At 43.0% G+C, this 72,089-nt stretch overlaps 1 protein-coding gene across 1 annotated transcript; it reads left to right on the forward strand.

The window, feature by feature from the left end:
* The first annotated feature begins 6,544 nt into the window (after positions 1-6,544).
* On the forward strand, positions 6,545-14,793 carry LOC123439247 (wall-associated receptor kinase 2-like). Its single transcript, XM_045115983.1, has 3 exons — positions 6,545-7,476; positions 8,967-9,131; positions 13,575-14,793. Exons 1-3 carry the CDS (start codon positions 6,576-6,578, stop codon positions 14,606-14,608), a joined length of 2,100 nt encoding a protein of 699 aa, XP_044971918.1. The 5' UTR covers positions 6,545-6,575; the 3' UTR covers positions 14,609-14,793.
* The last annotated feature ends 57,296 nt before the right edge of the window (positions 14,794-72,089 follow it).

Below are 72,089 nucleotides of genomic sequence, written 5' to 3' on the forward strand. Positions count from 1 at the left end.
TTTTTGTCCGTCAGGAACGGAGAATACGTAACGGCCACGACACGATGTGAGATGTCGGATTTTGGGGCTGTTACCGACTCGGACGTGGGTTCGGCCCACGTCTCTCCGCCTAGCCGCCTATATAAGCAGGGCTAACGCAACCCTAGCCGTGACGAGAATCAGATCGCATCTGCCTCACACCTTCGTTCCTTTGCTGCTGCTACCGCCGGCGACTCCACCCCGTTCACCGCGTACACGGTCAGCGGGAGAGCAGGCCTCCGAAACCCTGCCTCTCCGGTTCCTCTACGGGGAAGAGGGGCGAATAGGTTTTTGGGGAGTGATCACGCGATTGCTCGCCTCCGTCCGTCTGCTTCCTCTACGTCCGCGTCGTCTCCGTCATCACCATGTCCACCGACGTCGAACGTGCTTCCCAGAAGGTCGAGGCCGATACGAAGGCGGCAGAGGATGCTGCCGCCGCCATCGCTGCTGCTACGGCCAAGTGGTCGATCGGAGGGTATGATCTGTTTATCTCTCTCTTGTTTATGTCTGCACTAGTAGTACTGGCTATATGTGTAGATGTTTCTGCTATATGCGTAGTACTTGCTAGTATGCTCCGTGATCAGTATGTCATGAACCTAGTCAATGCCATGTTAGTAATTATTTCGTGGATTAATCTACTCGGAAAATTGCCTATTTACTCAACAATCTAAAAACCTAATGTGTGTAGGAATTTTTTGAGTAATGGTTTTTCTGCTGCACTGAAACCGGATAAGTTTACCGGTACTTATTCAAGCGTTGGCAAACGAGAACCACCTTATGGCTCACGGCTATGAATTTGTTCTGGGTAGCCGGTGTCACTCCTACGGAAACTATCACTCCTGAACAAGAGAAGATGTTTGCGGAGGCCAACGTCCTATTCCTTGGAGCAGTCATTAGCATGATCGGAGATAAGCTCCTTGATGCATATTTACATATGTATGTTGCCAAGGACTTACGGGAGGCTCTTGAATCTAAATTAGGGGCCACTGACGCTGGGAGCGAGATGTATGTTATGGAGCAGTTCCATGATTACAAAATGGTTGAGAACCGTTCTGTATTGGAACAGGCTCATGAGATAATATGCATTGCTAAAGAACTTGAGGTTCTGAAGTGCAATTTGCCGGGCAAGTTTGTTGCGGGGTGTATAATTGCTAAGCTCCCTAGTTCCTGGAGGAACTTTGCTACTACTCTGAAACATCAGAGGCGTGAATTCTTAGTAGAGGATGTCATCGTCCATCTGAGTGTTGAGCAGAACTCGAGAGCAAAGGACTCGCACGGAAAACCAGTTGAAGGTCCCTCTGTTGCCAATATGGTACATCACAGGAACTTCAATTCCCACAAGCCCAAGGGGAAGAATTCTGTCCAACAGAATACCGACTTTAAGAAGAAGGGTAAGAAGCCCTTCAAGAAGAACAAGAAGGGAGATGGCTGCTTCAAGTGTGGTTCTGAGGAACATTGGGCCAGCAAGTGCCCAAATAAGTACAAGAAGCCAGGGCAGGACTCCAAGTCTACCAATATGATTGTGAGCAACAATGAAAGTGGTGCACCTGGGTACGGTAATTTGTTTATTGTATTTTCGGTTAGTCAACCTACTGATTGGTGGGTAGACACATGTGCAAATATTCATGTGTGTGCTGACATATCTTTCTTCTCTTCTTACCAGGTCACAGGTCGAAGGTCCGTATTGATGGGGAATGGCGCGAGTGCTTCTGTTCTTGGTGTTGGCACGGTCGATCTAAATTTTACTTCGAAAAGGACCGTGTAGCTGAAGAACGTGCAACATGTCCCCGCTATCAAGAAGAATCTCGTTAGTGGCTCCCTTGTGTGTAGAGAAGGGTTTAAGTTGGTCTTTGAGTCTAATAAAGTAGTTGTTAGGAAATATGGACTTTTTGTTGGAAAAGGTTATGAGTGCGGAGGTCTGTTCCGCCTTTCCCTCGCATATTTATGTAATAAAGTCGTGAACAATATTCATTCGAGTGTTAATGAATCTGAAGTTTGGCATTCACGTCTTCGTCACATAAGTTTCGGTGTTATGTCGCGGCTAGCAAAACTGAATTTAATCCCAACTTTCACTTTAGCCAAAGGTTCTAAGTGCCATTCATGTGTGCAAGAAAAGCAACCTCGCAAGCCTCACAAGGCTGCAGAGGAGAGACACTTGGCGCCGTTAGAACTCATACATTCTGATCTTTGTGAGATGAATGGTGTGTTGACTAAAGGTGGAAGGAAATACTTCATGACATTGATAGATGATTCCACTAGATATTGCTATGTGTATTTGTTAAATACTAAAGATGACGCTCTACACTACTTTAAAATCTATAAGACTGAAGTTGAGAATCAACTTGAAAAGAAAATTAAACGAGTCCGGTCTGATCGTGGTGGAGAGTACTTCTCAAACGAGTTTGATTCCTTTTGTGCGGAACATGGCATTATTCATGAGAGGACGCCTCCCTATTTACCCCAGTAAAACGGGGTTGCCGAACGGAAAAACCGTACTCTAACTGATTTGGTCAACGCCATGTTAGATACATCGGGTTTATCCAAGACATGGTGGGGGGAGGCTATATTGACCGCGTGTCATGTCCTGAATAAGGTTCCCACAAAAGATAATGAGGTCACTCCTTATGAGGAATGGTCTAAGAGAAGGACGACACTCTCATACTTACGTACTTGGGGCCGCTTGCCGAAATTCAATGTGCCGATCCCCAAGAAGCGTAAGCTTGGACCAAAGACCGTGGACTGCGTTAATTTGGGATACACTAAGAATAGCGTAGGCTATAGATTTCTAGTAGTGAAATCTGAGGTACCTGACGTGAAGGTCGGTACAATAATGGAGTCGAGGGATGCTACATTCTTTGAGGATATTTTTCCCATGAGAGATATGCAGAACACTTCTAGACAGGAATCTGATACAACTCCTGAGCCTGCCATTCCTATGGAATATTATGAACAAACACATGATGAAAATCCTGAGGAGGATGACGAGGAAACCCTTGGTAGGGGCAAGAGACAAAGGACTGCAAAGACTTTTGGTGATGATTTCCTCGTATACCTCGTGAATGATAATCCCACTTCTATTTCAGAAGTGTATGCTTCTCCAGATGCCGATTACTGGAAAGGTGCGGTCCGTAGCGAGATGGATTCCATCATGGCTAATGGTACATGGGAAATTACTGATCGTCCCTATGGTTGCAAACCACTGGGATGCAAGTGGGTGTTCAAAAGGAAGCTTAGGCCTGATGGTACAATCGAGAAGTACAAGGCTAGGCTTGTGGCTAAGGGCTATGCCCAGAAAGAAGAAGAAGATTTCTTCGACACTTATTCACCTGTGGCCAGACTGACCACCATTCGAGTACTACTCTCGCTCGCAGCCTCGCATGGTCTTCTTGTTCATCAAATGGATGTTAAGACGGCTTTCCTGAATGGAGAGCTAGACGAGGAAATCTATATGCAACAGCCAGATGGCTTTGTGATAGATGGTCAGGAAGGAAAAGTGTGTAAGTTGCTGAAATCTTTATATGGCCGGAAGCAAGCACCTAAGCAATGGCATGATAAGTTTAATACAACTCTGACATCTGTTGGCTTCGTGGTTAATGAAGCTGACAAGTGTGTATACCATCGCCATGGTGGGGGCGAAGGAGTTATATTGTGCTTGTATGTTGATGACATACTGATATTTGGAACCAACCTCAAGGTGATTGAGGAGGTTAAGTCCTTTCTGTCTCAGAACTTTGAGATGAAGGACCTTGGAGTGGCTGATGTTATCTTGAACATCAAGCTCTTGAGAGATGATGAGGGTGGGATTACACTTCTGCAATCCCACTATGTTGAGAAGATCTTGAGTCGATTTGGATATTCAGACTGCAAAATTTCTCAAACACCATATGATCCTAGTGTGCTGATTCGAAAGTTCAGCGGCACAGCTATAGATCAATTGAGATACTCTCAAATTATTGGTTCGCTTATGTACCTAGCTAGCGCAACGAGGCCTGACATCGCATTTGCTGTGAGCAAACTGAGCTGATTTGTTTCCAATCCGGGTGATGTTCATTGGCGTGCTGTTGAAAGAATTATGCGCTATCTGAAAGGTACTATCAATCACAGACTTCACTATATGGGATACCCGTCGGTACTTGAAGGGTATAGTGATGCGAATTGGATCTCTGATGCTGATGAGATGAATGCCACTACTGGGTATGTGTTTACTCTTGGAGGTGGTGTTGTTTCCTGGAAGTCTTGCAAGCAAACGATCTTAACGAGATCGACAATGGAAGAAAAATTAACAACATTAGACACATCTGGTGTCGAAGCAGAATTTCTTCGAGATCTTTTGATGGACTTGTCCGTGGTTGAGAAGCCGGTTCCGGCTATCCTTATGAACTGCGATAATCAGACAGTTATTGTCAAAGTGAAGAGTTCAAAGGACAACATGAAGTCTAACAAACATATAAGAATGAGATTGAAGGCTGTGAGACGTTTAAGAAACTCCGGAGTGATAGCGTTGGATTACATCCAAACGGCTAAGAATCTGGCAGATCCCTTTACTAAAGGGCTATCACGTGTTGTGATAGATAGTGCATCGAGGGAGATGGGTATGAGACCCACATGAGTTGCCATGGTAGTAACCCAACCTATATGATCGGAGATCCCGTGAAGTAGGACTTGGGAAAACAAGCGAGTGGTGAACCGAGGAGAGTAAATTTACAAACCTACTCCGTTGGAGATGCAATACTCTCGGATACTGTATGGTAGGATGACTACTGTCTTAATGTGTTCTAAAGCTTATGTGTAAGCAAGATGCTGTCCTACAGAGCGATCTTTGGAAGAACACGCCTATATGAGTCCGACTGCTGGTCATAGCCTAGGAGATTGGGGTGATCTCTAGTAAACTCATGAATAGGCCAGGAGTGTGACTTATATGCTCCACCCGAGGGGTCAGCCTTCGGTAGCCTAGTACTAGTAAGAATTGTGGTGAAGCTTCTTTACGGCAAACTGACAATTCAAGGCATAGTCCATTGTTCAGTTGTAAAGGGGTGTAGCTGCTTGTTCTAGGTGAAGCTCAACCTTAACAGGTCTTCACTGAAATGCTGGTATATTAAAACAGTGAATTGAACGAGGGAACGATGTGCCCTTGAGATCTGGTGGGGGATTGTTAAAATTAGTGGTGGGCCTTAGGCACATAAGAGAATTTAAGAAAAATCTACAAGGGCCCATATAGGTGGTGGCATGACAAGGTGGTGGGAAGTTTAGTCCCACCTTGCTAGTGGAGAAGCATGTAGAAGAGAGACTCTTATAAAGGAGTTGGACTCCTTTATAAGAGTCTCTCTTCTACATGCTATTAGAGAGTGAGAAGAGAAGGAGCCCTCGCGCACTCCTCCTCCGCCCCCCCGCCTCGTCACGCCGCGCCGCGCCGCGGGTTGCGGATTTCCGCCCAACCGCCTATATAAGCAGGGCTAACGCAACCCTAGCCGTCACGAGAATCAGATCGCATCTGCCTCACGCCTTCGTTCCTTTGCTGCTGCTACCGCCGGCGACTCCATCCCGTTCACCGCGTAGACGGTCAGCGGGAGAGCAGGCCTCCGAAACCCCGCCTCTTCGGTTCCTGTACGAGGAAGAGGGGCGATTAGGTTTTTGGGGAGCGATCACGCGACTGCTCGCCTCCGTCCGTCTACGTCCGCGTCGTCTCCGTCATCACCATGCCACCGACGCCGAACGTGCTGCCTAGAAGGTCGAGGCCGACAAGAAGGCGGCAGAGGATGCTGCCGCCGCCACCGCTGCTGCTACGGCCAAGTGGCCGATCGAAGGGTATGATCTGTTTATCTCTCTCCTGTTTATGTCTGCACTAGTAATACTGGCTATATGCGTAGATGTTTCTGCTATATGCGTAGTACTTGCTAGTATGCCCCGTGACCAGTATGTCATGAACCTAGTCAATGTCATGTTAGTAATTATTTCATGGATTAATCTACTCGGAAAATTGCCTATTTACTCAACACTAGGTTGACTTCCAGGGAACGCTATTTCAGTCTATGATCCTGATTTCTATGAACTAAACAGACAAGCCAGGATTCACCATTGATAATGACCTAGGTTGACTTCCAAGAAACGCTATTTCTAGTCTATGATCCTGATTTCTATGAACTAAACAGACAAGTCAGGGTTCACCATTGATAATGACCTAGGTTGACTTCCAGGGAACGCTATTTCTAGTCTATGATCCTGATTTCTATGAACTAAATAGACAAGCTAGGGTTCACCATTGATAATGACCTGGGTTTATAAAATCACTAGCCCTTGTGGGCGCACGGGTTGACGACTAGTTGGCCTAATTTGGGGGAGTCCGGGAGACACATAAAACCCGTAAAATCGAATGGAGAGATTAGTACTAACACTATGTGAGAAAGCAATTAACATTTGGGGGCCCCTCCACTTTCAGTATCACGGCATTACCCTCCTTACACGGCATTATACCTTACTTAAACGCCGGGATCCCAACCATGCGATGCAAGCAACCTAGCAGCTGCAACTAGTTTACAGGGAAACAAAGCATAACTATAATGCGGAGAGCATTCTTGGCGGTGCTTCTTGCGGCACTCGCGACCGCCCCGAAGGCACCAAAGGGCCCCAACTCCAAGCCAGGCTGCCAACCGAGCTGTGGCGGCGTCGACATCCCCTACCCGTTTGGCATCGGCGAAGGCTGCTTCCGCGAGGGCTTCGAGATCACCTGCAAAAACAGCGCCCCGATTCTAGGCATAAATATACGGGTGCTGAACCTCTCCGTGACACCGCGTCCGGAGGCCAAGGTGATTCTGCCGGTGGCTTACCAGTGCTACAACATCAAAGGTGAAGTCTTGCATAAAGACCAAGGTAACGTGAACTTCAACACGGCCGTGGACGCCTACCGCATCTCCAACACTCGGAACGAGCTCTTCGTCCTTGGCTGCAACACCTTCACCATGACCAACAGCGGGCGGAAAGGCCGCCACCAGTTCAGGTACTACACAGGATGTGTCGCCTATGCCAGCGACTCCATGGACCTCGAGGGTGTGGAGGACGGGACCTGCGCCGGAGTCGGCTGCTGCCACGTCGACATTCCGCCGGACCTGACGGACAACACGATGCGGTTCGCCAACGACGAAAATGGCAATTGGTTGCACTCCAATCAGGCGTTCTGCCCCTGCGACTACGCTTTCATCGTGGAGAAAGGCCATTACACGTTCCGGACAGCCGACCTCCGTATGGATGGCGGTGAGACCAGCATGCCGCAGGTGCTGGACTGGGCCATCCGTGGAAGGCGCGGCGACAGTTCTCCATCTTGTACCGAGGCAGCCACCATGCCGGATTACGTCTGCGTCAGCAACCACAGCAAGTGCGTCAACTCCACCAATGGCCCCGGATATTTCTGCAACTGCACCCAAGGCTACGAAGGCAACCCGTATCTTCCCAATGGATGCACAAGTAAGCTTCTCTTTCCGCTTGACCCCGCGTTTGGAAATCAATTGCTTAATTACTACGGATTTTTTGTGTCAAAATTAAAGTGACTGCTTAATTTGCAAATGTTGATAAATTTCCTAACTCTAATTTTTGTCAAATTATACAAAGTTTGACTTAAAGACAAAGCTTGTGTGTGTGTGTGCGCGCGCGCGCGTGCATGCGTGTGTGTGTGTGAAGTAAAAAGAAACAGACGAAGTAACTATACCTGGTCGTAGGAAACATTTGTCCAGTATATATACATTATTCATCATCCAAAGTCTGTAATAAATTATTCTTCATCGTAGGGTAATCTTACAATTGTGTAATAAATAAACTAAGTTTGTCATACAAATAGTTACATTCATGTTGGTTCATAAGAAAACAAAAATATAGGTTATAAGATCAGAAAAAAATGCTTTTTATGTATATTTTACATTATGTTTCTTTTTTAATAATTTTACATAGCATAATTTTTTTATGGTAATCATACATTTTCTTACATTCTTTTTGTACATATAAAATAAGATAAAATTTACGAATTGTAAAACTAGGCTAGCGGATAAAATAAATGAGGGATAAAGAATAACTATTCGTCACATACACACACACGGTAACGCTATACTCAAGGTGAGCGCAGAATGCTTAATCTGCGTTCCGGCCATGCGGCTTGAGCAGCTTTGGCCAACACGCTATTTTGTTTCCACCCTGTAGCAAAGGTCCTTGCAAAATATAGAACTCATAGCCGCCGACGCGTATGCCGAGGATAGCCGCCATGACCACTACGGAAGCATCCGATGAATAAGTGTTGTATCTCTTAATTTTTACTTCCCCCGTTCCATAATATAAGTCTTTTTAACGATTTCACTAAAGGACTACATACGAATGTATATAGACATACTTTAGAGTGTAGATTCATTCATTTTGCTCCGTATGTAGTCCCTTAATGAAATCGCTTAAAAGACTTATATTTAGGAACGGAGGGAGTAGTTATTACTCCCTCAGTCTCAAAATAAGTGTCTCAAGCTTAGTACAATTTTATACCAGAGCTAGTACAAAGTTGAGACAGTTATTTTGGAACGGAGGGAGTATCTAAGTAGTTAAGTGATGATCTCCGGGCGCATGCCCTTTTAAATCAGATTGTGTTATGTTTCTATGTTATATCTATGTAAGATTGGATTATGTTGGTAGGTTATCTATGCTGGATTGCTATGTTGTTCATATGTTGATCTACGTAGGGACGTCGTTGGCATTGTTTTGTATAGATTTGGGGTAGTACATATGACGGATGTGGATGTGAACTGTGAGAAATGAGGTCTGCCTGGTCACCTCTAGCGGATGCGCCCAGTCACTTATAGAGGCCCAAGTTAGATGGGCGTGGCTGTAGTTGCTCTAACACATGAATGTTAGCTAATCATCAGTCAAATTTGAATATGATATTCATTATCTTATAGTTGATTCGCTAATCAATGTTACAGATATAGATGAATGTGCACGTCCGGAGCAATTTCCATGCCATGGTGTTTGCCACGATACCGAGGGTTCATATGAGTGCAAATGTCGTCCCGGCTACCACAGTTTTCGTGATCCAAAAGAAGTATTTTGCAGTCCAACATTCCCACGTCAAGCGAGAATTGCTATAGGTATGAATATACTTGTTTTACATTAAAATTATTTCCTAAGTATACTATTTTGCCGCCAATTAATTCTTAACTATTGCAAACTTCATACGGGCATTTGTCCAAGTGTTTATTTTATGAAATAATCAAAATATATACACAGTAATTTTACACCTACTATTTTGTATGGCGTGCATACACATTATCATCTGCAAGGGAGCATATATATTAATAGACTAAAAGATTGGGGAAAACAACTTACTCTTTTATTTAGCCAAAATTGGGGATAATAAAGATAATTACAGTGGGAGTACATGAACTTGCACGGCACGTTCACTTTGGTCCACCTAGCTTAATTTAGAAAAGTCAGCCATCTTTGTCACAAAAGCCTCGATGCCTCCTCTGGTCCCACTTGACGATGTCTGGCTCCGTGGACGATGCCCTCAAGAGAAAAAACGACGGCAAGCCGCTGCTATCGTCCGATCACACAAGATCAAAGATTTTCTCCGAAGATCGAAACCATATAGTAGGAGTGTGGCAACAATGCGGCGATGCTACCGCCATCGCCTGTCACAGGCAAAAAGCCGAGATAATGTCTTCACCCAAGCTCCCAACACATGCAACCTGCACTGGCCTCAACAAGTCCACCAAGAACCACGAGCACTAACGAGCCAACTTGCCAACAAATGAGCTCCTTTCGTATTTCTTTTGCCAAAATTTAACCTTAAATTTGATAAGCATTATAAAAGTTATATGCCATAAAAATTATATTGGTAGATTCGCAGTTGAAAGAAGTTTTCAATGTTATATTTTTTAATATAAATTAAAATTTGATAATTAAATATATATTTTAATTTGGACCTAAAATATTAAAGGGACTAATAAACCCGGGCGGAGGTAGATATGTAAAGAATACCAGTTTTTCCAAAAGAATGCCCTGTGCTTTACAAGAGAAAAGGCAGTCATTGTGCGAAAGTGCCCTTCTCAGCTCGTAATAATATGAGATCTAGTAAACAGTATTTTTTTAAAAAAATCTGTTTGTTTTAACAAATATTGACAATTTTTTTAATGCTTGCAAAGTTTCATCGTAAAATGACATTTATGAAAACAAAGTTAAATTTTTTTTGGAGCATCGATTTTGTTTTTTTGCCATGATTTCCACGAATATGATCCCATGATGAAAAGTTGCAAGCATTTAAAACATCTATCAAATTTTGCCACAAAATATTTTTAGAATTTTTAGAATTTCCTTTGATTTTGTTTTGAATTTTACTGTTCACCTGAGCTATGAGCTCATGCTGAGTTACCCCGCGTCCTTGGTTTTCTGCTTCATTTCCTCCATTAGACTTTGTCTGGTTGAAGTGTATTGGGGAGGTTTGAAGAGGGGGGGGGGGGATTTCAGAGGATTGGGTGAATCCCTTCCTTCCGCCCAATCCCCTCAAATCCCCTTGAAACCTCCAAACCCCTCTATCCACAATTTCCTCCATATGAAAATGTTGTTTGGTAGGTAGGAATTGAAATATTCATATAAAATAGTGTAAACGTCTAAAAATGCAATCTTTCCGAGTAAAACAACATCATATTTAGAAGAGCTTACTACATAATTGTAAAGGTCACGTAATAAAAATGTGAGCTACACATGAATTATAGCAGTAAATTAGTAGCACTAGATTGCAATTATAGAAGACCGACACAAAACATTACACAGGAATTAAGGCACTACCAACTTTCATCGATTACACAGGAATTATAGCAACATGGAAATTTAAGATAAAATATCTGGAAATCAGAAAAGGTTGAAAATTGTGTAGCTAAAAAAACCCATGAGTTACAAATAGTAAATGTCATATTTATATGAAAAGAAATTGGCAAAAAACAACAACAAGTACTCTCCTTATTCTTGGAATTTGAAGCTATTTGAAATTTGTATGACACTAATGTACTATTTGAAATTTCAAGTACTCTTCGACATCCTATTTTTGGTAAGTAAATGGCCAGAAGCACATACTGAATTTTTGGTTAGAAGAATAACCACTGAATTACATGTATTTTCACTCAAGCTTCCTTCCAGCAAACATCAAGATTCACAATTGCAAATTGAGAGAGTGCCCTAGCAGAACATAAGGGCAAATTATGTTTGTCTGAAGTGTATGCAGAACATAAGAAGCATGCGCATGCAAGGGTAGTGCAAACATAAATCACTAAGTAAAAAATGTTTCTGATCAACGTGAGATATGCAGATTATGCAAGGAATGGAAGTGCAGATACCAAGTGAACAAAAATAACATCTAACCTCTGATATACTGATAGTAATAACTGAAGAAAGACTGAACCATAACACATATAAACTATGTGAGCTACAGTTTTCAGATCTAAGAACAAAAATCTGTAATAGTGATCCGATCACTCACCACAGAAATCACATATAAGAACAGATTATTCTAAAAAAAATCAGGGAGGCATCCATCCAAGTATATTATACAAATTGCATTGTAATCAGGGTAGTAATTCTAATACAATTCTCAGGATGGAAATCAAATGTATATGCTATCTGTAGTAAACCAAGAATTGCAATGCAGAGAATCGAATCAACAACTAGTTCTCTAATGGCTGAGGCGAGGATTATCATGGTGCACACACCACATACATACAGTTATAAAAAATCAGTAGACATGTAGGGGGGAAATTAAGTGGAGATGCTACATCCTGTTCATAGAAGGCAATCATAGGCAACAGTCAGGGAACTAACACAAATACTCCCTCCGTTCTTTAATATAAGTTGTATTAGTTTTTTAAAAAGTCAAAATATGTCTATGTTTGACCAGCTTTATAGCAAAATATATAAATATTTACAATACTATAAATTAAAAATATAAAAATATATTTCATGGTTAATCTAGTGATAATGATTTGGTATTCTAAACGTTGATATTTTTATCAATAAACTTGGTCAAAGTTAGAAAAGTTTGGTATTCTAAACGTCTTTTCGTCATCCAGGGTGAAGAATTACTTATCTAGGCATTAAGTGAGGCAAACTCTCCCGAGACAGGATTGTAATTTTACCTAAAATGCACGACGGAATATTATCTCACCGGCATGTTGTAATATTACCTCGCATGCATTGAGTTTGCACCCCACATGTCGTAATCTTACCTCACCTCACATGTATGTCGTAATTTTACCTCCCATGCATGATGCATTTGTTTCTCACGGTGGATGGTAAGAAGATATTAAATACACATCATAATATTATCTTGCATTCCTCACCCTGGGTGACGAATAGTCAATCCCTATATATAATACATGGGATAGTTACCCCACATGTCTCATATACTATCATGTGCTACTATATATACTACTTTATCATCGTAAATGTGCATATACTACCTATAAGATACTTTAAGGCGAGTTACATGAAAAATATGCAAGTTGACCCATAGTTTTTATTATATTTGTGAAATAAGTACATATTTATATATAAAAAGGAGCATACTAAAAATACGATACATACTACCTAAAAATTGAGATACATACTACTTAAATGTTTTTATATAGTACATACTATGCGTACATACTCTCAGTTTTGATTGATACTACATACAACATACAACACACACACACACACACACACACACACACACACACACACATATATATATATATATATATATATATATAGGGTCGTGCTATTCGTCATCCTGGGTCAGGAATAGTTATTCTTCACCCCCCTCTATTTTACATCAATACACCGTAATTTTACGTTTCATAAATTTTAATCTTATCTCATACGTAAAAAGAGACCGTAAAAAATACATAATCACTGTAAAAAATATTTTATTTCACGTAAAATTACAAACATAAAACATAGTGCAAATTATACATAAAATGTGATTTTTCTGGTCTTATGACCTATATTTTTGTTTTCTTATGTCAATTTTTTCGTAATGAATCAATATAAATGTATCTATTTGCATTTTAAATTTAATTTATTTATGAAATGGTCATAAAATTACCTCGGGTGAGGAATAATTTAATCTGCACATCACCCAGGGTGCAGAATAGTTTATTCTTCACCCGAATGATGGATATATTAATATTGATTTGGTGTTGTTTATCTTCATATTTTTGTATATATGTTTGACCAAACTTCGGAAGCCTTGACTATTTCACTTAGATTATGCCGTCTATTATTTGACATAGAATATGCCATCTATTTAGATATGGACGGAGTACGGCTGTAATATGCAAAAATAAACAAATGAGATGGGATCTTTTCGTAAAACAATTTGCATCACTTGACGTGTCCGTTCTGAGTTTCGACGAAAACTAACTCGAAACACAAGTTGGTGATAGAAAGATCCATTTTTTTTTGTCAATTTCACGGACTAAACTCAATTTAATTCATGTACTTCTAGTGTCGTTAACTCTAAGAAGTTGCTACAAGTAACACTATATGCTCTATTGCAGGTGTCGGCTTGGGCGTGTTCTTCTTGGTTGTTGTGCTACTCTTGGGACTCATAATGCACCAAAGGAAAAAACTTGCGGAAAATTTTGAAATGAACGGTGGTAACATACTTAAAAGGGTAACAGGCCTAACCATTTTCACAGAGAAGGACCTAAAAAAAATCACAAATAATAATTCAAAGTGCTTGGGTAATGGATTCTTTGGTAAAGTGTACAAAGGAACTCTACCTGATATAAGTGAAACAGTGGTGGCAGTTAAATCTTTCATCAAGGTAGATGAAGAGAGAATAGAGGAATTTACCGAGGAAGTGATGATCCAATTAAAAATGAACCACCCTAATGTTCTCAAGCTCATGGGTTGCTGCCTCCAGTTAGATGTTCCAATGTTGGTGTATGAGTTTGCTGCTAATGGGAGCCTCAGAGACACACTCCACAGAAATAAAAGGCAAAATCTCTCAACAGAGTTACGATTGGACATTGCAATTGGGTCTGCCAAAGGATTAAGCTATATGCATTCTCAAGACATACGACATGGTGATGTGAAACCAGACAACATACTTCTCAGTGATAAATTAATACCAAAAATATCAGATTTTGGGCTATCTAAATTGCTGAAGTTAGGGGAAAAAATTGCTCAAAAGGTGGTTGGCTGCGAGGGTTACATGGACCCAGTGTTCAGGAACACAGGTCTATTAACACGAAAGAGTGACGTCTACAGCTTTGGAGTTGTTCTTCTAGAACTCATATCTAGGAAACAAATGGTATATGGTCAAAGCGGTAGCCTCGTCATCGAGTTCCGCCATATATATGAGACAGAACATAGTGGAAGGTCAATGTTTGATGAAGAGATTGTAGCAGAAGAAAACATCATAATCCTGGAAGAAATTGGCAAGCTAGCAATGCAGTGTCTAAAAGAACGTCAAGATGGCCGACCTGAGATGGCAGAAGTAGCAGAGCAACTTGTCAAGCTTAGAAAGAATACAGTTGATTGGAAAGAGTACATAGAAAGAGTGCTCCCGACAAGGCGACAACAGTAAGATGATCGGAGCTCCTGATGCCACATTGTTCATGACACGCAGTCTGATCTCAAAGATTTCTAAGCTAATACAGAGTCAACCGTTGCACCAGACTGGTATAAGAAGGTGGGTTGCATTGTATTACTGTAGTCTTTCGTTGATGTTTTGTGTGTAAGTGTCCGCTATACGTGCACTGTTCCATTCTCTGTGATACAGTTGATTTTTTGGAAAAGGAGGTTCAAAACCCCGGCCTCTGCATCAATCGATGTATACGGCCATCTTTATTAATTATTCAACATAGGTCTAACAAGAACATATATCAAACTATCCGAAGCCACCACTCACATCTACAAAACTCGATAATGTGGAGTGCTCTCACTCCCCCATATCTAAAACCGGTGCCGTCATCGATCCATCCACATAACGTATCGAAACCCACAACCGGTGCAGCAGACCTAAAGCGTACACCACATGCACACGTTTTAGATGCCACCATCATCATCAGGCCGCTGACCCATCTTCAGAAGAGAGATCTGCATCATCCTTGTTAGTGTAAAGCCTTCCTAGGTAGGTGATACAGTGGATGGAGAAAGTATATGTCTATTGCAAGGATACTAATTTTCTGTTTGTACCTCTGAAGCAAGCATGTGTGGTGCTAAATAAACTATACCTGTCTGAAGAGTTACTGCGTGTTTGGCAGCATATATCATTGTTAATAAGCAGAAACAACTAAGGAACTTGCAAAACGATCTATGTTTGATATGCAGTCAATGTTTTATATTGTGACTTGTAACCGATTATTACTAACTCTCTGAAAGGATGCAAGTTGTCCTCGCGGAAGATTATAGAATTTTCCTCGTAACGTCTTCACGTTGATGTTCATCCTCCCTCTCCGGCTCCGGCTATGGAGGAAAATTGAGGAGGAGGGTGCTGTTGTTGCGGATGTGGAGGTCCGCCAGGATCCTGCCATCGTTGTCGAGCTATCTGTTGGCGAATCTTGGCCGTGACATTGTCGACTGTGTCTGAGCTCATGACCGCAAGGTTCATGAATCACCACCCTGCCCGTTAGTGTCTCGACGCCGTAGTGGATATGTCACGAACGCCGAAGTCAGCCAGCGTGTGGTCGTCGTCCAGCTTCTCCCCTTTGAAGGTGAGGCGCTGCTGATCCTGGATCTTGGCCTTGACAATGTAGATGGTGTCTGATGGGTCGACCTTGAGGGAGATGGTCTTGCCGGCGAGAGTCTCCACGAAAATCTGCATCCTTGAAAATTGGCCGGACTAGCTTCACCTACTCAGGAAGGCTTTTGGAAAACCTAGGCTCGACCTGAATCACCTACACACGAGAGAAGCAATTAAAACATGAGGGTACTCCGAGCAGGACTCTCTAAAATAACCTGTTCCGGTTACAATTAAAACATGAGGGTTTTGTTGTGAATATGTGTCTTGTATCTCTCCCTAATAATAAAGCAAATACAATTTCTGGTCATCCGTCATGGAAATTACCCTTAAAGTTTGCATAAATTACCCACTATGCCACCGGTAAGTAATAGAAAACATTTCACAAAGCACAAAATCTTGGACTGGGCCAACCCATCTAAAAATCTCCTATATTACGCTCTGCACGCTGGGAGAATATCCAGCACACCGTATGGGCCGGTCCATGCACAGACGCCTCCTTTTAGTTCCGTTTATTTATTTATTTTCAGTTCCGTTTTAATTTTTGTATTATAAATAATTTACAACTTCAAATAATCTTTAAATTTTTAATAAACTGAAAATTATAAATCAACATATTTTAAAAAATAAAATGTTTGTGACTTCAAAAACTGCTCAGAGTTTTGTAAAAAATGCTCGCATATACAATAAAATGTTTACAATTTTAGAAAAATGTTTGTAAAATAAGAAAAGTCCATGGTCTCAAATACAATTCCATGTATTAAAAATTATTAAAGGCATTTAACAAAATGCTTTCTAATTCAAAATATGTTAATGCATTTAAAAAATGTCCTAAAATTTTAAAAATAGCTAATGCCTGTTTTGATAGTTTCTTTTTTTATTTAAAATTTTCCGTTTCATTTTTGTTTATTTATAATTTAAATAATTTAGAATTAAAAAAACTTTTGCATATTAAGAAATAGGAACTTTGAATTAAAATGCTGGCAAATTTTTATTTTGAATTAAAAATAGGATTCAAAAAAGCACCAGATTTATATATTTTTTTTTGCAAACTCCAAAACAATGTCCATGAATTTAATAAATATATTACTGATTTATAAAAATGTTTGTTTATTCAGAAAAACTTCATGCGTTTCAAAAAATGTTTGTGAATTAAAAATAAAATCTTCCAACATCAAAAATTGTGTTCGTCTTTTCTTGAATTGGTCGCCAATTCAAAAGAAAATATTTAAACCCGTTCAAAATATAAAAAATATTCAGAATTTTTAGTAAATGTTCTCAATTTTAAAATTGTTCCCATATTTGTAAAATTGTTCGCGAAAGATCTAATGTATGTAGTTAAACATTAATGCTTCTAAATCTTTGTGACAATATACGTGTGTGAATTTTGAAGAATTTACTGTTGGATGGATCGGATTATTATTGTATGTTTTCTAAAAAAAATCTTGAAATTCAGAATAAATCTTTGAGTTACTAAGATTTTTGACAACCATGATATATATTTTTTGAAAATGTAAAGATTGCTTCAACTTGTGAATAAAATTTTTTAAAAACATTTTCTTGCATTTGTGCACAAAATTTCTAAATCAAGCGATGATATGTGAACATAATATGATCACCATCATTGGAGATTATGTTTTTTTTCTTCCGTGGCAACGCACGTGCCATTTTGCTAGTATTGCATAGAGGCCAAAAGGCAGCATATAAACATGTGCAAAAGGATGCCAAAGTGCAAGAATACAAAAGATCAAAGGTCATCTTCAATATAACTAAGTATAACTATAACACCCCCCTCAAACTCATGATGGATTCACAAGACTGAGTTTGGAGAGATGAAATCCATGCCGCGCTCTAATCTGGACCTTCATGAAAAAATCCGCTAGCTGTATCTCGGATGGCACATACTGACGAGCAATAACATGATCCTGCACAGCAGCTCGCACAAAAGAAGAATCAACACCATTATGCTTGGTAAGCTCATGCTTCATGGGGTCCCGTGCAATACGATAGCACCTGTGCTGTCTGACAGGAGGGTGGTAGGTGTAGTAACAGAAACACCAAAATCCTCGAGTAACCATTGTAACCAAGTCATCTCCGCAGTCAGAAGAGCCATAGCTCGCAACTCATCCTCTGCACTCGAACGGGAAACTGGAGTCTGTTTCTTTGTCTTCCAGGAAATGAGAGAACCATCAAGAGAAACACAGTAGGCAGAAAGTGAGCGGCGATCTGTAGGATCACTAGCCCACGTAGCATACGAATAGGTCTGGAGCTTTAACGAGCTGGAACGAGGAAAAAAGAGACGATGAGAGATTGTGCCACGAAGATATATATAGTAGAACACGAAGAAGGTGATTGTAGGGAACTGAAGTAGGAACAAAAACAAACTGACTCAGAATATGGACATGATAGGAAATATCCGTACAAGTGACAACAAGATATACAAGACTCCCCACAAGATGACGATAACGCGTCAGATCAGACAAGGGCTCACCATCAGAAGCACGAAGGTGGACATTGAGCCCTATAGGAGTCTCAGCAGTGCGCTCTTCGCTAAGAGCCACACGAGTAAGAAAATCCTGAATATACTTTTCTTGAGAAATAAAGAAGCCATCAGAGTTGGAGGAAACCTCAATCCCAAAAAAGTAACAAAGAGGACCAAGATCAGACATAAGGAATTGCTCATTAAGACAGGCCTTGACAAAGGCAATGTACTCAGAATCATGTCATCAACATATAGAAGAAGAAGAATGCGACCACGAGCAGAAAGGTGGACAAACAATGCTGGATCATGATCACTCGGTGAAAAACCAACAAAAGTGACCACAGAGGCAAAATGCTCAAACAAAGGGCGAGGGGCTTGCTTAAGGCCATACAGAGAGCGACGAAGACGGCAAACCATGCCATCGGGAACTGAATACCCAGGTGGTGGCTGCATATAAACCTCCTCACGCAACTTACCATTAATAAAAGCGTTTTTAACATCAAGCTGAGACACAGACTAGTGGCGCACAGAGGCTAGGGCGAGAAGTGTACACACAGTGGTCATATGGGCTATAGGAGCAAAAGTCTCATCATAATCACGACCATGCTCCTATTGAAAACCACGAGCCACAAGACGAGCTTTATAATGCTCAAGTGAACCATCAGAGTGAGTCTTAATCTTATAGATGCACTTACAAGTGATGGGTCGAACACGGGGAGGAAGAGTAACCATATCCCATGTGCCATTGCGCTCAAGTGCAGCAAGCTCTTGTGCCATCGCGCTCAACATATAGGCTCAAGAACAACCGAAAGGCCATATCGGCTAGGAGAATAGAGGTTAGGCGGAGGGCAAGGTTGAGTCTGAAGACCATAAGTCGGCTGGGAAGAGGAAGATGGCGCATCAGAAAAAGATTGCACATTAGTAGATTCATCCGTAACACGCCGACGACGGGTATAATGAAAAGGAAAAGTGGAATGAGAAGGAACCACTGGAGGTGATGGAGATAAAGAAGACATCGGTGATGAAGATGGAGTGTCATGCAATGAGGGAGGAGAAGAAAAGATAGGAGCAGACGGTGTCAGATCCACAAAAGTGGGACTGGAAGGAGTAGGAGTATGAGGCACACAGGATGGTGTATCAGGAAACGTGAGAAAAGAGATATCCTCTACAGAAAAGGATGGTCGAAGAGGATGGTCGTGGGTAGAATGGATGAGATTCATCAAAAGTCACATCCCTAGAAATACACATCCGACGACCGACAAGATCCCAACACCGATAACCCTTATGCTCATCACTATAGCCTACAAAAACACACTCGACAGACCGGGCGGTTAGTTTGGTGCGTTCTCGGGGGGGGGGGCAAGGACAACATAATAAACACAACCAAACAAGCGAAGAGCAGAATAATCAGGAGAATGATAAAAACGACGCTCTAGAGGAATACTTCCATGTAGAGCATATGAGGGTCGAATGTTTATGAGATATGTGGTAGTATAGACAGCCTCACCCCAAACATGAGGAGGGGGAGAGGAGACACTCATCATCGCATGAGATGTCTCAACAAGGTGGCGATGCTTGCGCTCAGCTATGACATTCTGAGCATGAACACGGGGACAAGAGAACTGAGCAAGAGTACCCTGCTCAGCAAGAAAACCACACAACATTTTGGATATATACTCACCAATAGAATCAGCACGAAACACACGAATATGTGTAGAGAATTGTAGGTGGACCATGGCGGCAAAGCGTTTATAAATAGAAGGAACCTGTAACGCCGAAGATGCGATCCTATCCTTATTTTGGCGCGACGACCTTAACAGGGATAGAAACGCGTCTCCTCGTTTCGCAAGAATGATATCGTTACAAGTACATGTACTGAAAAGATGAGTATATGGAATTGGCTTACATTCGCCGCGAGCTACATCAGAGTCACATCAATACAACAATATACAGTCATCATGAAGAAGAGCAGGGTCCCACTACGGACGAAAACAAATGATAAAGAATGACATCCATACTTGCTATCCCAGGCTTGTTGGGGAACGTCGCATGGGAAACAAAAAATTTCCTACGCGCACGAAGACCTATCATGGTGATGTCCATCTATGAGAGGAGATTTGGATCTATGTACCCTTATAGATCGCACAGCAGGAAGGGTTAAGAAACGCGGTTAATGTAGTGGAACGTCCTCACGTCCCTCGATCTGCCCCACGAACCGTCCCGCGATCCGTCCCACGAACCGTCTCGCGATCCGTTGCACGAACCGTCTTGCGATCCATCTCACGATCCATCTCACGATCCGTTCCGATCTAGTGCCGAACGGACGACACCTCCGCGTTCAGCACACGTACAACTCGACGATGATCTCGGCCTTCTTGATCTAGCAAGAGAGACGGAGAGGTAGATGAGTTCTCCGGCAGCGTGACAGCGCTCCGGAGGTTGGTGATGATCTACTCCCTCAGGGCTTCGCCTAAGCTCCGCAGAAATACGATCTAGAGGAAAATCTGCGTGGTATAGGGTCGAGCACCACATGGCAAAGTTGTGTATCAAAACCCCCCCAATACCTCTAGTATATATAGGAGGGAGGGAGGGGAGGAGGCAGTCTCAAACCCTCAAGGTTTGGCCGAAATTGGAGGTGGAGGAGTCCTACTCCAATCCTACTTGGAGTAGGATTCCACCTTCCCACTTGGAAACTCTTTCCACCTTGTGTTTTTTCCTTCTCAAACCTTATGGGCCTTAGTGGGAACTTATTCCAGCCCACTAAGGGCTGGTTTATCTCTTCCCATAGCCCATGAGACCCCTTGGGGCGTGACACTCCTCCCGATGGTCCCCGGCACCCCTCCCGGCACTCCCGGTACATTACCGATAAGCCCAAAACTTTTCCGGTGACCAAAACAGGACTTCCTATATATCAATCTTTACCTCCGGACCATTCCGGAGCTCCTCGTGACGTCCTGTATCTCATCCGGGACTTCGAACAACTTTCGGTTACCAACACCTATAACTCAACTATACCGAAAACATTGTCGAACCTTAAGTGTGCAGACCATGCGGGTTCGAGAACTATGTAGACATGACCCGAGAGACTCCTCGGTCAATATCCAATAGCGGGACCTGGATGCCCATATTGGATCCTACATATTCTCCGAAGAACTTATCGGTTGGACCACAGTGTCAAGGATTCATATAATCCCGTATGTCATTCCCTTTGTCCTTCGGTATGTTACTTGCCCGAGATTCGATCGTCAGTATCCGCATACCTATTTCAATCTCGTTTACCATCAAGTCTCTTCACTCGTTCCATAATACAAGATCCCGTGACTTACACTAAGTCACATTTCTTGCAAGGCTTGTGTGTGATGTTGTATTACCGAGTGGGCCCCAAGATACCTCTTCGTCACACGGAGTGACAAATCCCAGTCTTGATCCATAATAACTCAACGGACACCTTAAGATACCTGTAGAGCATCTTTATAGTCACCCAGTTACGTTGTGACGTTTGATACACACAAGGTATTCCTCCGGTGCCAGTGAGTTATATGATCTCATGGTCATAGGAACAAATACTTGACACGCAGAAAACTATAGCAATAAAACAACACGATCAATATGCTACGTTCATAGTTTGGGTCTTGTCCATCACATGATTCTCCTAATGATGTGATCCTGTTATCAAGTAACAACACTTGCCTATGGTCAGGAAACCTTGACCATCTTTGATCAACAAGCTAGTCAACTAGAGGCTTACTAGGGACAATGTTTTGTCTATGTATCCACACAAGTATTGTGTTTCCAATCAATACAATTATAGTATGGATAATAAACGATTATCATGAACAAAGAAATATAATAATAGCTAATTTATTATTGCCTCTAGGGCATATTTCAAACAAGTCTGTCGGCCTGGAACCCATCCTAGATCGATGAAGATGAAGAAGAAGAAACCCCAAATAGCACAATCAGCGTGCTCACATCAAAGTAACTCTTTACCTATACCTATAATTGGTGTGTAGTAATCTGTGAGCCACATGGACTCAACAGTCTCGTTTCCAAAGGTATCAAGACTAGCAAAGCTTAGTGGGTGAGGTAAGGTTAAGTGGTGAGGCTGCAACAAGCGACTAAGCATTTGTTTGAGGTGGCTAACTTACGAGTACAAGAATAAAAGACGGGGATGATCTACCCATAGCGGACATGAATTACTGATGATCAAATGAATGATCCTGAACACCTACTTACGTCAGACATAACCCTACCGTGTCCTAGATCAGAGAAGGAGCTCACGAAAGAGACATTCACGATTACACACTCAGTTCGAAAGTTTTAATTAAGTTCACTTCAAGTTATCTAAAATCGAATGTTAAGCAAAGTTTCTACGTTGCCACATAATTGCGGGAACGACTTTCCGAAAGATTTAACCCTGCAGGGGTTTTCCAACTAGTCTTAAACTAAAATGAATTATCAAGGGGTCCCCATAACAACCCCGATCGTGTTAGGAGCGCTCAAGTATGGAATATAACACCAGTAGCCGAAACTAAGTCAACAAAGGTGGAACTAAACATCAGGATAGAAAGCCGAGCCTTCCACCTTTTAACCAAGTATATAGGTCCGTTTAAATAATTAGCAATAATATGTAGATATAACAAGGATGCACCTACAACTAGCAACGCTAACACATGGTTAAGCAAGCGGTAACATAGCCAATCAGTGGTTTGCTAGGTTGTAGAACAGTGGAAGGTTTCATGGCAATGTTGAGAGGTTGACATTTAGCAGGTGGTAGGCAGCGAGACATAACGAAAGAAACGAGACAACTAGCATGGCACTGATAGTAATGGTATCTAGGGAAATGGTCATCTTGCGTGTGATCCCGTGCTACGGCAACAAAAGTCCTTCCCTGGCGCTTAGGAATTCTTCTTGTTACTTCTCTGGTTTGCGTCGGTTTTTCCCTTGAAGAGGAAAGGGTGATGCAGCACTGGAGCAGTAAGTATTTCCCTCAGTTTGAGAACCAAGGTATCGATCCAGAAGGAGGGCCTCGTCAAGTCCAAAGTAGCTGCGCAAACACAAACAAGCTTGCACCCAACGCTTCAAAGGGGCTGTCAATCCCTTCAAGATTGTTTGCAAAAGTGAGATCTGAAGGCGGAAAGTGCAACGAAGTAAAAAGTGTAAGGCTGAAAATATGGTGTGGAGTAGACCCTGGGGGCCATAGTGTTCACTAGAGGCTTCTCTCATAATAGCAAATACCAAGGTGGGTGAACAAATTACTGTCAAGGAATTGATAGAACCGCACAAAGTCATGACGATATCTAAGGCAATGATCATACATATAGGCATCACGTCCGAGACAAGTAGACCGATACTTTTTGCATGTACTACTATTACTCCACACATCGACTGCTATCTAGCATGCATCTAGTGTACTGAGTTCATGACGAGCAGAGTAAGGCCTTAAGCAAGATGACATGATGTAGAGGGATAATCTCAAATCAATGATGAAAACCCCATCTTTTTACCCTTGATGGCAACAACACGATGCGTGCCTCGCTACCCCTTCTGTCACTGGTGAGGTCACCGCACGGTATGAACCCAAAACCAAGCACTTCTCCCATTGCAAGAATCATAGATCTAGTTGGCCAGACAAAACTCACAACTCGAAGAGAATTACAAGGATATGAAATCATGCATAAGAGAGATCAGAAGAAACTCAAATAAGATTCATAGATAATCTGATCATAAATCCACAATTCATCGGATCTCGACAAACACACTGCAAAAGAAGATTACATCGGATAGATCTCCATGAAGATCATGGAGAACTTTGTATTGAAGATCCAAGAGAGAGAAGAAGCCAGCTAGATACTAACTATGGACCCGTAGGTCTTAGGTGAACTACTCACTCATCATTGGAGAGGTCATGGTGTTGATGAAGAAGCCCTCCGTGTCCGAATCCCCCCTCCGACAGGGCACCAGAACGTGCCCCGGATGGGATCTTGCGGAGACAGAAGCTTGCGGCGGTGGAAAAGTACTTTCGATGATCTCCTGATTTTTTTGGGATTTTTCGGGAATTTATGGGCGCAACCCCTAGGTCAGCGGGCGCTCAGGGGGCCCACAAGCCTGGATGGTGTGGCCTCCCCCTGGCCGTGGGGTCAGGGCATGTGGGGCCCCTGGGGCTCCCCTGCCTTGGCTCCCAAGCTCCCCGATCTTCTTCCATTCCAGAAAAAATCTTTTCGGGGATTTTCTTCCGTTTGGACTCCGTTTCAAAATCTCCTCTGAAAGGGGTAAAAGCATGGAAAAAACAGGAACTGGCACTTGTCACTGAGTTAATAAGTTAGTCCCAAAAAATATATAAAAGGCATGCAAAACATCCAAAGTTTGACAAGATAATAGCATGAAACCATCAAAAATTATAGATAAGTTGGAGATGTATCAAGGATCCCCAAGCTTAACTCCTGCTCGTCCTCGAGTAGGGAAGTGATAAAGAATGAATTTTTGATGTGTAATGCTACCTAGCATAGTTGTACTTTGCAACTTCTTTCACGTGACATGAATGTTCAGATCCGTAAGATTCAAAACAATAGTTTGCTATTGACATGAAAACAGTAATACTTCAAGCAAACTAGCAAAGTAATCATAAACTTTCAAAATAACAAGGCCAAAGAAAGTTATCCCTACAAAATCATATGGTCTGGCTATGCTCCATCATCCTCACACAACTAATGTAAATCATGCAAAACCCCGATATTGGCCAAGTAATTGTTTTCGCATTCTTACTTTCTCAAACTTTTTATAACTATCACGCAATACATGAGCGCGAGCCATGGATATAGCACTATAGGTGGAATAGAGTGTGGTGGTGGTTGTGAGACAAAAAGGAGGAGATGGTCACACTAACTCGGCGTATCAATAGGCTATGGAGATGCCCATTAATAGATATCAATGTGAATGAGTAGGGATTGCCATGCAAAGGATGCACTAGAGCTATAAGTATGTGAAAGCTCAAAAGGAAAACTAGTGGGTGTGCATCCAACTTGCTTGCTCACGAAGACCTAGGGTAATTTTGAGGAAGCCCATCATTGGAATATACAAGCCAAGTTATATAATGAAGATTCCCACTAGCATATGGTAGTGACAAAGCAAGAAGCTCTCAATCATGAAGAACACGGTTCTATCATGAACCACAAGTGTGGAAAAAGATAGGAGCATTGTCCCTTCTCTCTTTTTCTCTTTTTTTCATTTGGGCTCTTAGGCCTCTTTTCTTTTCTTTTCTTTTCTCTCTTTTTTGTTTTTGTTTTTGGGCTCTTTGGCCTCTTTTTTTATTCCTCACATGGGACAATGCTCTAATAATGATGATCATCACACTTCTATTTACTCACAGCTCAAAGATCACAATGATGATGACTCCATAGGAAATGCCTCCGGCAGTGTACCGAGATGTGCAACGATCTAGCATGGCGTATGACGTTAAAACATCTCTCTAGCTATCTTTCGATCATGCAATGGAAATATGAGAGTGACGGCACAAGTCATGAGACGGAACGGTGGGAGTTGCATGGCAACATATCTCGGAATGGCTATGAAAATGCCATAGTAGGTAGATATGTTGGCTGTTTTGAGGAAGGAATTTGGTGGGTTTGTGCACCGGAGAGAATTGCGCGGCACTAGAGAGGCTAGCAATGGTGGAAGGTGAAAGTGCATCTATACCATGGGCTCACATTAGTCATGAAGAACTCACATACTTGTTGCGAAAGTTTTTATTAGTAATCGAAACAAAGTGCTAAACGCATACTCCGAGGGGAAGGTTGGTAGGTGTAAACCATCGCGCGATCCCGACCTCAACACAAAGGATGACAATCAATAGATCAATTATGCTCCGACTTCCTAACATAGCGGTTCACCATACGTGCATGCTACGGGAATCACTAACTTCAACACAAGTATTTCTAGATTCACAACACCCTACTAACATAACTCTTAATATTACCAAATCCATGTCTCAAAACTATTTGAGAGGAATCAAAACTTCTCTTTCTACTCAATGCACATGAAGATGGAGGTTTTTGCATCCTCTTTGGGTATCTTTCACTTTTGGGACTACTTTCATCGCATAAGCCAACTACCAAATCTCACACCGCTGTGCTCTAAAAGATAAAAGTGAAGCACATAGAGCAAAAGTATCTAGCTCAAAAGATATAAGTGAAGCACTATGAGCATTCTAGCAAAATCACAATGAGTGCATCTCTCTCTCTCTCAAAAAGGTGTGCAGAAAGGATGATTGTGACACAACAAAAGGAAAATACTCCTACAATACAAGACGCTCCAAGCAAAACACATATCATGTGGTGAATAAAAATATAGCTCCAAGTAATGTTACCAATGGATTGAAGACGAAAGAGGGGATGCCTTCCCGGGGCATCCCCAAGCTTAGGCTTTTTAGTGTCCTTGAATTTGGCTTGGGATGCCTTGGGCATCCCCAAGCTTGATCTATTTCCACTCCTTACCTCTTTGTCCATGAGAACATCACCCAAAAATTGAAAACTTCACAACACAAAACTTAAACAGAAACTCGTGATAACGTTAGTACAAGAAAACAAACTACCACTTCTTTTGGTACTGTAGAAAACTTGAATTCCATCTATATTGGTGTTGGGCTACTGTATTCTCACGTTTCAATGGCTAGTACCCCCCGATACTAACCATAGTTTCATCAAAACAAGCAACCAACTCAATAAAAACAGACCAGTCCGTAGCAATCTGTATACTTCGTATACTTCTCGTACCTCAAAAAATATGAAAAATTACGAAGGCCTGGGAAAAATCATATCAATCAGCAACAAAAAGAATCAACTCAAAAGCTATTTCTGAATAAAAATGAAAAATTATATCGTGAGCGAAAAGTTTCTGTCTTTTTCCAGCAGGATCAAACAACCATTACCAAGACTAGTTATAAAGGCTTTGCTTGGCTCAAACACAAAAAGAAACACAATCACAACAGAATTATGAGAGTGTGGACGCAAAAAAACGGAAATAAAAAGATAAATTCATTGGGTTGCCTCCCAACAAGCGCTATTGTTTAACACCCTTAGCTAGGCATTGATAAATCAATGATGCTCACACAAAAGACAAGAATTGAAGCACAAAGAGAGCATCATTAAGCATGTGAAAATCACATCTAAGTCTAACGTACTTCCTATGCATATGCATTTTATAGGAAAACAGATTGTCAAGACAACCAATAGTTGCCATATGCAAGGAAGAAGAAAGAGACAATAGCAATCTCCACATAACAAGAGGTAATTTGGTAATATGAAAGTTTCTACCACAATATTTTCCTATCTCATAGCAATTACATGTGGGATCATAATCAAATTCAACAAAATAGCTATCACAAAGGATATTCTTTTCATGATCCACATGCATGCAAAGTTGACGCTCTTCAAAAATAGTGGGATTATCATCAACTAAAGTGATGACTTCTCCAAACCCATGTTCAATATTATTGCAAATATCATTGCAACAAGTAGTGGACATAGCAAAACTAGCATCCCCAAGCTTAGGGTTTTGCATATTTTTAGCATGATTGTCACTAATAGAATTTATAATGAAACCATTGCAATCATGCTTTTCATTCAAGGATCCCTCGTGAATCATTTCATAAATTTCTTCATCAAGATTTTCAGATTCACGCATCTCAAGCAAAACTCTATAGAGAAAGTCAAGTGCACTCAACTCACCACATAAGTGGATCTCTTAAAGAGATTAGCAAGTGGGTGAGGATCCATATCACTAGATTTTCAGCAAGCGAAGATGCAAGCATATTGAAGGCACATAGCACACAAGCAAACAGAAAGTAAGAGAGAGAAAAGGGCGAACGAAAAAGGCAAACGAAAAAGGCAAATTGTGAAGTGGGGGAGAGGAAAACGAGAGACCACTCGCAAACAAAGTAAATGCAAGAGATGAGTTTGCGACACCTACTTGGGTGAGTTCTTGACTTGATCTTCCTCCCCGGCAACGGTGCGAGATATTCTTCTTCTACGGCAACAAAAGTCCTTCCTTGGCGCTTAGGAATTCTTCTTTTTACTTCTGGTTTGCGTCGGTTTTTCCCTTGAAGAGGAAAGGGTGATGCAGCACAGGAGCAGTAAGTATTTCCCTCAGTTTGAGAACGAAGGTATCGATCCAGAAGGAGGGCCTCGTCAAGTCCAAAGTAGCTGCGCAAACACAAACAAGGTTGCATCCAACGATTCAAAGGGGTTGTCAATCCCTTCAAGATTGTTTGCAAAAGTGAGATCTGAATGCGGAAAGTGCAACGAAGTAAAAAGTGTAAGGCTGAAAATATGGTGTGGAGTAGACCCTGGGTCCATAGTGTTCACTAGAGGCTTCTCTCATAATAGCAAATATCACGGTGGGTGAACAAATTACTGTCGAGCAATTGATAGAACCGCGCAAAGTCATGACGATATCTAAGGCAATGATCATACATATAGGCATAACGTCCAAGACAAGTAGACCGATACTTTCTGCATGTACTACTATTACTCCACACATCGACCGCTATCCAGCATGCATCTAGTGTATTTTGTTCATGACGAGCAGAGTAACGCCTTAAGCAAGATGACATGATGTAGAGGGATAATCTCAAACCAATGATGAAAACCCCACCTTTTTACCTTTGATGGCAACAACACGATGCGTGCCTCGCTACCCCTTGTGTCACTGGGTGAGGTCGCCGCACGGTATGAACCCAAAACCAAGCACTTCTCCTATTGCAAGAATCATAGATCTAGTTGGCCAGACAAAACTCACAACTCGAAGAGAATTACAAGGATATGAAATCATGCATAAGAGAGATCAGAAGAAACTCAAATAAGATTCATAGATAATCTGATCATAAATCCACAATTCATCGGATCTCGACAAACACACTGCAAAAGAAGATTACATCGGATAGATCTCCATGAAGATCATGGAGAACTTTGTATTGAAGATCCAAGAGAGAGAAGAAGCCAGCTAGATACTAACTATGGACCCGTAGGTCTTAGGTGAACTACTCACTCATCATTGGAGAGGTCATGGTGTTGATGAAGAAGCCCTCCGTGTCCGAATCCCCCCTCCGACAGGGCACCAGAACGTGCCCCGGATGGGATCTTGCGGAGACAGAAGCTTGCGGCGGTGGAAAAGTACTTTCGATGATCTCCTGATTTTTTTGGGATTTTTCGGGAATTTATGGGCGCAACCCCTAGGTCAGCGGGCGCTCAGGGGGCCCACAAGCCTGGATGGTGTGGCCTCCCCCTGGCCGTGGGGTCGGGGCATGTGGGGCCCCTGGGGCTCCCCTGCCTTGGCTCCCAAGCTCCCCGATCATCTTCCGTTCCAGAAAAAAATCTTTTCGGGGATTTTCTTCCATTTGGACTCCGTTTCAAAATCTCCTCTGAAAGGGGTAAAACATGGAAAAAACAGGAACTGGCACTTGGCACTGAGTTAATAAGTTAGTCCCAAAAAATATATAAAAGGCATGCAAAACATCCAAAGTTTGACAAGATAATAGCATGAAACCATCAAAAATTATAGATACGTTGGAGACGTATCATCCCGCTTGGAAGAAGAACGAATCCGTGAAGCACACGAACCGACATAGTCGAACGGATCCTCACATTTTGACACGCTTGCGAAACTCTATCGAGACGAAGCAAACAAGAAAGAAGAATCAACACAAGATATTCACCACTGCACATGCACAACATGATGCACAACCTGATATGATGTATGTCCAATTCAATTATGCAAGGCACGGCATGGAAATTCACAACAGTCAAACACTACACATTAAGTGAAGCTCAATATGCAAGACGGGACTCCACATTTAATTATTTAGTTCTCTCCCGTTTATTTACACGGAAATATTAAATGTTGTTAAAAATGGCAAGGCGTGAAGCACAAATAAACTACCTATATGGGCATTTTAAATGAGGTCGGAAACGACATATAGCATTTCCGAAATGACCCCATACGTTATTTTCGAAAACTATCCAGATCTGTCCTAAACACATTTTATGCTGGTTCAATGGCAAAACGGAGAGAACCGGCAACTAATAACGGATGCATGTTTTGAAAACTGGCGGCAACAGAGTGCCGATGGAATACGGATGATGCTAATGATGCGATGATGAATGTGACAAACCATCTAATCACACGGCAGCAACGGAATAAAAGGGGGATCTTCTGGAGCGTTGATCTCGGGCTGTTGCAACCCTCCTACACTAACAAGAGATCTCGCCCCGAGATCTAAGATAGAAAGGGGAAAAAGGATGAGAAATAGCAAGAGGTAAAACTTAGTCGCTTCTTTGACAAATGAGTGAAACCAACGTTCCTTGAAAGTTGCAAAGAGATGAATGATATGAGAAACAAGCAAGAATTCGCACAAAATTTCGGCAGCACTTCGGTAGGAAATTGAGGACAAAATTTGATAAGTTGGAAAGTCCTGGAGATGATTCCCAACAAACTATCTAAATTGATAAGCAAGTAAATAACATGAAAGAAGACACAACACTCCAGTTAACTGAATAAGAAAGGAAAGAACACGATCTTGACACACGAGATGATTGATTCAAAGAGAGCAACATCACAACAACTCCAGAACAAGAGAATAGGAACTAGATCATTGGGAAGAAAGAATGGAGAAGAATATGACAACTTCCACCACAATTGAATTTGACAACCAGCCTTGAAAGAAGAATTGAACGGTGTTGTTGGAAAACCAAGAACGAAAAGAACAAGCTTGTTGTGGACTTATGGAAACCATTTCAAAGTAATGAGGTGACAACCAGCCACTAACAGAAACAAGGATAGATTGGATGCAACAATAAAGGCAACACTTCTTACACCAAGAGGATATATTGAGAACTTGGATCAACGATAATTAGCATAATAACAACAATCCTTAGGAAAGCTTTATGTGAAATCTAATCCAAGATAGCTAAATGAAGAAACCATGGGTTAAACAAATATCTCATGATCAAAGGATTGGTGGATTTAAATATATCATTCTTGAAACAAACTCACTTGGAGACTCCTCCACTAACAAGAACGCTATAAGACCACCTCAAAGGATAAAGGAGGAAGAATTGCACTTGGAATGGAAAACACATGATATTAGAGCCTCTCCAACAAGAATTTTGAAGAACACTTCGAGAGGGGATTGAAACCTTGATGAATCACCATGAAGAACCACTTGGAGAACACCGGGATGAAAGGATGATGTAAAGAGTTGAATATTGAAAAGAATAAGATTGAGGCCTTGCAAAGATTTAGATGAAGCTTCACGAAAAGATAATAGAGAAAAAACTTGGAACTCCGGAAAAGCAAATATGAAGCACTTGGGATAAGAATTTTATATCATGAGCCCCTCCGAAAGAAGAATTGGAATCATCTTGAAGAAATAAGAACAAGAAATATGTTATGTTCAACCTTCATCAATTAAATTGACTAGTCGTAAACCCGTGCATTCACACGGGCTAGAGTTTTTGTTAAAATCAATCTGATAGATTCTCTAATGACATCTATTAAATTGTCAGTGAAAGGAAACCAAGACACTATGGAAGAACTATATGCAAGCACATAATTGAGGTACCCGAACATTCCTACGTATATTTATTTTTAGCCAAACATTAGTAAATATTTGGAAATGCTCTGACAGCTAGTATATGATCATAACCCACAGAAATAATGCAAGAATATTTTCTATAAGGATCAAAATATAAACCAACGTCGACATATATCTTGAAACGTCTAATAGATGGAATCTACTTGGACCCATAGTTTCAAATCATTTTGCTAATTACAACTCGAACTTATCAACAACCTGGAGTAGGATCATTTTCTGTATTTCGTCATTGGGACATTTCTCGTAGCCCTCATGTAGGACTGTGTGCAATTATATTTATAAACACAAATCCATAGAACTTTGTACCATCTCGATTAAAAAATAAGAAACATGCACCGAGGTAAAACATGCATGACTTATTAGGTAGGAGAATTGTCCAGAGAAGCATACCCATGATAAATGAAAATTAAATGAACAAATATCCTTTATTTGCACTTTGTTAATTACTCTGATGTTCTTCAAATCTACTCCAATAGTTGTATATATTATATGTGAAAGATATCTATGAAATACATCTTAACATAAAGAAGAACATGGTTGGCAAAACCAAGCCTTTGAATAGCTTCAGACTTACAAATATCTCATAATGGGGGGCAAGATAAAGATGCAATTTAGCAACCTGAATATGGATGGCAATTAACCTGCATACATTTATACTACGTGCGGTTTTGGAGGATTTACCTTTTTTCAAGTTAGTCATGAGCAAAACTCTCGAGTAAAGAACGAATAAAACATAAGAGTAGGACTACAAATATAAACAAAGAATACATAATACTTTCGGTTCTAAGAGTATATTACATACCATTCTTCGGAACCAAAACATGTATGTGTATCTATGTCAAATACTTGAATTCCAATTTGTTGGTGACCTGAGTAAAAAAAAAGATAGTACAAACATGATCTTATAAATAAAATGAAAATGGAGCATATATATGTAAGACAATTATTTGCATGGGAAAACAATGAAATCTTAAGTTCCTACAATAGCAAAGAAGAATCGGATAATTACCAAGGATGAGTGTACCAATGTGTCAATTAACTGTAATAATGATTAGGAATCTGAGGAAACTTAACCAACTCTCAAGTCATCAAGGGATGCTGACATGAAACTGAAATTTCAACAAAAAAACAATTCACTGTATTCCCCCAGATATTCCTAGGATCACTTTTGTTTAAGATGTATAGGCAAGTGTGTGCATGTGAATTTAAAAGATCTAATTTGGAAAAATATTTCTAGGAAATTACTCGAGTATTGCTTGAGCTGAACATAAGTCCTCAAACTCAACTATACACAACAACATATTTATACTGTATTTGGTTTTGGAGAATTTTCCTTTTACCAATATTGTCATGATAAAAATTCCCCACTGAGGAAAGCTATGAGAAAGCCTACAAAGATATACAAATAAATAATACTTCCAAGAGTATCTTGTTATCTTACATAGTTAAACAGTCAAAGTCGTATAAATCACACACATATCGATGACGCTAACTATCATACCTTTCTAGTAGCCCAAAGGATTATGCAAAAATACATATAAAAATACCTTGAATAATATCATACGCGGTTAAACAATTCTAGTAGTATAAATTGCACTCTGATTCACGACCTTGGGAATTTCCATTGTTCTCACCCACATAATGTGCATCTATCTGTGCCCAATACTCCCCATCCGTAAAGCGATTACTTTCCCGTATTAAGTCTCCGTAACATAACAAACTAAGAAGAATCAGTTGAGTGTATGAGGGAAAAACCATGATATCACTTGAGTAACTTAGAGCACATCAAGAGAATGTAGAGCCCAAAACAAATCCCTCAATTGCATCAAAAGTAATTAGCACCACATAGTATACATGCTATGTAAGCCCACGTGCATGTTTTTAAACTCCACTAGTAAAAGTGCCCGTGTGTTGCACCGGGTTAGGTTATTGATATTTAGATCATGAATTTTGTATTTGAAAAGCTCTGTCCTAACTCTTTGTCGACATCTACTTCAGCTCCACACCGTCATCGAAGTGCAAGTAGAGATGCAAACATATGAACTTTCGTACAAATAGAGTGAAACTTCATACAGATTGGTCATATAGTTACCACAAGACCATCATGAGAGTTTTACTTATTTTATCTCTACAAGCAACATGAAGGAAAAAAAGAGACACGCATTGATGCCAGTGTGAGCAGACTCCTCCCTGGACCACAGCCCGTACCCCCCTCGCGTCGCTCCTGTGGCCACCGAAAGATCATCACACCCCGTAACCTATTACACGAGTAGTTGTTTGATTTATGTCCCACATTAAACATATAAAATGTTTCTGTTCACGTGAGCAAACGGCTAGAATAAACCTCATTAAAATAGCATGAGTGATTTATCCAATGGCAAATAGTAGCTAAAACAAATACTACTGGCGGAAGAACAAGAAATAAGGAAATGAAGAGATTATACTTGTGAGTGCACGGAAGATTATTCCAAAGGAAGTACTTTCTTTTAGCCAATCGCTCGAAGCAAAAGATTAGTGCAATGGGTAAGAAGTACACAACTTCACAGAATATCTAGTTTTTGTAAATCATGTGCTCTACAAATTTCTAAAATGTGCCACTATAATTGTACAAAAATCTTGCTTATGAAATATGCCACTGTAATTGTACAAAAATATTGCCATTGTAAATGTGCCACTACAATCAGCATAGAGATAACAAACCGGACATTACACTGGAGAAAAGGTTCTATCACAAACTGGCATCAGTCTGCCCACGCACTGGAGGTGATAACAACATCACCCCGCTAGATTTTGCCAGCCCTCCGAAATTTGACAACAGCTATTACAAGTTGATAGTTGAGGGAAGAGGACTTCTTAACTCAGATCAGGTTCTATGGACCGGAAAGGACCCGGAAATAGCACACCTGGTCAATAGTTACGCAGAAAATGAGTCCTTGTTCTTTGAACACTACGTGAACTTGATAATCAAGATACATAATATCAACAAGGAAGGATTGAAAGAACCACACCAGTCTCAGATTATATGTATACACACTTTACTTTCCTAGGAGCTATCTATTACTAATTCTGCAAAAAAAATGCGGGGGACTAATTCTGCAAATGCAGTCATGGAAAAAGTAATTACCATCTCTGCAATCCAATGTTGGCAGTTGCATTCTGCCCTAATTCACACAAACACTTTGAAACCAAAAGCACCTAGAGCCAAAACTTGACTTTGTTTATCTATTGTTGGCTTACTGGATTCAGTATCCATCTAATATCCTCAGAGGATGAGGTTGTTGGGGAGTTCTATGTGAATCAGAGCCTGCTCCAAAGTATGTTGTGCAGTGATCCTACAATTGAGAAGCAAGCTACATTTTGTAATATGTATTATTAAAGAACTGATAGAACATTCAGTTTTCTCTAATGCAATGATTTTTTCAACCATTACCAATGCACACACCTTTGATGGTTCAACTCACATTAACCATGTAAATGTTCAGAGTAGTGGGGTACCTCGCTGTCGGCCATCAGAGAAACTTCGAGTTATGCCTCATGATACGTCTCCAACGTATCTTCTTTTCCAAACTCTTTTGCCCTTTTTTGGACTATAATTTGCATGATTTGAATGGAACTAACCTGGACTGACGTTGTTTTCAGCAGAATTGCCTTGGTGTTATTTTTGTGCAGAAATCAAAGTTCTCCAAACGTTCTAAAAATTTACGGGGAGCAGTTTTGGAAAATATCAAAAATACCTGCGGCAGGATCCACCTGAGGGGGTGGGCTAGTGGGCCACAAGCCCCTGCTCCGCCACCACCCCCCTGGTGGCGGTGGGCAGGCTTGCGGGGGCCCACAGGCCTCTCCCGCCCCCAACTCCAGCTCTATAAGTTATCTTTCATCACAGAAAAAATAAAAGAGAAGTTTTCGTCGCGTTTTTGATACGGAGGCGCCACCACCACCTGTTCTTCATTTGGAGGGCAGATCTGGAGTCCATCTTGGGCTCCGGAGAGGGGAAATCGTCGCCATCGTCATCATCAACCTTCTTCCCTCTCCAATTCCATGAAGCTCTTCGTCGTTCGTGAGTAATCTATTTGTAGGCTCGCTGGGCGGTGATGAGTAGGATGAGATCTATCATGTAATCGAGTTAGTTTTGATGGGGATTGATCCCTAGTATCCACTATGTTCTGAGATTTGATGTTGCTACTAGTTTGCCATGCTTAATTCTTGTCACTAGGGCCCGAGTGCCATGATTTCAGATCTGAAATTATTATGTTGTCACCAATATATGTGTGTTTTAGATCCGATCTCGCAAGTTGTAGTTACCTACTATGTGTTATGATCCGGCAACCCCGGAGTGACAATAACCGGAACCACTCCCGGTGATGACCATAGTTTGAGGAGTTCATGTGTTCACCAAGTGCTAATGCGTTGGTCCGGTTCTTTATTAAAAGGAGAACCTTAATATCCCATACTTTCCTTTTGGACCCCGCTGCCACGGGAGGGATGGACAATAGATGTCTTGCAAGTTCTTTTCCCTAAGCACGTATGACGACACACGGAATGCATGCCTACATCACATTGACGAACGGGAGCTAGCCACATATCTCTCCGTGTTATGGCTGTTGCATGATGAATATCATCCAAACAAATCACCGACCCAATGCCTACGAGTTTGTCCTACTGTTGCTACTGCTGTTACTTGTCTTGCTCTGCTACTGCTGCTACTGCTGTTACTTGTTTTGCACTGCTGCTACTGTTGCTTCTACTGTCGCTTGCTACTGTTGTTACTTGCTACTGATGTCACTACTGTTGTTCCTTGCCACTGCTATTGCTCGTTACACTGCTGATACACGTTACTTCGCTACTACTACTTCGCTGTTACTATTGTGCTTGCAGATACTAATCTTTCAGGTGTGGTTGAATCTAACAAATTCAGCTGCTAATACTTGAGAGTATACTCTCACCTCTTGTCTGGCGTACCTACAAATTTGGGTCGAATACTCTACCGTCGAAAACTACTGCGAACCCACGCACTGGTGGGCCATCAACAACATTCTTCCAGTTTCATTGCCGGAGAGTGCTATTAGCATTCTTCTGGTGCCGTTGCAGGAGAAGGATCAACACTTTTCTGGAGCCATTGCCAGAGAAGCACAGCTGACGTCACCTCACCGTCGAAAGTATCCGCACGACCCCACCACCCTCTCATTTTCCTTCTTCTCTATTCTCTCCCTTTTTGAATTCCTCTCTCTTGTAGGGAAGCAACTCATATGACTCTCTATACAGGAAAATAGCTCAACAATACTGGTGGACTGAATGTGCAAACTACAGGAGCACCGAGATAGAGGGATATTACTATGGGTGGCGACTATCAAGACTGATGTTTCAGCAATACAGTAAGAGGTGGTACCGTATAATACAAGTTGGTTCAAGCCAGGGCTCAATATGGTTATGAGACAAATCAAAGCAAGGAATTGCACATGGAAATGAAGTGCTAAACATGTGTAAGGGTCAATTGAGTTCCAAAGAATATTCCTCTTGAAATAGTACCTGCACCATTAGCCAGAGGGGAATCCCTTGTTGCTCCTGAATACGGAGAAAGCTCGACCAGATTTATTGAAACATGAAATTCCTTCGATGTCCATGCTGTTGGAAATATGAGCAATTTACCAAAGGATTTTATTAAAATAAAAGCTAGGATAATTCTAACCATCATAACTAAGACGGAAGAAGACATGAAATATAGAGATGAAATGACAGAAGACAAGTGCAAATATGATCTAGAAAAGAACATATGTGTAACCGTTCTATATAGACAAGATACCATAGGAAGTGATGAGCAGACACGGTACATATCTAGAAGAGATACTATAACAAAAAGTTGCGATAGAAACTGAAAGGAGAAGAACTTGAATACGTACAGAGTTGCAGCAGCAAGATTGGTGTTGGCGTTGTCGTTGGCCATGTTACCAGAGAGGTGGTCGACGTCGGGGAAGTAGTCGTCGTCCGGGAAGAAATCATCGGTGTCCGTGATGGAAGCCAGTAGTCGCGCTGAGCGCTCCCCAAAAACCTTACCGCTCTTCTCCCGTACAGGACTAGAAGAGACGGAGTTTCGGAGGCCTACTGTCCCGACGAACGGTGCACGCCGCAAGACGGGATGAGGAAGAATGTAGCAGCAGCATAGAGAAAGGAACCGGTGGTGAGAGTAACTTCTGATTCGTTTTTTGGAGAGGAGCGACCTCCCTTTTATAGGCGCAGGAGAAGGAGGCAAGAAGCCAGCGACGGGAGCTGAAGAGAGCGACGGGATACGAACCGAACAGACAGCAACTAAATTGCAGCGTTCGGAGTGGACTTTTAAACACCAGTCGTGCGTGGCAAAAATTTAGTTCGGCTCGGCTCATTCCTGCAACCCGTGGTGCGTCGTGACGAGGCGGGCGGCGGAGGAGGAGGAGCGCGCATTTATGTCTCTCTGGTTCTCAAGCTCATACATGTGTGGAAACATCCTCCCTTATAAGGAGATCCAACTCCCACTAAACTAGCAATGTGGGACTAAACATTTCCACCTCTTGCCTTGCACAAATGGGCTGCGTGGGCCTCTAGGATTTATTAGGAATTATATATGGGGCTGGCTCAAACAATTGAATAAAATTCCAGCAATCCTACACCAGATCCGAGAGGCACACAAAATTTGCCTTTGGTTCCAAAACACTTTTTTATATACCGATACTGCAGTGGAGACTGTTAAGTTGAACTTCCACCTAGAACTCTATGCTACACTAGTAAGAAACTTGAACAGTGGACTAGGCCTTGAACTGCAGGTTTTCTGCGAAACTAGATTCACATAGAGGTTTGATCGATACTAGGCTACCGTAGGACTTCCCCGCGGGTGGAGCTTATGCGTCATACTCCGAGAGCTTTCATGAGTTTACTAGAGAGCACCCTACTCTCATAGATTGCGACGTTAACAATCAGACTCATATAGGTATGTTCTTCAGAAGATGTTCTGCAGGATAACATCTCTGCTTCAATAAGCCACTTAGAACATATTAAGATGTATATCAATCTGCCATGCAGTTTAGGAAAGTATTGCATCTTCATGGAGTGGTACTATTAATAATAAGGATACTTTCCTCTCAGTTGACCAACAGCTTGTCTTCCACATCTAATTCACGGGATTTCCGATCACAAAGAATAGGTTACCACCGTGAACATCTCAAATTGTGGGTCTTATACCCATCTCCCTCGATGCATTTTCTATCACATTACGTGATAGACCCTTAGTAAAAGGATCTGCCAGATTTTTAGATGTTTGGATATAATCCAATGCAATAACTCCGGAGTTTCTCATTTTCCTGACAGGTTTTAACCTTCTCTGAATGTGTCTTGATGACTTCATATTATCCTTTGAGCTACTCACTTTTGTGATAACAGTTTTATTGTCGCAGTTCATAAGGATACCCGGTACAGGTTTCTCAACAACCGACAAGTCACTCAAGAGCCGGCGAAGCCAATCTGCTTCGACCGTAGCTGTATCTAGTGCTGTGAGTTCTGCTTCCATTGTTGACCTTGTTAAGATCGTTTGCTTGCAAGACTTCCAAGAAACAACGCCACCTCCATGAGTGAATACATATCCGCTTGTGGCCTTTATCTCATCAGCATCAGAGATCCAGTTTGAATCACTATACCCTTCAAGCACCTTTGGATGTCCAGTATAGTGAATTCCATAATTTGCAGTGCCTTTCAAATAACACAAAACTCTCTCTGGAGCTTTCCAATGCACATCTCCTGATTTTGAGACAAACCGACTCAATTTGCTAACAGCAAAAGAGATGTCAGGTCTTGTAGCACTGGCTAAGTACATAAGTGAGCCAATAATTTGAGAGTATTTTAATTGGTCTCTAGCAATTCTTCGATTCTTTCGAAGTAGCACGCTCGCATCATATGGTGTGGGAGAGGACTTGCAGTCACTATACCCAAAGCGACTCAAGATCTTTTCCACATAGTGATATTGAAGCAACGTAATCCCACCATCTCCGTCTCTTAATAACTTGATATTCAGAATGACATCAGCCACTCCTAAATCCTTCATCTCAAAACAGTGAGATAGGAAATCCTTGGCCTCTTTAATAACATTCAGATTTGTTCCGAAAATCAGTATGTCATCAACATACAAGCAAAGGATAACTCCCTCGCCCCCACCATGGCGATAGTACACACATTTATCAGCTTCGTTTACAACAAAGCCTGCAGTTGTGAGAGTCCTTTCAAACTTCTCATGCCACTGCTTGGGTGCTTGCTTAAGTCCATATAAAGATTTCAGCAACTTGCATACTTTCCCTTCCTGACCATCTACTACAAACCCATCTGGTTGTTCCATGTAAATTTCCTCATCCAACTCTCCATTTAGGAAAGCGGTCTTAACATCCATTTGATGAACGAGAAGACTATGTGAGGCAGCTAGGGAAAGTAGTACTCGAATAGTGGTCAGTCGAGCCACGGGTGAGTAAGTATCAAAGAAGTCTTCTCCTTCTTTTTGGGTATAACCCTTAGCCACAAGCCGTGCCTTGTACTTTTTGATAGTACCATCAGGCCTAAGCTTCTTCTTGAATACCCATTTGCATCCTATAGGTTTGCACCTGTAAGGACGATCAGTGATGTCCCAAGTTTCATTTGCCAAGATGGAATCCATCTCACTACGGACTGCTTCCTTCCAGTAGTCAGCATCTTCAGATGCATAGGCCTCTGAAATAGAACTGGGAGTGTCGTCTATGAGATACACAAGAAAATCATCACCAAAGGACTTTGGAGTCCTCTGTCTCTTGCTCCTGGTAGGAGCTTCATTTTTCTCCTCCACAATATTTTCAAAGTGTTCCATCGAAATGATAGGTTTAGTAGCTAATTCATGGTTTGATGAATTAGGCATCTCCTGATTAGATGAGGTAGATATATCCTTCATGGGAAAGATATCTTCGAAGAAAGTCGCATCATTCGACTCCATGATTGTACTGACATGCATGTCAGATACCTCAGATTTTACAACCAAGAATCTATATCCAATGCTATGAAAAGCATATCCCAGAAAACACAATCCACAGTTTTTGGTCCTAGCTTGCGCTTCTTTGGGATTGGTACATTGACTTTCGCCAAACAACCCCAGGTTCGTAGATAAGAGAGTTTTAACCTTTTCTTTTCCCATTCCTCGAATGGATTTATCTCTTTGTTCTTTGTAGGAACTCGATTCAGGACATGACATGCAGTCAATATTGCCTCCCCCCGCCATGCCTTGGAGAGACCCGATGTATCTAACATGGCGTTCACCAAATCAGTTAGAGTACGGTTCTTTCTTTCGGATATTCCATTTGATTGAGGTGAATAGGGAGGCGTCCTCTCATGAATTATACCATGTTCCGCACAAAAAGAATCAAATTCATTTGAGAAATACTCTCCACCAGATCGGACCTAAGCCTCTTGATCTTTCGGTCAAGTTGGTTTTCTGCTTCAGATTTATAGATCTTGAAAAAGTTCAAGGCCTCATCCTTAGACTTCATAAGATACACTCGGCAGTATCTAGTGGAATCATCAATTATTGTTATGAAATATTTCTTTCCACCTTTTGTCAAAATGCCATTCATTTCACATAGATCTGAATGTATGAGCTCTAGTGGTGCAAGATTTCTCGTTTCGGCAGTCGTATGAGACTTACGAGGTTGTTTGGCTTGGACACAAACTTGACACTTAGATCCCTTGACGGTGTTAAAGCTAGGAATTAAGTTCAATTTGACTAGTCGCGACATGCAACCAAAATTAACATGACAAAGACGTGAATGCCACACATTTGATTCACTATTGTTGTAAACATGATTAACAACTTTATTGCAAACGTCTGCCAAGGATAAACGGAACAGGCCTCCTGACTCGTAGCCTTTACCAACAAAAGTTCCATACTTAGATATTACAAATTTATTAGACTCAAAGACAAGCTTGTAGCCATCTCTACACAAAATAGATCCGCTAACAAGATTTTATTGATGGAGGGGACATAATGCACGTTCTTCAGCCGCATGACCTTTCCCGAAGTAAACTTCAGATCGACCGTGCCAACACCACGAACAGAAGCAGGTGAACCGTTGCCCATCAGGACGGTGGAATTACCTGCGGACTGATAAGATGAAAACATGCAAATATCACCGCATATATGCACATTAGCACCCGTGTCAATCAACCAATCGGGAAAATGACATACTGAAAAAATAGTGGGTAATATACCATACCCAACATCTTCCACGTCAGTGTCAGCAATGACGACATTAGCAGACTTGCCGCCTTTCCCATGTTGACGCTTGTCATAACGATTAGGGCAGTTAGGAGCCCAATGATCAGGATCTCCGCACACATGACAAACACCTTTCTTCTTGTCATTCTTCTTCTTGAAGTTGGTGTGATGTACAGCCTTGTTCTTCCCATCGAACTTTGCTTTACCATCAAACTTGCCTTTGTTCTTGAAATTGTGGGGCTGGAAGTTTTTCTTCTGCACCAGATTGGCACTAGAACCTCCCTCAATAGCTCGAGCACGTGTGTCTTTTGCTCTCGCCTTTTCTTCCACATCAAGAGTACCTATGAGATCCGGAACGGAAAACTCCTGTCTCTTATGCTTCAGTAAGGTAGCAAAGTTCCTCCACGAAGGAGGAAGTTTAGTGATGATGCCTCCCGCAACAAACTTGTCCGGTAGCACGCAATTGAAGTGCTCAAGTTCTCTTGCAAATGACTGTATCTCGTGAGCTTGCTCAACCACGGAGCGCTCTTCAGTCATCCTGTAGTCATAGAATTGTTCCATGATGTACAGCTCAGTGCCAGCATCCGAGACCCCAAACTTGGTCTCGAGTGCATTCCACATATCTTTTCCATTATCAATTAACGCATAAGCATCAACTATGTTCTCACCAAGAACGCTCAAAAGAGCAGCCTTAAACAAGGTACCCATTTTCTGAAAGGCTAGCTCCTGTTGAGCATCATGATCTCCTTCAGGTTTGCCAAGAGTGGCGTCATAGCAGCTCATGGTTTGAAACCATAAAACGGCTCTCACGCGCCATCTCTTGTAGTGAACACCCTCAAAAATAGGAGGTTTCATGGAGGCAGCAAAACCACTCGGGGTAAATTGCCTATAATAAGGTTTTTGGTTTGTTGGAAATATGAGCAATTTACCAAAGGATTTTATTAAAATAAAAGCTAGGATAAATCTAACCATCATAACTAAGACGGAAGAAGGCATGCAATATAGAGATGAAATGACAGAAGACAAGTGCACATATGATCTAGAAAAGAACATATGCGTAACCATTCTATATAGACAAGATACCATAGGAAGTGATGAGCAGACACGGTACATATCTAGAAGAGATACTATAACAAAAAGTTGCGGTAGAAACTGAAAGGAGAAGAACTTGAATACGTACTGGGTTGCAGTAGCAGGATTGGTGTTGGCGTTGTCGTTGGCCATGTTACCAGAGAGGTGGTCGACGTCGGGGAAGTAGTCGTCGTCCGGGAAGAAATCGCCGGTGTCTGTGATGGAAGCCAGTAGTCGCGTTGAGCGCTTCCCAAAAACCTTATCGCTCTTCTCCCGTACATGACTCGAAGAGACAGAGTTTCAGAGGCCTACTGTCCCGACGAACGGTGCACGCTGCAAGACGGGATGAGGAAGAACGTAGCAGCAACACAGAGAAAGGAACCGGTGGCGAGAGGAACTTCTGATGCGTTTTCTGGAGAGGAGCGACCTTCCTTTTATAGGCGCAGGAGAAGCACGCGAGAAGCGAGCGACGGGAGCCGAAACGAACAGACAACAGCGAAACTGCAGCGTTCCTGCAATGCGCGTCGTGGCGAGGCGGGCGGCGGAGGAGGAGCGCGCGCGTATGTCTCTCTTGTTCTCAAGCTCATACATGTGTGGAAACATCCTCCCTGATAAGAAGGTCCAACTCCCACTAAACTAGCAATGTGGGACTAAACATTTCCACCTCTTTCCTTGCACAAATGGGCTGCGTGGGCCTCTAGGATTTACTAGGAATTATATATTAGGCTGGCCCAAACAATTGAATAGAATTCCAGCAGATGCTTCTGTATCTTGGACAGATCCTGAATACTTTCAGAAGATATAGAAGATGCAGAAATATGAGAGTCAGATTTTCAATTTCCATCTCGAGGACCATCCAGAGCAGGCACAATATGTGGTGCCCCAGCACAACATGCATGCCACCTTCCTGTCAAATGGCAGCAAACTGAGACACGGTGAATAACACAAAGGAGGAGGCAGAAAAAGTGTGCCTAATTTACACAAGCAATTACATAACATCTCATAATCAAGAGTTGCTACTGCATTATAGTTGTCAATATATATGAAACAAACGTATGATGAGTAGAAGGCCGTCCGTCGAAAGAATTAACATCCCAAAAGGGCCACGAGCTTTCCCCCAAAAAGGGGAGATCCGCTGATTACTGCTCACGGAAACATCCGACCATATGGTCAAGTCGTCCACCTATCTTTCTTCCCATTTGTTTCCGACATTTACTATGATAAACTTTTAAGAGTAAAGGATTTATAAATCATTATCATTCTCTAATTAATCCGAGGCAATGAAATTTCTAATGCTGAAGTAGTACAAGTGAAAAAGAATGTTCAGCATTGTGCAAAGGCCCTCATATCATCAGCATCGATTTTATCTGTTCCGGAGACATAATCTTCCAAATCAACTCACATCAGCATTACTGATTTTATCCTGCCGGGAGACATAATCTTCCAAATCAACCTCGGCACTCAAGTTCATCTTAGCATACAAACCTGAAAGAAAGAGATCATCCTAATTATGAGATGCGAACAAAACATAATCTCGGAAAGGATCAATAAACTAATATATCAATAGTCAAATTGAGCAGACCGCTCACCGCAGCCACTGCGATGCTCCTGGTCGCTCGAGTGCTTGAGGTCGGATCGAAGGCGTGGTGGTGGTGGACCATGACCAGTACAGGTCCGTGGACTCCGTCCTGAGCCATTCGCATGCATCCGCGATTGTGCACGTCTACCTCCGACCCTGCACCCTCTCCTTTTCCCACTTCTCTGCTCTCTCCCTTCCTGAAATCTTCTCTCGCAGGGAAGCAACCAGCCGACGGTTTTGGGTAGGGTAAAGTTGACGGTGGTAGCACATTGTATGGTGAAAACATAAGCATAATTACATGTAATTTTAATTAAGCTAATTACGTACACATACAGCTACACGCGGACATCTTCGCGTAATTCTGACTATGATCCTTGTCCCTGAACCCCGCGACCATATATCACCATTCCCAATTTTCCACACGTCAGCTCACTTGGGGCGTCATGGGAAAGAAGTGTAAAGGTATATTTCGATCGATCTTTATATCATTGAAATATGTATATCCAAGCATGTTAGTGCAAAAATGGAACTTCTAGTCGACGGCGTTCACCGGAGACAAGCTCGGAGGAGAAGTGGATGAACACAGAATTTTTCCCGACGCACAAACACCTTCGCCGCGCATACGGCTCGTCTGTATTTCTCTTGAGCATGAACTCAAAACTCCCCAGCGAGTACACAGGCATGGAGAGGGTCTTATACCCGCGCGCTCAGACACGCTGGGTCGCGCACCGACGCACCCACCTCCCACTCCCTCATGATCCGTGGGCTACGGCTCGCGCACGCGACACGCTCTAACGCGATCGCCACGGCCACTCTAGCGCCAGACGCGGTCCCCCTGGTGACTCACTAACAAACCAACGCACACACGCACTCCCTCAGACACACGCACCTACGCACGCCCGAGCCCGCGACGCTCGAACCTGACGCAGTCACCGCACGCACCTGCGCGCACACACACGCGCGGGTCCTGTCCCGGCTCGCACCCAACGCCTCCAACGTGCACGCACACGCTCGCGCCAAGGCTCTGCCGCGGCTTATTCCCCTTCATTCACCCCCTAAGCCGTGCCTCAAAGGAGTGCAGGACCGTCAGAGTCGTCACCGACGTTCGCCAGCAGTGCCTGCTCCGCCGCCGCTGCCTCCTTCTTCGGCCGGGTGCAGTCGCGCTTGAAATGCCCCCTCTGGCCACAGTTGTAGCAGCGACCTCGTCGTCCTCTTCCGCTGCCCGACGCCTCTTCCGCTGCCCGTCGACTATTACAGAAAACCGTCATTTATAATTACATATAACTTAGAGTTAGTTGTGCCCATCGGTTATGTGTTTTGACCATTGATTATTCGATCAGATACCCATGCGCTAAGAATAAATTGTCGGGTATAACACGGGATAACCATGAGTTGCTAAGTACTAGTCGGCTAAGTAGTAACACCGTCGAAGAATATGGTGCATAACTATGTGTGCACTGGAAACCGTCGGTTATTCTTCATACCTCTCGGTTGATGCATCTTATGAACATGTGTGCTTTTATCCCCGTCGGCTATTAATCAAGACCGTTGGTAATTAAGTATCATAGCCTTGTGGATGACTTTAACTATAGGGGAACTTTGGAACGGTCGGATATTCTGGGAATCCCGTCGGTTATTTAATTTCACCATCGAAAAAATTAGATATCTAGTAGTCCGCTCCTCTGGTCGTCGTCGTCGTCCCGAGCACCGCCGTGTCGACGCTCCCGTGCTGCCCATTGCGCCGCCGTCAGTAGCAGCTTTTCGCCGCCACGCTCGCCGCCATCTTGTCCACGGCGCTAAACTCGCTCTTCAAACGCACGCAGCCGCCCGAGTGCCTCGTCGAACGCCATGGTCGCCGTGTCGCAGAACTGCTCGATGCCGGCGACGACAGGGAACAGTCGATCCGGGACGGTGCCCGGCAGCTTTTTCACGAGCATCTCGTCATCCAGCGTCTCCCCTAGGCTCGCGAACCGCGCCGTCATCCCTGCCAGCCTCTCAGCGTACGCGTCCAGCGCCTCCCTGTCCGCCATCTTCAGGCGGTCGAAGTCCCCGTGCAGTGTTGCCAACCTCGCCGCGCGGACACGATCGGCGCCGACGAACCCCACCTTCAAGGAGTCCCATACCTCCTTGGTGCTGAGCTTCGTCGCCACCTGCAGCAGAACGTCCTCTGGCAGCGCTGCCAGGAGCATCGCGCGCGCCGCCTTGTCCTTCCTGGCGTTCACCACCACGTCGCCTGGCGCCACCGCCTCCCACACGGTGTGGACGTCGAGGATCGCCTGCGCCTTGATGGCCCACACCGTGTAGTTGTCCGACGTGAGCATCGGCATCGACATCGACACCGATCCGCCCGCGCCTCCGCCGTGTGGCACGATCGCCATTGCCGCCAGCGAGCTCCCGAATCGAAGCGAAGGCTCTGATACCAAGTGTTAGTTCAAAAATGGAACTCCTAGTCGCCGGCGATCACCGGAGACAAGCTCGGAGGAGAGGTGGATGAACATAGAATTTTTCCCGGCGCACAAACACCTTCGCCGCGCATACGGCTCGTCTGTATTTCTCTTGAGCACGAACTCAAAACTCCCCAGCGAGTACACAAGCATGGAAAGGGTCTTATACCCGCGCGGTCAGACACGCTGGGTCGCGCACCGACGCACCCAGCTCCCACTCCCTCACGATCCGTGCGCTACGGCTCGCGCACGCGACACGCTCTAACGCGATCGCCACGGCCACTCTAGCGCCAGACGCGGTCCCCCTGGTGACTCGCTAACAAACCCACGCACACACGCACTCCCTCGGACACACGCACCTACACACACCCGAGCCCGCGACGCTCGAACCTGACGCGGTCAACGCACGCACCTGCGCGCACACACACGCACGGGTTCCCGGCTCGCACCCGACGCCTCCAACGTGCACGCACACGTTCGCGCCAAGGCCCTGCCGCGGCTTATTCCCCTTCATTGTCGGATTAATCAGTACAGACCTCAGGATGGGAGTTGTCGACAAAGACAAAGACATGATTTTGAAAGTAAGGATTGTGACTCACATTGCATGAACGGACGCATGTAATCTGATTTTCCAAGCAGAAGACCGATCCCAGCCATATGTTGTTCCATAAAAAAAATCCGGCCAGATGAGCTAGTAGGTACGTACCAATATTGGAAATCAATTTCTTCGGGCTGCCAACATGGCAATACAGATGCGATGCGAGAGACACGATTGATTCTCCATATAATCTTTATTGTATTGGTCCTATAAACAATGACGAATCCTTCCGACGTGATCTATTTGTCCAGCGAGAAGCATACAACCTCCTGAACATAGGCATACAACTCTGGATCGATGATGCATTTGATTCATCTTTGTTACTGGAAATAGAACACACGTGACCATGATGTGCTTAAATTTAACAAATATATATCATTAGGGTGGGAGAGATAAGAGGTGGATGAGATGCACAGCCCGTTTTGATAGACTCGTCGGCGGCGTCTCACATGAACAACAAAGAGAGAGGTCACAGGGAGCAAATCTCAGACCTGAAATACCGGCCGAGGGAACGCATGCGATATGGCTGCGGCATAGGATGCGCTAGAGCAGTTTTCCTTTTTTGGACGGTATATATATGTTAGGGCAGTTGGTATAGGAGATCTCTTTATCTAATTTTCCTTTGTATCTGCTATATCTAATTTTCTGATATTGGTAATTACGTGAGGTTGGGTCAAGTGTACGTGCAGATTGGATTTTTCTCGTGATGAGATGAGGCGTACATGATATGGAGTCTTCATTTAATCCGTGTTTGTTTTTTAATTCAATGAGTCATCTCGGGTAGATCTAGGCCGTAATAACTCGGTCCTATCAGATCAACGGCTCGTAAATTCTAATTAACGTGGTAATTTTTTGAAAGTCTCTAATTAGTATAAGTATAGATAGATATAGATGACCAGCAACGGATTTAGCATACCACTTATTCTTCATGAAAAAGATTGGAGAGAGAGATGGAGCACAAACTGAAGAAGTCTTGAAAGAAACACCGGTAATAATTTCAAACGAAAGGGGTGCCAAGAATGCATGGAGACACATGAGAATGAAGAGATCCTGATCCACTTGAGTGAAAATTTGAACAAGGCACCAGAATAACTAAGATACGAATGAAGAGACAACAATTGAGAAGAATTTGAGAATGAAAGCTGAAAGCTGAGAACGAGGAATTCTTCTGAAATGATGGTCTTCGGAGGATCGAGAATGAAAAAAACTCTGAAATGCACGAGATAGATATGGTACGGATTTCTCATGATCGACAACATTTCAAGATGATAACACAAAGCTTAAATGATGAATCTGCAAGAGAATGGACCAAGATTTAAGAGAAACACTTCTTCAATCTGCCAAGCTGAGAATGAGGAGGAGAACAACATCAATAATTACTAAGACACTCCGGAATAATGAAAAAGGAAAAGTTGAGCCAATGATGAAAATAATTTTGAATAGATCTTGGAGAAGGGATATGAGTGATGGAATCCATACTTACATCATAATTGAAAGGAATTAAAGATCTCTGGGAAAAGATTAGAAGAGCCAGATAAGATCCTGGGAGAAACCTCTGGATTATGGGCCCACTCAAAAGAAACCACCGTTGAAACAATTGACTAGAAAAGAGAGATTGCACCGGTACAAATGAAAACTTGATGAGGTGAGACCCTCGTAATAATTGAAAGGTCTGAAAACAAGAACTCTGAGATATCTAGAACACTCCGGATAGAACAAAGAGAGATGAAAAACAAGAAAGACTTGATAAAAAAAATTACTGGAGAAGAGAACAAGAATGAAAAGTGATGAACTCAGAACTCCGGAGAATCTTCACGATGAATCACCGGATAAGAGAGAAAAGAAAAGATAGCGGGAGCAACAATAAATTGAAATGCACTTGTATGACTCTAATCACTGAAGAAAAGGGCGGGAGGGCAGGAAAAAACAAAGACAACTTGGGACATATGAGATGAAATCCGGAAGAAATGAGAGATTGATCTTGCAAAATATTGGAGAAGATTGAATTCACTGGAAGAGAAGCACACCGGTTGAAAGGAATTTAACATGACAACTCCGGTTGACAAGAATTGATAAGACAACTTGATTGAGCAAAAGAATTTGCATTCCCATACAAATATGAGAACACCTCTTGGAAAGATATGAATTTGTTGGGGAACGTCGCATGGGAAACAAAAAATTTCCTACGCGCACGAAGACCTATCATGGTGATGTCCATCTACGAGAGGGGATGAGTGATCTACGTACCCTTGTAGATCGTACAGCAGAAGCGTTAGTGAACGCGGTTGATGTAGTGGAACGTCCTCACGTCCCTCGATCCGCCCCGCGAACAATCCCGCGATCAGTCCCACGATCTAGTACCGAACGGACGACACCTCCGCGTTCAGCACACGTACAGCTCGACGATGATCTCGGCCTTCTTGATCCAGCAAGAGAGACGGAGAGGTAGAAGAGTTCTCCGGCAGCGTGACGGCGCTCCGGAGGTTGGTGATGACCTTGTCTCAGCAGGGCTCCGCCCGAGCTCCGCAGAAACGCGATCTAGAGGAAAAACCGTGGAGGTATGTGGTCGGGCTGCCGTGGAAAATCGTCTCAAATCAGCCCTAAAACCTCCGTATATATAGGTGGGAGGGAGGGGACCTTGCCTTGGGGCTCAAGAAGCCCCAAGGGGGTCGGCCGAGCCAAGGGGGGAAAACTCCCCCCCCCCAAACCGAGTTGGACTTGGTTTGGTGGGTTGGAGTCCTTCCTTCCCTTCCCACCTCCTCCTTTTCTTTTTCTTTTCTCTTTGATTTTCTTTCCTAGGCGCATAGGGCCCCTTTGGGCTGTCCCACCAGCCCACTAAGGGCTGGTGCGCCACCCTCAAGGCCTATGGGCTTCCCCGGGGTGGGTTGCCCCCCCGGTGAACTCCCGGAACCCATTCGTCATTCCCGGTACATTCCCGGTAACTCCGAAAACCTTCCGGTAATCAAATGAGGTCATCCTATATATCAATCTTCGTTTCCGGACCATTATGGAAACCCTCGTGACGTCCGTGATCTCATCCGGGACTCCGAACAACATTCGGTAACCAACCATATAACTCAAATACGCATAAAACAACGTCGAACCTTAAGTGTGCAGACCCTGCGGGCTCGAGAACTATGTAGACATGACCCGAGTGACTCCTCGGTCAATATCCAATAGCGGGACCTGGATGCCCATATTGGATCCTACATATTCTATGAAGATCTTATCGTTTGAACCTCAGTGCCAAGGATTCATATAAACCCGTATGTCATTCCCTTTGTCCTTCGGTATGTTACTTGCCCGAGATTCGATCGTCAGTATCCGTATACCTATTTCAATCTCGTTTACCGGCAAGTCTCTTTACTCGTTCCGTAATACAAGATCCCGCAACTTACACTAAGTTACATTGCTTGCAAGACTTGTGTGTGATGTTGTATTACCGAGTGGGCCCCGAGATACCTCTCCGTTCACACGGAGTGACAAATCCCAGTCTCGATCCATACTAACTCAACGAACACCTTCGGAGATACCCGTAGAGCATCTTCATAGTCACCCAGTTACGTTGCGACGTTTGATACACAAAAAGCATTCCTCCGGTGTCCGTGAGTTATATGATCTCATGGTCATAGGAACAAATACTTGACACGCAGAAAACAGTAGCAACAAAATGACACGATCAACATGCTACGTCTATTAGTTTGGGTCTTAGTCCATCACATGATTCCCCTAATGATGTGATCCCGTTATCAAGTGACAACACTTGCCTATGTCCAGGAAACCTTGACCATCTTTGATCAACGAGCTAGTCAACTAGAGGCTTACTAGGGACAATGTTTTGTCTATGTATCCACACAAGTATTGTGTTTCCAATCAATACAATTATAGCATGGATAATAAACGATTATCATGAACTAAGAAATATAATAATAACTAATTTATTATTGCCTCTAGGGCATATTTCCAACAGTCTTTCACTTGCACTAGAGTCAATAATCTAGTTCACATCACCATGTGATTCCAACGAATCCAACACCCATATAGTTCTGGGGTCTGATCACGTCTTGCTCGTGAGAGAGGTTTTAGTCAACGGTTCTGAAACTTTCAGATCCGTGCGTTCTTTACAAATCTTTATGCCATCTTATAGATGCTGCTACTACGTGCTATTCGGAAATGCTCCAAATATCTACTCTACTATATGAATCCGTTTCACTACTCATAGTTATTCGGATTAGTGTCAAAGCTTGCATCGACGTAACCCTTTACGACGAACTCTTTAACCACCTCCATAATCGAGAAAAATTCCTTAGTCCATTTGTTACTAAGGATAAATTTTGACCGCTGCTAGTGATTCAATCATGGATCACTCTCTGTACCTCTCAACAGACTTTGAGTCAAGGCACACATCAGGTGCGGTACACAGCATGGCATACTTTAGATTCTACGGCTAAGGCATAGAAGACGACCTTCGTCTATTCTTTTTATTCTGCCGTGGTCGGATTTTGAGTCTTACTCAAATTCACACCTTACAACGCAACCAAGAACTCCTTCTTTACTGATCTATTTTGAACTCCTTCAAAAACTTGTCAAGGCATGCATCTTGTTGAAACTTCTATTAAGCGCTTTCGATCTATCTCCATAGATCTTTGATGCTGAACGTTCAAGTAGCGCAATCTAGGTATTCCTTTGAAAAACTCCTTTCAAACAACCTTGTATGCTTTACAGAAATTCTACATTACTTCTGATCCACAATATGTGAACCACATATACTTATCAGAAATTCTATAGTGCTCCCACTCACTTCTTTGGAAATACAAGTTTCTCATAAACCTTGTACAAACCCAAAATCTTTGATCATCTCATCAAAGTATATATATTCCAACTCCGAGATGCTTGCACCAGTCCATTGAAGGATCACTAGAGCTTGCATACTTGCTAGTATCTTTAGGATCGACAAAACCTTCTGGTTGTATCACATACAATGTTTGCTCAAGGAAACCGTCGAGGAAACAATGTTTTGACATCCTACGTGCAATATTTCATAAATAATGCATCAACAACTAACATAATTCTAACAGACTTTTAGCATCGCTATGAGTGAGAGAGTCTCATCATAGTCAACTGTTTGATCTTGTCAAAAACATCTTTGCGACAAGTCGAGCTTTTCTTAATAGTGACTTGTCACCATCATTGTCTGTCTTCCTTTCAAAGATCCATCTTTACTCAATAGTCTTATGACCGTCAAGTAGTTCTTCCAAAGTCTACACTTTGTTTTCATACATGGATCCTCTCTCGGATTTCATGGCTTCCAGCCATTTGTCGGAATCCGGGCCCACCATCGCTTTCTCCATAACTCGTAAGTTCACTGTTGCTCAACAACATGACCTCCAAGACAGGGTTACCGTACCACTCTGCAGTAGTACGCGACCTTGTCGACCTACGAGGCTTGTAGTAACTTGATCCGATGCTTGATGATCACCATCATCAGCTTCCACTTCAATTGGTGTAGGCGCCATAGGAACAACTTCCTGCGCCCTGCTACACACTGGTTGAAGTGATGGTTCAATAACCTCATCAAGTTCTACTACCCTCCCACTCAATTCTTTCGAGAGAAACCTTTCCTCGAGAAAGGATCCGTTTCTAGAAACAAACACTTTGCTTTCGGATCTGAGATAGGAGATGTACCCAACTGTTTTGAATATCCTATGAAGATGCATTTATCCGCTTTGGGTTCGAGCTTATCAGACTGAAACTTTTTCACATAAGTGTCGAAACCCCAAACTTTCAAGAAACGACAGTTTAGATTTCTCTAAACCTCAGTCTATACTGTGTCATCTCAATGGAAATACGTGGTGCCCTATTTAAAGTGAATGCGGTTGTCTCTAATGCATAACCCATAAACGATAGTGGTAATTCGATAAGAGACATCTTAGTGTGCACCGTACCAAATAGTGCGTGGCTATGATGTTCAGACACATCATCACACTATGATGTTCCAGGTGGCATGAACTGCGAAACAATTTCCACATTGTCTTAACTGCGTACCAAAACTCGTAACTCAGATATTCATTTCCATGATCATATCGTAGACAGTTTATCCTCTTGTTACGACGAACTTCACTCTGAAACGGAATTGAACTTTTCAACATTTCAGACTTGTGATTCATTAAGCAACTACTCCTGTATCTACTCAAATCGTCAGTGAAGTAAGAACATAATGATATCCACTGCGTGCCTCAGCACCCATTGGACTGCATACATCAAAATGTATCACTTCCAACAAGTTACTATCTTATCTCATCTCAATGAAAACAAGGCCTTGCTCATGTGGTATGATTTGCATGTCACTAGTGATTCGAAATCAGGTGAGTACAAAGATCCATCAGCATGGAGCCTCTTCATGCAATTTATACTAACATGACTCAAGCGGCAGTGCCACAAGTAAGTGGTATTATCATCATTAACTCGTATCTTTTGGCACCAATATCATGAACATGTGTAACACTACGATCGAGATTCAATAAACCATTGAAGGTGATTATTCAAGCAAATAGAGTAACCATTATTCTCTTTAAATGAATAATCATATTGCAATAAACACGATCCAATCATGTTCATGCTTAACGCAAGCACCAAATAACGATTATTTAGGTTTAACACCAATCCCGATGGTAGAGGGAGCGTGCGACGTTTGATCATATCAACCTTGGAAACACTTCCAACACGTATCGTCACCTCGCCTTTAGCTAGTCTCCATTTATGCCGTAGCTTTCATTTCGTGTTACTAATCACTTAGCAACCGAACCGGTATCCAATACCCTCATGCTACTAGGAGTACTAGTAAAGTACACATCAACATCATGTATATCAAATATACTTCTTTCGACTTTTGCCAGCGTCTTATCTACCAAGTATCTAGAGTTGCTCCGCCTCAGTGACTGTTTCCCTCATTATAGAAGCACTTAGTCTCGGGTTTGGGTTTAATCTTGGGTCTCTTCATTAGTGCAGCAACTGTTTTGCCGTTTCACGAAGTATCCCTTCTAGCCCTTGCCTTTCTTGAAACTTAGTGGTTTTACAAACCATCAACTATTGATGCTCCTTCTTGATTTCTACTTTCGCAGTGTCAAACATCGCGAATCGCTCAAGGATCATTGTATCTATCCTCGATATGTTATAGTTCATCACGAAGCTCTCAAAGCTTGGTGGCAGTGACTTTTGGAGAACCATCACTATCTCATCTGGAAGATTAACTCCCACTTGATTCAAGTGATTGTCGTACTCAGACAATCTGAGCACACGCTCAACGATTTGAGCTTTTCTCCTTTACTTTGTGGACAAAGAATCTTGTTGGAGGTCTCGTACCTCTTAACAAGGGCACAAGCATGAAATCACAATTTCATCTCTTTAGAACATCACTTATGTTCCGTGACGTTTTACAACATTTTCGGCGCCTTGCTTCTAAGCCATTAAGTATTTTGCACTGAACTATCGTGTAGTCATCAGAAACGTGTATGTCGGATGTTCACAGCATCCACAGACGACGCTCGAGGTGCAGCACACCGAGTGGTGCATTAAGGACATAAGCCTTCTGCGCAGCAACGAGGACAATCCTCGGTTTTACAGACTCAGTCTGCAAAGTTTTGCTACTATCAATTTTCAACTAAATTTTCTCTAGGAACATATAAAAACAGTAGAGCTATAGCGCAAGCTACATCGTAATTCGCAAAGACCATTAGACTATGTTCATGACAATTAGTTCAATTAATCATATTACTTAAGAACTCCCACTCAAAAAGTACATCTCTCTAGTTATTTGAGTGGTACATGATCCAAATCCACTATCTCAAGTCCGATCATCACGTGAGTCGAGAATAGTTTCAGTGGTAAGCATCTCTATGCTAATCATATCAACTATACGATTCATGCTCGACCTTTCGGTCTCATGTGTTCCGAGGCCATGTCTGCACATGCTAGGCTTGTCAAGCTTAACCCGAGTGTTCCGCGTGCGCAACTGTTTTGCACCCGTTGTATGTGAACGTTGAGTCTATCACACCCGATCATCACGTGGTGTCTCGAAACGATGAACTGTAGCAACGGTGCACAGTCGGGGAGAACACAATTTCGTCTTGAAATTTTAGTGAGAGATCACCTCATAATGCTACCGTCGTTCTAAGCAAAATAAGGTGCATAAAAGGATTAACATCACATGCAATTCATAAGTGACATGATATGGCCATCATCACGTGCTTCTTGATCTCCATCACCAAAGCACCGGCACGATCTTCTTGTCACCGGCGTCACACCATGATCTCCATCATCATGATCTTCATCAACGTGTCGCCATCGGGGTTGTCGTGCTACTCATGCTATTACTACTAAAGCTACATCCTAGCAAAATAGTAAACGCATCTGCAAGCACAAACGTTAGTTTAAAGACAACCCTATGGCTCTTGCCGGTTGCCGTACCATCGACGTGCAAGTCGATATTAACTATTACAACATGATCATCTCATACATCCAATATATCACATCACATCGTTGGCCATATCACATCACAAGCATACCATGCAAAAACAAGTTAGACGTCCTCTAATTTTGTTGTTGCATGTTTTACGTGGTGACCATGGGTATCTAGTAGGATCGCATCTTACTTACGCAAACACCACAACGGAGATATATGAGTTGCTATTTAACCTCATCCAAGGACCTCCTCGGTCAAATCCGATTCAACTAAAGTTCGAGAAATTGACACCCGCCAGTCATCTTTGAGCAACGGAGTTACTCGTAGCGATGAAACCAGTCTCTCGTAAGCGTACGAGTAATGTCGGTCCGAGCCGCTTCGATCCAACAATACCGCGGAATCAAGAAAAGACTAAGGAGGGCAGCAAAACGCACATCACCGCCCACAAAAACTTTTGTGTTCTACTCGAGAAGACATCTACGCATGAACCTAGCTCATGATGCCACTATTGGGGAACGTCGCATGGGAAACAAAAATTTTCCTACGCGCACGAAGACCTATCATGGTGATGTCCATCTACGAGAGGGGATGAGTGATCTACATACCCTTGTAGATCGTACAGCAGAAGCATTAGTGAACGCGGTTGATGTAGTGGAACGTCCTCACGTCCCTCGATCCGCCCCGCGAACAATCCCGCGATCAGTCCCACGATCTAGTACCGAACGGACGGCACCTCCGCGTTCAGCACACGTACAGCTCGACGATGATCTCGGCCTTCTTGATCCAGCAAGAGAGATGGGGAGGTAGAAGAGTTCTCCGACAGCGTGACGGCGCTCTGAAGGTTGGTGATGACCTTGTCTCAGCAGGGCTCCGCCCGAGCTCCGCAGAAACGCGATCTAGAGGAAAAATCATGGAGGTATGTGGTCGGGCTGCCGTGGAAAATCGTCTCAAATCAGCCCTAAAACCTCCGTATATATAGGTGGGAGGGAGGGGACCTTGCCTTGGGGCTCAAGAAGCCCCAAGGGGGTCGGCCGAGCCAAGGGGGGAAGACTCCCCCCCCCCAAACCGAGTTGGACTTGGTTTGGTGGGTGGGAGTCCTTCCTTCCCTTCCCACCTCCTCCTTTTTTTCTTTTCTCTTTGATTTTCTTTCCTAGGCGCATAGGGCCCCTTTGGGCTGTCCCACCAGCCCACTAAGGGCTGGTGCGCCACCCTCAAGGCCTATGGGCTTCCCCGGGGTGGGTTGCCCCCCCCCCCGGTGAACTCCCGGAACCCATTCGTCATTCCCGGTACATTCCCGGTAACTCCGAAAACCTTCCGGTAATCAAATGAGGTCATCCTATATATCAATCTTCATTTCCGGACCATTCCGGAAACCCTCGTGACGTCCATGATCTCATCCGGGACTCCGAACAACATTCGGTAACCAACCATATAACTCAAATACGCATAAAACAGCGGTGAACCTTAAGTGTGCAGACCCTGCGGGCTCGAGAACTATGTAGACATGACCCGAGTGACGCCTCGGTCAATAGCCAATAGCGGGACCTGGATGCCCATATTGGATCCTACATATTCTACGAAGATCTTATCGTTTGAACCTCAGTGTTAAGGATTCATATAATCCCGTATGTCATTCCCTTTGTCCTTCGGTATGTTACTTGCCCGAGATTCGATCGTCAGTATCCGTATACCTATTTCAATCTCGTTTACCGGCAAGTCTCTTTACTCGTTCCGTAATACAAGATCCCGCAACTTACACTAAGTTACATTGCTTGCAAGGCTTGTGTGTGATGTTGTATTACCGAGTGGGCCCCGAGATACCTCTCCGTTCACACGGAGTGACAAATCCCAGTCTCGATCCATACTAACTCAACGAACACCTTCGGAGATACCTGTAGAGCATCTTTATAGTCACCCGGTTACGTTGCGACGTTTGATACACACAAAGCATTCCTCCGGTGTCCGTGAGTTATATGATCTCATGGTCATAGGAACAAATACTTGACACGCAGAAAAAAGTAGCAACAAAATGACACGATCAACATGCTACGTCTATTAGTTTGGGTCTTAGTCCATCACATGATTCTCCTAATGATGTGATCCCGTTATCAAGTGACAACACTTGCCTATGGCCAGGAAACCTTGACCATCTTTGATCAACGAGCTAGTCAACTAGAGGCTTACTAGGGACAGTGTTTTGTCTATGTATCCACACAAGTATTGTGTTTCCAATCAATACAATTATAGCATGGATAATAAACGATTATCATGAACTAAGAAATATAATAATAACTAATTTATTATTGCCTCTAGGGCATATTTCCAACAGAATTCCCCACTTGACATCGAAGCAACTCGAATTACCATACTCTAACAAAACAAAGGATGAGGCTTACGAAAAAAGCGCACAAATTCACGACAAAGATTTCATCCAATATTTTCGTGGATAGGATCGCACGGGCTCTATCCTACAGTAGCCATTATGTACAAGGCGGTGCACACGACATACGAAGCATCCCCGAGTCGTAGCAAGCTACAAGGACTCTTTAAGACACAACGAGAACCGATGAAAGACGACCATGAACAAACAAATCCACTAGATGTCGAACCCCAACCTCACATCATGCATTTGTTGGAAGATTGTCCTATAAGTAGCTACTTGAATTCTCACCTAAGAACTCTGGAAATTCCTGGTCATGCAATCAGGTCCACGGATACAAGGAGGAAAATCCATCACTCAACTCCTAGCAATAACACTACCCGTCTAGTATATCACATCTGTCAACACATAACTAGAGATCCCGGAAACTCGTCTATTTCAGATCCTCGAAAACGCAACGATACCATGTATGGCACTACCCCCGAACTCTCTGCACCAGTAGTGGGGATGTCGGGCTTATCTCGCCACTAGTAGTATTGAAGCAATTTCGAACATCTTCCGTCCTGAGATACTAAGAAATCTGAATGACAATGATGTGCTCAAGAATCCCCTGGAGCGCAATTCTCCGGAATAAAATCAACACAGCAGGAGGCACCTAGACAGAACACCGTCACATCAACATCATATTGATTCCAAATATATCCGCGTGATCCTAAAAAAGATTTGAGTGAGAAGAGGAGTAGAATTAAAATTATTACGTCAAGATTCCTCACTAGAGCATAGAAGAGGAGAAAAAAGAATCCTATTTTTCTATATATAACTAGACTCAAAGTAGTGTTTCACTAGACTCGACTCGGCCAAGTTCGTTCAATCAAGGGGGCTCCTAGGTCGGTGGTGCTCTGATACCACCTTGTAACACTCAAGATGCGGTCATATCCTTATTTTGGCGTGAGGGCCTTGACAGGGATAAAAACGCATCTCGTCATTTTGCAAGAATGAATAGTGTTACAAGTATATGTACTGAAAAGATGAGTATATGAAATTGGCTTACACTCGCCACGAGCTACATTAGAGTCACATCAATACAACAATATACAGTCATCATGAAGAAGAGCAGTGTCCGACTACGGACGAAAACACACGTTAAAGAACGACGTCCATCCTTGCTATCCTAGGCTGCCGGCCTGGAACCCATCCTAGATCGATGAAGAAGAAGAAGCAGAAACTGCAAATAGCGCAATCAACGCGTTCACGTCAAAATAACTCTTTACCTGTACCTGCAACTAGTGTTGTAGTAATTCGTGAGCCACATGGACTCAACAATCTCATTTCCAAAGGTATCAAGACTAGCAAAGCTTAGTGGGTGAGGTAAGGTTAAGTGGTGAGGTTGCAACAAGCAACTAAGCATTTGTTTGAGGTGGCTAACTTACGAGTACAAGAATAAAAGAGGGGGATGATCTACGCATAGCGGACGTGAACTACTGATGATCAAATGAATGATCTTGAACACCTACTTATGTCAGAGATAACCCCACCGTGTCCTTGACTGGAAAGGAGCTCACGAAAGAGACAGTCACGGTTACGCACTCAGTTGGCAAGTTTAATTTAAGTTTACTTCAAGTTATCTAGAACCGTATGTTAAACAAAGTTTCCACGTTGCCACATAACCGCGGGCACGGCTTTCCGAAAGAGTTAACCCTGCTGGGGTGCTCCAACTAGTCCATCACAAATTACCACAAGCCGCACAGAAATCCTCGATCACGAAACTCGCGATCTCCACGGACTCCTTAGTGGAAAACCTCAACTCTAAGATAACCCAAAGCATCACCGGAATCCCGACGAACAAGATATTTCATCAAATGTAAAACTAATGCAGCAAGGCCGCCCGACGTGCTGACAGTTCCGATAGGAGCCATGTATCTCGTTCTCAGGGCACTACCAGATGAGCTAGACGTAGGGTTGGTTGAAACCCTGGGTGACGAGGGGCGCCGGACATCGTTCTGTTTGGCGAACACTCATGCAGAGCACTAGACCGGGGGTTTATTAAATTTCCTCGGGTTAATTACTCCCTATTTGGTTCATTAGTTATTAGCAAAATAGTACCAAAGTTGGGCCTTAAGAGACCAGTCTTAAACTAAAACAAATTATCAAGGGGGTCCCCATAACAACCCCGATCGTGTTAGGAGTGCTCAGTTATGGAATATAATACCGGTAGTCGAAACTAAGGCGACAAAGGTGGAATAAAACACCAGGCTAGAAAGCCGAGCCTTCCACCTTTTAACCAAGTATATAGGTCCGTTTAAATAATTAGCAAAAATATGGTGATATAACAAGGAACCCATGTGATCACGTGGAAGCGACTGCACATGAAACTAGCAACGCTAACACATGATTAAGCAAGTGATAACATAGTCAATCAGTGGTTTGCTAGGTTGTAGAACAGTGGAAGCTTTCATGGCAATGTTCAGAGGCTGACATTTAATAGGTTGTAGGCAGCGAGACATAATGAAAGAAACGAGACAACTAGCATGGCATTGATAGTAATGGTATCTAGGAAAATGGTCATCTTGCCTGTGATCCCGCTTGGAAGATGAACTAATCCATGAAGCAGATGAACGAACGTAGTAGAACGGATCCTCACATTCCGATACGCTTACGGAACTCTATTGAGACGAAGCAAACCAGAAACAAGAATGAACACACGATATTCACCACAACACATGCACGACATGATGTACAATATATGATATGATGCATGTACAATTCAATTATGCTAGGCACGACATGGCAATTCACAACAGTCAAACACTACACATTAAGTGAAGCTGAATATGCAACGAGTTGTATATTGACGAGACTCCACATTTAATTATGTAGTTCTCTCCCGTTTACTTACACGACAATATTAAATGTTGTTAAACATGGCAAGGGGTGAAGCACAAATAAACTACCTATCTAGGCATTTTAAATGAGGTCGGAAACGACATATAGCATCTCCGAAATGATCCCATACGTTACTTTCAAAAACTGTCCAGATTTGTCCTAAACGCATGTTATGCTGGTTGAACGGCAAAACGGAGAGAGCCGGCAACTAATAACGGATGCAAGTTTTGAAAAATGGCGGCAATGGAGTGCTGATGCAATGTGAATGATGCTAATAATGCGATGATGAATGTGACAAACCATCTAGTCACACGGCGGCAACGGAATAAAAGGGGTATCTTTTGGAGCGTCGGTCTCGGGCTGTTACAAAACCTCGCTACGAGAAGTCATAAAATAAAGCCAGGTGTAGCGAGAGAAATCATCAATAAAAATAACATAGTATCGATGACCCCCTTTGGAAGAGAAGGGATCCGGTCCCCACATATCGGAAGAAATAAATCGAAAGGGCATTGTGACACCGACTCACAAGTAGGATAAGGTAACTGAGCCTGTTTACCAAGCCTACAACCTTGACACTTCAAAGAGACATCTCCTGAGACAGGCCACAGAAGACCATGACGAACTAAGTATGATAACACAGAACAACAAAGGTGACTGATACGTCTCCAACGTATCTATAATTTTTGATGGTTTCATGCTATTATCTTGTCAAACTTTGGATGTTTTGCATGCCTTTTATTTATTTTTTGGGACTAACTTATTAAGTCAGTGCCAAGTGCCAGTTCCTGTTTTTTACATGTTTTTGACCACTTTCAGAGGAGATTTTGAAACGGAGTCCAAACGGAAGAAAATCCCCGAAAAGCTTTTTCTGGAAAGGAAGAAGATCGGGGAGCTTGGGAGCCAAGGCAGGGAGCCCAGGGGCCCCACAAGCCCCCACCCCGCGGCCAGGGGGAGGCCGCGCCATCCAGGCTTGTGGGCCCCGTGAGCGTCCCCTGACCGAAGGCTTGCGCCTATATATTCCCAAAAAATCCCAAAAAAATCAGGAGATCATCGAAAGTACTTTTCCGCCGCCGCAAGCTTCTATCTCCGCAAGATCCCATCTGGGGCACGTTTTGGTGCCCTGCTGGAGGTGGGATTCGGATACGGAGGGCTTCTTCATCAACACCATGACCTCTCCGATGATGCGTGAGTAGTTCACCATAGACCTACGGGTCCATAGCTAGTAACTAGATGGCTTCTTCTCTCTCTTGGATCTTCAATACAAAGTTCTCCATGATCTTCATGGAGATCTATCCGATGTAATCTTCTTTTGCGGTGTGTTTGTCGAGATCCGATGAATTGTGGATTTATGATCAGATTATCTATGAATCTTATTTGAGTTTCTTCTGATCTCTCTTATGCATGATTTCATATCCTTGTAATTCTCTTCGAGTTGTGGGTTTTGTCTGGCCAACTAGATCTATGATTCTTGCAATGGGAGAAGTGCTTGGTTTTGGGTTCATACCATGCGGTGACCTCACCCAGTGACAGAAGGGGTAGCGAGGCACGCATCGTGTTGTTGCCATCAAGGGTAAAAAGATGGGGTTTTCATCATTGGTTTGAGATTATCCCTCTACATCATGTCATCTTGCTTAAAGCGTTACTCTGTTCGTCATGAACTCAATACACTAGATGCATGCTGGATAGCGGTCGATGTGTGGAGTAATAATAGTAGATGCAGAAAGTATCGGTCTACTTGTCTCGGACGTGATGCCTATATGTATGATCATTGCCTTAGATATCGTCATGACTTTTCGCGGTTCTATCAATTGCTCGACAGTAATTTGTTCACCCACCGTAATACTTGCTATTTTGAGAGAAGCCTCTAGTGAACACTATGGCCTCCAGGGTCTACTCCACACCATATTTTCAGCCTTACACTTTTTACTTCGTTGCACTTTCCGCCTTCACATCTCACTTTGCAAACAATCTTGAAGGGATTGACAACCCCTTTGAAGCGTTGGGTGCAAGCTTGTTTGTGTTTGCGCAGGTACTTTGGACTTGACGAGGCCCTCCTTCTGGATCAATACCTTGGTTCTCAAACTGAGGAAAATACTTACTGCTTCTGTGCTGCATCACCCTTTCCTCTTCAAGGGAAAAACCGACGCAAACCAGAGAAGTAACAAGAAGAATTCCTAAGCGCCAGGGAAGGACTTTTGTTGCCGCATCAGAAGAATTTTTGGCGCCGTTGCCGGGGAGGAAGATCAAGTCAAGAACTCATTCAAGTAGGTGTCGCAAACTCATCTCTTGCATTTACTTTGTTTGCCAGTTGCCTCTCGTTTTCCTCTCCCCCACTTCACCAATTTGCCTTTTTCGTTCGCCTTTTCGTTCGCCATTTCTCTCGCTTGCTTTCTGCTTGTCTGTGTGGGATAGTCTTTCCTGATGGCTAGATCCACCACTTCGAACGATACTCCCGAGAGCGAAGTCCTCAATTTCAAACAAATTGAGGAAGAAAACTTAAAGGACGCTTGGTATTGGATTTGCAACGCTCAGAGTAGATCTACTCATAAGCAATCCACTACCGTCTTGCTTCGCAGTTTTTATGTGGGTGTTTCTCCTTGGAATAGGTATATTCTTGACACCATCGTAGGTGGAAATTTCTCGGGTAGCCGTACCGCTGATTCTTACGGAGCTGTGATAAATTTGGTAAACTCACCCCCACTCTTGGTTAATGGAACTACCTTAACTCTGGAACATGTGATGCGTAGACTGGACGTTATTGAAAGTAAAGTTGCTACGATTGAACTCATTGAGAATTTGGATAAAAAGATCCACAATCAAATCACTCAGTACGGATCCAAGGTGGGAATGGTTCTGAAAAGTTTAAAGGAGAAGGAACCCACAGTTAACGAAAAGCTAGGTCATGATTCCGCTAGAATTGGCAAACTAGAGAATGTTATAACCAACTTGGCTTCCGCTTTTGCCGCTGTGCAGAATACTCCAAAATTTATCCACAATAAAATCACCAAATCTGTCTTTGTCCCTAAAAGTAGTGGTGAATCATCCACCAAGAAAGATGAAAACCTTAAGATGCTTAGTGATCACGCCACTTATGGTTTGAGCACCAAAGACGACGATACGTGATTCTATCGCTTTTATGCCTAGCTAAGGGAGTTAAACAATAGCGCTTGTTGGGAGGCAACCCAATGAATTTATCTTTTTTATTCTGTTTTGTTGCATCCACACTTTCATAATTCTGTTGTGATTGTGTCTTTTTTGTTTCTTCTTGTGTTTGAGCCAAGCAAAGCCTTTATGACTAGTCTTGGTAATGGTTGTTTGATCCTGCTGGAAAAAAGATAGAAACTTTTCGCTCACGAGATGATTTTTCATTTTTATTCAGAAAGAGATTTTGAGTTGATTCTTTTTGCTGCTCATTTATATGCGTCTTGCCCCGGATGTCGTAATTTTTCAGATTTTTTTAGGTACGAGAAGTATACGAAGTATACAGATTGCTACAGACTGGTCTGTTTTTGACAGATTCTGTTTTTGTTGAGTTGGTTGCTTGTTTTGATGAAACTATGGTTAGTATCGGGGGCTACTAGCCACGAAAAAGTGAGAATACAGTATCCCATCATCAATATAGATAGAATTCAAGTTTGCTATAGTACCAAAAGAAGTGGTAGTTTTTTTTCTTGTACTAATGTTATCACAAGTTTCTGTTTAAGTTTTGTGTTGTGAAGTTTTCAAGTTTTGGGTGATGTTCTCATGGACAAAGAGATAAGGAGTGAAAAGAGCTCAAGCTTGGGAATTCCCAAGGCCTCCCAAGACAAATTCAAGGACACCAAAGAGCCTAAGCTTGGGGATGCCCCGGGAAGGCATCCCCTCTTTCGTCTTCAATCCATCGGTAACATTACTTGGAGCTAAATTTTCATTCACCACATGAAATGTGTTTTGCTTGGAGCGTCTTGTATCATAGGAGTCTTTATTTTTGTTGTGTCACAATCATCCTTGCTGCACACCTTTTTGAGAGAGAGAGACATGCACTCATCGTGATCTTGCTAGAATGCTCATAGTGCTTCACTTATATCTTTTGAGCTAGATACTTTTGCTCTAGTGCTTCACTTATATCTTTTGAGCTAGATACTTTTGCTCTTGTGATTCACTTATATCTTTAGAGCACAGCGGTGCGTGATTTGGTAGTTGGCTTATGCTATGAAAGTAGTCCCAAATGTGCTAGGTACCCAAAGAGGATGCAAAACCTCCATCTTCATGTGCATTGAGTAGAAAGAGAAGTTGCGATTCCTCTCAATTAAGTTTTGAGACATGGATTCGGTAATATTAAGAGTTATGTTAGTAGGGTGTTGTGAATATAGATATACTTGTGTTGGAGTTAGTGATTCCCGTAGCATGCACGTATGGTGAACCGCTATGTTAGGAAGTCGGAGCATAATTGATCTATTGATTGTCATCCGTTGTGTTGAGGTTGGGATCGCGCGATGGTTTACACCTACCAACCCTTCCTCTCGGGGTATGCGTTTAGAACTTTGTTTCGATTAATAATAAAAACTTTCGCAACAAGTATGCGAGTTCTTCATGACTAATGTGAGTCCATGGTATAGATGCGCTTTCACCTTCCACCATTGCTAGCCTCTCTAGTGTCGCGCAATTCTCGCTGGTGCACAAACCCACAAAATTCCTTCCTCAAAACAGCCACCATATCTACCTACTATGACATTTTCATAGCCATTCCGAGATATATTGCCATGCAACTACCACCGTTCCGTCTCATGACTTGTGCCGTCACTCTCATATTGCCATTGCATGATCGAAAGATAGCTAGCGAGATGTTTCAACGTCATACGCCATGCTAGATCGTTGCACATCCCGGTACATTGCCGGAGGCATTTGCTATAGAGTCATCACCATTTTGAGCTGTGAGTAAATAAAAGTGTGATGATCATCATTTTTAGAGCATTGTCCCATGTGAGGAAAAACGAAAGAGGCCAAAGAGCCCAAAAAAAGAGAAAAGAAAAAAAGAGAGGCCTAAGAGCCCAAATGTAAAAAAAGAAAAGAGAGAAAAAGAGAGAAGGGACAATGCTACTATCTTTTTCCACACTTGTGCTTCATGTTAGCACCATGTTCTTCATGATTGAGAGCTTCTTGCTTTGTCACTACCATATGCTAGTGGGAATCTTCATTATATAACTTGGCTTGTATATTCCAATGATGGGCTTCCTCCAAATTGCCCTAGGTCTTCGTTAGCAAGAAAGTTGGATGCACACCCATTAGTATTCCTTTTGAGCTTTCACACATACTTATAGCTCTAGTGCATCTCTTGTATGGCAATCCCTACTCCTTCAAATTGATATCTATTAATGGGCATCTCCACAGCCTATTGATACGCCGAGTCAGTGTGACCATCTACTTCTTTTTGTCTCACAACCACCACACTCTATTCCACCTATAGTGATATATCCATGGCTCGCGCTCATGTATTGCGTGATAGTTGTAAATTTTTTGAGAAAGTAAGAGTGCGAAAACAATTACTTGGCCAATTCTAAGGTTGTGCATGATTTACATTAGTTGTGTGAGGATGATGGAGCATAGCCAGACTATATGATTTTGTCGGGATAACTTTCTTTGGCCTTGTTATTTTGAAAGTTCATGATTGCCTTTCTAGTTTGCTTGAAGTATTGCTGTTTTCATGTCAATAGCAAACTATTGTTTTGAATCATACTGATCTGAACATTCATGTCACGTGAAAGAAGTTGCAAAGGAAAACTATGCTAGGTAGCATTCCACATCAAAAATTCATTCTTTATCACTTCCCTACTCGAGGACGAGCAGGTGTTAAGCTTGGGGATGCTTGATACATCTCCAACGTATCTATAATTTTTGATGGTTTCATGCTATTATCTTGTCAAACTTTGGATGTTTTGCATGGCTTTTATTTATTTTTTGGGACTAACTTATTAACTCAGTGCCAAGTGCCAGTTCCTGTTTTTTCCATGTTTTTGACCCCTTTCAGAGGAGATTTTGAAACGGAGTCCAAACGGAAGAAAATCTCCGAAAAGATTTTTTCTGGAACGGAAGAAGATCGGGGAGCTTGGGAGCCAAGGCAGAGGAGCCCCAGGGCCCCCACAAACCCCCACCACGAGGCCAGGGGGAGGCGGCACCATCCAGGCTTGTGGGCCCCCTAAGCGTCCCCTGACCTAGGGGTTGCGCCTATATATTCCCAAAAATTCCCCAAAAAATTAGGAGATCATCGAAAGTACTTTTCTGCCTCCGCAAGCTTCTATCTCCGCAAGATCCCATCTGTGGCACGTTCTGGTGCCCTGCCGGAGGGGGGGTTTGGAGACGGAGGGCTTCTTCATCAACACCATGACCTCCCCGATGATGCGTGAGTAGTTCACCATAGACCTACGGGTCCATAGCTAGTAACTAGATCGCTTCTTCTCTCTCTTGGATCTTCAATACAAAGTTCTCCATGATCTTCATGGAGATCTATCCAATGTAATCTTCTTTTGCGGTGTGTTTGTCGAGATCCGATGAATTGTGGATTTATGATCAGATTATCTATGAATCTTATTTGAGTTTCTTCTGATCTCTCTTATGCATGATTTCATATCCTTGTAATTCTCTTCGAGTTGTGGGTTTTGTCTGACCAACTAGATCTATGATTCTTGCAATGGGAGAAGTGCTTGGTTTTGGGTTCATACCGTGCGATGACCTCACCCAGTGACAGAAGGGGTAGCGAGGCACTCATCGTGTTGTTGCCATCAAGGGTAAAAATATGGGGTTTTCATCATTGGTTTGAGATTATCCCTCTACATCATGTCATCTTGCTTAAAGCGTTACTCTGTTCGTCATGAACTCAATACACTAGATGCATGCTAGATAGCGGTTGATGTGTGGAGTAATAGTAGTAGATGCAGAAAGTATCGGTCTACTTGTCTCGGACGTGATGCCTATATGTATGATCATTGCCTTAGATATCGTCATGACTTTGCGCAGTTCTATCAATTGCTCGACAGTAATTTGTTCACCCACCGTAATACTTGCTATTTTGAGAGAAGCCTCTAGTGAACACTATGGTCCCCAGGGTCTACTCCACACCATATTTTCAGCCTTACACTTTTTACTTCGTTGCACTTTCCGCCTTCAGATCTCACTTTGTAAACAATCTTGAAGGGATTGACAACCCCTTTGAAGCGTTGGGTGCAAGCTTGTTTGTGTTTGCGCAGGTACTTTGGACTTGACGAGGCCCTCCTTCTAGATCGATACCTTGGTTCTCAAACTGAGGGAAATACTTACTGCTACTATGTTGCATCACCTTTCCTCTTCAAGGGAAAGACCGACGCAAACCAGAGAAGTAACAAGAAGAATTCTTGAGCGCCAGGGAAGGACTTTTGTTGCCGCAGCAGTGACCAAGTCGATAATGACATTGTTGGAAGGAGCTGGTAGCGGAAGCGGCGAAGGCAGATGTGGTGGCAAATGTGGTGGCAGCCGAAGGAACATGAAGTCAATCTAACTCCCAAAGCCCTTGGGAGTCAAGGCGGCGAGGGCCAGCCCCAACCAGAGCCTTCGTATGATGATCCTGGACATAGCAAGAATCAACATCAAGAATGATGTGACAACCAGAATCTCTAAGCTGAATTGTAGAAAATAAGTTAATTGGTAAGGCGAGGAACATGAGAAACATGTGGAACATGAAATAAAGAAGTGGAAAGAGTGCCTCGGCTAGCAACAGGAAGAGGAGTACCATCAGCAGTAAGAACATTAATAGGAACATCAAGAGATCTAAGAGTGGACAAGAGAGAGGAAGCAGAAGACATATGAAATGAAGCTCCAGAATCCAGAACCCATGGGGATGTACCTGACTGTATCGATGGTGGTTGCTCAACACTAGAAGCACCAATCACAGAGCCTGCCGTACCTTTTGAAGAACCTAAAGCAGCAAGTAGACGCTTAAGCATCACAATATCATGCTCAGTCAAGGAGATAGTAGATGGCGTCGAGGAAGAAACACGAGTCCCAAAAGAAGAAGAATTGTGCCCCATGCTACGCATATCACGCTTTTTCTTGAAGCAGTCCGACTCGGGGCGACCATCCCTACTGCAGCAGCGGCAATATGTACGAGGATGAGAGCGACCCTCATGAGAGCGGCACTTACTACTAGGAGTCAGTAGTAGCGTTGAACCACCGTAGCGAGAAGTGGAGCAGTTCGAGCAACAAGCATAGAGGGAACCTGAAGCAACCCAGCACCACGAAGGCGAGTCTCATCGGCACAAAGCTCGGAAAGGACCTCATAAATAGGAACTCGGCCACAAGAAAATAACTTAGCATGTCGAGGTTCAAACTCCCCGCGGAGCCGCGACAGGAACTCATAGACGTGCTGAAACTCCAAGTCAGACCTCACAGTCTGGCAACACGCGCAATGGCCACAGACAACACTGCAAAGGGAGTCAAGCTGGCGCCAGATGGAAGAACGTTGAGTGTAGAAATCATCAATAGTAGAGTCTCCCTGCTGAAGAGCGTGCTCTTGACATACCACGGACAAGTAGAGAGCATCCCGAGAGGGCTGATTGTGGTGACGAAGACGAGTCCACATCACAAACATAGTACCAAGGCCCATAAACTCAGAAGCAAACTATGGTAAAACACTAGAAGTTAAGGATAGCCATAGCACGAGCATCATGATCACACCACTGAGTGAAAACAGTTAGATCATCATGATAAACGGAAAGAGCATCCGAATGAACCACGACCTACTGGTCATAAGCAGCGACCACCTCATCAACAACAACGTAAGCTGCAGCTCGATCATCATGAGAAGCATCTGCGGCAAGAGCCGGTGGAGGCGGAGGTGGGATACGAGCCACATGAGGAACTGGACGTTGAGGACATGGAACCTCGCCGGAAAAAACTCCCCATAAACGAAGGCCACGCATGTGAATGCGCATAAGTGCAGCAAACATGAAATAGTTAGCCCCATCAAATATCACCGGACAACGTGGTATTGCAACGTAGCTCATTGACATCGAAGACATGATGCTTTTTTCTCTCTCTTTTTTTCGGTGAAGAAGACACAATGACGGGCCAATAGCTCCTGTGCGACGTCTTTCCTGGGAATTGGAAGCAGTGCGACATCTTTCGATGAAATAGCTCTCGTGCGACGGTTTGCAGGGAGAAAATAGCTCACGGCCACACATGCGATAAAACCTTAGTCAACTAGTCCAATTTGCGTTAAGTCATGTCTTACCTAATTTGGGCCCAAATTAATTAGCACCGCATCTCGTGAAACTGCCCGACTAGAGCTGTCCGAAACTGCCCGACATCTTCAGCTCCGGCGGCGGCTACGGCGGAGGAGCCCTCTTTCTCGGCGTAGCCCCCTTTCGGCGGCGGCGGCGACGACCATGGTGGTGAGTGAATTCGATACTCTAGTCCCAATCTCCTCCGCCTTGTAGATCTGAGCTCTTTGTTTTGCTTGGTGAAATCGATAGAAGGTGAGAGGGGGCGGCGCGGTGAGAGGAGCCCGTGGTCAGGTCGAGAAGGAGCCGCCAGATTCAGCTTCGAACAGGTAATGCGCCTCCCTTCCGCCCATTTTGTGAGTGTGATTGAAGGCAATCTTTGCTCTGCCTAACGCTGCCCGCCCGCCTATAACAGAGGGAATGCTGCTGAAACATTTGAATTTGCAATCAATTTCTTTCCATCGACGGCAAAATTAGTTGATGGTAGCATTGAGAACATCCAGAGAGACACAATTGTGAAATGGGAGGTTGATTGTGCAGAAATTGATCCCATTGAGATACAGTCGATGGAAGAGAAGGCAGTGAGGAAATTGGTGGAGAAAATTGGGGAAATTGTGCTTTGGGGTCCAGAGCAAGAGGTTTCACTATTGCGGTATGATGATTTCAAAGGAGAGTATGTCAGAATTGAAGATGGTGAAGATATTGTTGTTGAAATCGATAGGCAAGAGGGCTGGGCAAGCCTCAGGGCTGAATTTTTGCTGAGCTCGTTGATCTGAATATTGACTCGAAGGTAGGTTATGTGCCGTTACACTTGGCTATGCAAAAGGCAGATGATGATTGGGCTTCGCAGAGTCATATCGTTCCCATTATTACGGATCTAACAGTAATAGCCGATGGAGCTAATGCACATGCAGAAGAGGGAAATGTTAATGTTGTTGATTGGAATGCAGTTGAGTTGGAGGAGCCTACTGATTTGGTCATTGCACCAATTGCTGACACTGAGATGGCCAAACTATTTGGCATTCTAGTCGATGACAGAGATGAGGAGGAGAGGGATGAAGCTAATACAAGTGATAATGATGACAGAGAATTGAGTGATGTAGATGAACAGTTGATGAAAGATGCTGCACATGATGTAGATGATGCACATGATGAAGAGCTAGTGCATGTGTATGACTAGGAAAACCCTGTCATTCGAGTGGGGAAGTTGTGGCCAAACATGGATGAGTTCAGGTTGTCTTTCAAGACTTATGCAGTCAGACATCAGTTTGATGCCAAGACAGTTTGGACTGATAGAAAGA

The sequence above is a fragment of the Hordeum vulgare genome, chromosome 3H (genome assembly GCF_904849725.1).
Source record: "Hordeum vulgare subsp. vulgare chromosome 3H, MorexV3_pseudomolecules_assembly, whole genome shotgun sequence".
NCBI lineage: Eukaryota > Viridiplantae > Streptophyta > Magnoliopsida > Poales > Poaceae > Hordeum > Hordeum vulgare.

What these genes read in the sequence shown, in the direction of transcription:
- LOC123439247 (XM_045115983.1), top strand. Translation starts at nt 6,576, where the DNA reads ATGCGGAGAGCATTCTTGGCGGTGCTTCTTGCGGCACTCGCGACCGCC. An exon ending in TCTTCCCAATGGATGCACAA is followed by an intron (nt 7,477 to 8,966) that starts GTAAGCTTCTCT and finishes TCAATGTTACAG; the next exon opens with ATATAGATGAATGTGCACGT. An exon ending in TCAAGCGAGAATTGCTATAG is followed by an intron (nt 9,132 to 13,574) that starts GTATGAATATAC and finishes GCTCTATTGCAG; the next exon opens with GTGTCGGCTTGGGCGTGTTC.